Genomic DNA, 59471 nt, shown 5'->3' on the forward strand with positions numbered 1-59471 from the left:
TATCCATTTGGGATATATCCCTAACGGGCTATATATCCCTTTGGGCAATTGGTCCCAACCTGTTTAGCACAAATTAACTATGCACCAATAGTTGCAGTCATAAGTTAGTGCTCTCACTCTCTTCTGCTCTTCAGCTAAATGTTGTGAATACATCAGTTTTGGCCAAATATCATGAAATACTAATTACTTTAGGGAAATAAATATAGCAAAAGTGGGAAAAAAAACAGTATCTGACTGAAAAAGTTGTTGACAGTACAGTGTAAAAGGTAGTCTACAGCAGGGCTAGACAAAGAGCATTGCCTGACGCCCGGGACAACCAATTTTGTTTGGTGGGCAAGTTTTTTGATAAGTGGTGCCTGCCCGCGGAGAAGTGCTTTTTCCCATTTACAAAAAATCATATACTCAATATGTCTTTTGTGTTGCCGCTTTTAAAATATCATGAATCACAACAAAGCATATGTTTTCGCTGCTGTTGACCACTATATTGAATAGTCGGTCGGAACTTCTCTAGAATTTACCCATGAATGTGTTGTTAAAATAAACACAAGTTGTAAAACATAACATCTTCCGATGTCGTCAAAAAAGTTGAATTGGATTTTAGACTTTTTTTATTGACAAAATATTAAATTCATTCTGTGAATACAGACATGCTACTGTTATTAAAATTGGTGTTGTTGATTGGCAGTCATATAGTCATGAAGTCGATAGCTCAATCGGCATGCAGTAGTGTTCACAGATTTGTCTCGTTTGTAGGTTTTTTGAGATCATCTTCACCTTTTTCATTAAATTTATTGAAAGAAAATATATGGAGTATCTTATTGAAGAATTTTGAGGAGAATAGAATGAAACTTTGACTTTACCAATGCCCTGAAAATATCGAAAGAAACCTGGGAGAATTAAGTGATTTTAGATCTAGGTTGATTCCCTTGTAGTGTCTCAGTTGAGAAATAATTTCATGTTAATGATTTTGTTTAAATTAAGAAACAGGTCGGACAAGCATATTTTTTGGTAGGACAAGTAATTTTATGATGGTAACCTGTCCAAGGGCAAGTAATGCAAAATTCTATTTGTCTACCCCTGTACAGTCATTCCAAGAAGCCAGGGTGGCTTACATTGATGGTAAAGGCAATTAATTTAGTTATTTTTGCCAGTCTGTCTAAGTTCTAATGTGGACCTTGACATTTTGAAGATGCCATAAGCCTGAGGACTAAAAGTCAGTTGTTTTTGAAGCCTGCATGCAAACTTTTGACTCCTAGAGTTAATGCCACTGAATGTCTATTGTTCATATGAAAATCTGAAAAAGAAAGATTTAAAGTGTGGATATTATATTTTTTTGCATGAATTGAAAGGATAAAAATAAATGAAACATCAATGAGATTTTGATATGCATTATACTGGAGATATATTTTTTATGGTGGTCATAATTGCTACAGTATATGTGCTGTACAACATGAAATTAATCTCTTTCCTGATAGCATAGAATATAATCTCTTGTTTATGATCGGCATAAAATCTGTTTTTTTACGCAGTCTTACAGACTCATAGTTGATGTATTATCTGTTTTTTTTCTTTTTTACGCAGTCTTCCAGATCTAGACTCTCAGTTGATGATGATATTATGACTTCTCTCTCAATTTTCATTAATTACAAACACCTCCAGTAAAGAGAAGGTGAAAGAAAATAGAATGTGATTTATTTTTTATGTTTTTGTTATGTTTAATAAGAAAGAAAAAAAAATTATGGAATGAGTTCATTGACAGACAAAGATGCATGAGCCTGAAAGTTATGAGTACATGTATTTATACAGATAAATTAGTCTTCTTAATTGCTGTCAGATTCATGTATCTTTAAGTGACCTCTTTGTTGTCTCAAGTATATATATTCATTATATTACATGAGCTTCATTTTCAAAGAAAAAAAAATGTGCATTTTTATATAATGAAGAAGTTTTTTTATTGTTAAAAATTCATTCTCGACCATAGATAGCCTATCAGGGGTAAAATTAGGATTTCTGCTTAGTAGGGTGAACATTCAAATTTTATTTTGATTTTTTTTTGACAAACAAAACAAAAAAAAAAAAAAAGATATAGATTAAAGTGTCAGTGGTACCTGACTTGTTTTGATAGATTTTAATGCTACATGCATAATGAGTTAAGAATGGACTGAAATGTACCAGGTTTTTAATTTTTTTTTATGAGGATTATACATACATACCCATATTTTAAAGTAAATAAAACAAGATGTGTTTGTGAAACACTGATGCCCCCGTATGGCAGCTTATGGCGAAGGGTAAAGTTTCTTCAAATGCAAGTCAAAATCCAGGCCAAAAGATAAAAAAAATGTTGATACCCAAAGAAAGGTCTTGTCTCGAGGAATACACCTGTGAAATTTGAAAGACCTAGATACAACTGTTCAAAAGTTATGGCGAAGGTTAAAGTTTTTTAAATAAAAGTCAAACATCAAGGTCAAGGTCAAAGTGGTTGGTATCCAAAGGAAGATCTTGTCACAAGGATTACACCTGTGAAGTATGAAAGCCCTAGCACCAACCATTCAAAAGTTATGGCCAAGGTTAAAGTTTTTCAAAAGTAGGTCAAACTCCTAGGTCAAGGTCAAAAGGTCAAAGTGGTGGTTGGTATCCAAAGGAAGGTCTTGTCACAAGGATTACATATGTGAAGTATGAAAGCCCTAGCATCAACCATTCAAAAGTTATGGCCAGGGTTAAAGTTTTTCAAAAGTAGGTCAAACTCCTAGGTCAAGGTCAAAAGGTCAAAGTGGTGGTTGGTATCCAAAGGAAGGTCTTGTCGCAAGGATTACATATGTGAAGTATGAAAGCCCTAGCTGCAACCATTCAAAAGTTATGGCCAGGGTTAAAGTTTTTCAAAAGTAGGTCAAACTCCTAGGTCAAGGTCAAAGGGTCAAAGTGGTTGATATCCAGAGGAAGGTCTTGTCACAAGGAATACACATGTGAAGTTTGAAACCCTAAGCACCAACTGTTCAAAAGTTATGGCCAAGGTTAAAGTTTTTCAAAAGTAGATCAAACTCCTAGGTCAAGGTCAAAAGGTCAAAGTTGTTGGTATCCAAAGGAAGGCCTTGTCACAAAGAATACACATGTGAAGTTTGAAACCCCAAGCACCAACTGTTCAGAAGTTATGGCCAAGGTTAAAGTCTCATAAAATTTTGCAAAAGTGGGTCAAACTCCAAGGTCAAGGTCAAAAGGTCAAATATGATGGTACCCAAAGAAAGGTCTTGTCACAAGGAATACACATGTGAAATATGAAAGTCATAGCTCCAACCAATCAAAAGTTATGGGCAAGGTTAAAGTTGACAACATACAGACAGACAAACGGACAAACAGACAGACAGGACAAAAACAATATACCCCCGGGATCTTTCGATCCGGGGGCATAAAAATGGGTCAAATTTTGAGGGCATGACCCTCCAACTTACACAATCATCACAGCTGTCCTCTGAGGTGGTGCCCCCCCCCCCCCCCCCCAGACTGTGGATGTAAGATCATTTGATCATGTGATTTATCCTTTTATTCATGTTATCATAGCATGTGTAGTGGTAGAGTTCAGTTGAATTTATATTTTTGTTGAAATTTATGTATAATATATATTATTATATCATATATATTAATGACATCAACAGTAAAATTCTATCACTAAAGTCAACATTTCCAATGTTGAATTTAACGATTTGGAACTTAAAGCATAAAAGCATATCAGATATTGCATAGATTTAACAAGAATTTAAATGGACTTTTGCTGTCAGAAAGTCACTAGACCTCTCTGGGCTTTATTTTGTTTATCAAAAAACCCCAAAATAATCAAGGTGATTCAAATAATGGATCAATTCATTTTATTTATTTTACAGAAAAGCTGAAGGATTGCAAATTGAAATAGACTCAGTTACAGTCTAAATAAACAAATTTATTTAATAGTGTCTTATTTAATAGTGTCGTAAAGTTTCATTAATTTCTGAATTATGAATATGATGACATTTTTGAAAAAAGTATCTCTTTGTATGCTTACTGAAAATACATTTATTGGGTGTGCAGTAATGATTGTGTTTTAATGATTGCATGAAATAACAACAACTGACAATGTGTCAAAATTTTGTCAGAATATGAGGTAAGGTGTCATTTTGTCAGCTAGCTGGTACATCTATTTTCTTAGACTTATGCTATACTTTCATTCTGTTGGGCCATAACATTAAAAATATGTCATTATTCCACACTCCATACAAACAAAGCGGTACATTCAAGATTACAGCAGTTACATAGCTAATACGTAGAGCTAGTGTAGCTAGGGACCTAACAAGCATTTTATTCGTACAGTGTGTTCAGTAAGCCTAGATATCTAGCTAAGCCAAGCAGCTAGACTAACTGCAATGATTTTGAACACAGCCCTGCCATTTAGTCCCATAGTAGTAAATGTCGGCATTGTTTTTGTCAGAACTCTTGACAAAGAGAGGTAACCTCAGTGATTCATGCAATACTGGTGAGCATTGTCTCATTTCATTCTGCAGTATAATCAATAATGCATTTTCCGATCAATTTCTATTCTTCTGGAAATTCAATAACAAAAAAACCTTGAAATGAAGAGATATTGTCGATAAACTTTGGTATACTTGAGCCCTATGTCTTGAATAGATATTACCTAACTCAAATGTAAGTTTTTAAATACAATGCTGTCCCCCAAGATGCCTTGATAGATATCCCAGAAGTGTAAGGGCCTTTAAATTAAATCCCAACATGTAGATATGTCTGTGTGTTTTGGCATTATGTGTTTTGTAAGCAATGCTTTGTCATTTAGTACTTGATAACCATTTGATATTTACATAGAACATAGTCAAATTAAAGGCCTTACTTTAAATTAGTGGAATTCTTTTTCTGTTTCTTCTCAGATCAAACCAATGGTAGTAATTGCAAGGTTTTACGCATTGAGATATCATGGAGTTTTTTCAAAAGTGAAATGATTTTGAGGATGTAAGCTGCGTTGCTGGACCAAGTATATTGAAGAAAGTGAAATCATGATGCGGGGTTTACACCCTTCTAATGCAGGGGAACTCCCTATGACCCGGAATATGCCATTTTCTACAAAAACCATGCCTAGCAAGACACACAACCGCAATATGACTGGAATCTATTTAGGTCTTGTAAGTATCATGCAAATTATTTAAACTATATACCAACTTTCTTCCATTTACCATATTGTATGTGGAATTTCAAATTGCAAAGCTCAATCAATTAAGTTATATCTATTAGTCATTTATTGTTTCTAAGATGTAAAAAAAAAATTGAAGAATATATATATTTTCATTTATGATGTTAAATGCTGTTTTCCTCAATAACACAGAACTCACAAATGTTGCATGATCATGTACAAAATACATTGGTTGCACTATCTATCCTTAGGTTTTTTTCTTTGTAAAAAAAAAATGTGAATGAAAATGAAAAAAAACTTCCCCTTGGTATTATTATTTTGGTTCCAAAATCAGATATTTCTAGATATAGTGAAAGTATTGTGTAAATGTATTTGCAAATACTTGACTTGTGTTTTCATTAAATTTCTTGTGTTTAAAGTCAGGAGCAATTGTATTTATTAAGAACTTCACAAGACCTGAAATTCACGAAAACATTTTAAGTAGTCATACAAACATTTTACTTATTTTCCATGACAAGATTAGATTTAAAAAAAAAAACACCATTCATTTTTCAATGGAATATTTAGCAAACAAGTAAAGTTAACATTTTTAACCTAACAAGCCTCCAGTTTTTTAATGCAGAAAGTAATTAATCAAAGTGAAAAATCATGAGAAAAAATTTTATTTGATTTTTGTGAGTACGTTGTCTCTAATCAAGAAATGCAATATATCTACAGTCAGAGTAGCAATGTCACGACATAAATGTGTGCACAGGGTGCAATATATATCTATAATCCTTGTTTGGTGACATGCAGGTGCCTTATTTACTGCAATAATGGCCATTGAATCCCGAGATAAATGTGTCATAAACGTCTTTTTGATTTATCAGGCTACCAGGTCTTGAGCCACTTTGAAGAAAATCTTTTATTTCTTTTTAAGGCCTGTGTCATTTTATATTGGCAAGTTGTCATTTGTTTGTTATTAACATATGTGTGAACAAAGTCAGCCACGACTTAAAAGGCAAGAAAATACACCTCTATCTTGCCAACAATGATATGATAGCTAGATACTGTCATGAAAATATTTTGGTGCGAAGTTCTCAATTTACCTGTAATGTGAAAGTTAATACATGGAAGTCTTAATAAAGATTTGAAAATATAATTAGTAATTTTTTTGTTGTATATTTTAGTCTTCAGACCATGCAGAGTTTACAGACATGTAATTAAGACATGCTTAAATTTATTTTGATGATGATAAGATTTAAAAGAATGAAATTCTCTGTAGTACTAAACAGTATTTGTTTATTGAAGAATTTATGTTTCACAAGTGATTTTGTATCATATAAAAGACAAGAGCAAAATTTTTAATGTGACATATGATTTAACCAGCATTAATGGGCTGCTACAAATTGTAGAAATGAATATTTATTCTTTGTTAAATAGGAAGGCAACATTAAACCTCCAGCTTCAAGATCACCAAATGTCCCAGTCATAGCCCGGGGGAGAGGGATGTCCCAGAGGATCAGAACCCCAACAGAGCAGAGACGATATGTAAGTGAGGGATACTGTTATGAAAGAAAGTGTTATATTCAGTAAAGAGTAGACTCTATATTCTCCATATAGAGAAACAGTCAGTGCTCTGCATCGGGCAATATTTCATCCCTTAGGAGCTAACATATTCAGTGTTGCCCTCAACCCCAGTCAATATTTGTATAATATTTGAATATATTAAACTGGTGAATCCTGTGATAGAAATCAAATCATTAATCAAGATAATTTTTTTTCTCTGAATGGAGTTGTGATGGTAACTAAAAATACAGGTAGACTATTCTGTTAATTTTTTTAAGAATGCCACTTCACCTAAAGTTTTGGTCAGATTTCAATGAAACTTGGTACATAAGGAGACTATACATTAATTCTATATGGTAAAAGTTGGTTAGAAGGAATTAAGTCATAGGTACCTTGAATTTTGCTTCCTTAAAATGATATGTGAAGATAACAAACAGTTATCTTGCTCAAAAGTCCAATTAAACAATACAAATTGTATGGAGAGCAAACAGTCAGACCACTGCAAACATCAGAAATGGGATCAGGTGCCATGGAGATCGAAGTAAGCATCCCCTGTTAACCAGTCACACCTGGCATGCCCTTTGTCATGATAGGGTAATCTAGTGATATACGTTCCAATCATTGATTATAATCAAAAATCAGTTGTTGGTACAGTCTAAGTGCTTGATTATAAAAAAAAAAAAATTTAATTGTATTTTTTATCAATGAGCATTAGATCTATTTTTTTGGAATGCAAGATTTTAGCTATGACTTACCTAATACACTATAAAGGTGCTCAAAAATGGCAGCTTATTTACCAATGCTGGGTGCACCACATGATAATATATTGCCAAAATATAAGAGTCTAAATTTGTACCTGATTTTTAGTATTTCTCTAGGTTGCACTGTTACCCTTACTTGTAAAGAATGAAAAGTTTACAAGGACAATTTATGTTTGTAACAAGAGCAGAAAAAGTTTTTCCACTGAATAAATTTTAGGTTTCCCTAATTAATATGATCTTTTCTCTTTCAATTGTTTATTAGGCGTCTTCATATGAGTGAAAAATTCTCGAGAGGGACGTTAAACAACATACAATCAATCCATCGTTTATTATGAAATTTCTTGTTTTCTGATTATAATCCATAATTAGTTAGTTATAGAAAATCTAGCTATCTTCGATTAATTCAAATAAAATCCTTGCCATTTCTCACCACTGGGGTAAATGGAAAAAATTCAGTATGAAAATAATGGCCTAACAATTTGTGTGACAGATGTTAGTCAACATTGGACCTAAATAAGACAGTATTTGCAAACAAGGTCATGTATCAACCACAGAATTTGCGAAATGTTGACTTTTAATGAGATTATTGATACCTTTGTATCATCAACTTATTCTTTAAATGAGATTCTTTTTATATCCATATGAGGACTATTTTAAAAGTGAATTTTTTTCCCACTAGATTCAAAATTTAAAGTTTTCTTATAAGCAAGATTTCCATATAAGGAAATTCTTTGTAACTGATTTAATTGTATATATTCAGGTTCCTGATTTTTATGAATGCTGTTGCCATAGTAACTAAAAGTAGAATAAGCTGTTAAATTCTTAAAATGCCATGCTTCTTTTAGTTTGGGTCTGATTTAAATAGAACTTGATACAAGGTTAGAAATCATCAAGATAGATATTAGTGTTAAAATGTAATGCTCACTGAAAAAGTGGTACAAGTCAAAAATGCAGCTTTTCACTCCGACTTCTCTCAGACTGTATTAGAGCTACAGTCTCATCAGAGATTTTTGCTATAGATAAAAAAAAAAGAGCATATCAAAGTTTTTTGATTGGTTTATCATCTGACTTCTTTTTAGACCTACTAAGGACTGTAAATGTACTTATTTTAGCGGTAATAGTAATTATATAAGTAATTTAAGTTATAAGTTATGATTTATGTCAGCTAATTTATATATATATATATATATATATATATGATATAAACTAAATCTTGTCTATTTCAAGACTGAAATGCACTAGTTTATGATTGGGTTAATCAGCTAAAGATGAGGACTGCATTTAATTTTGAGTGCAGTAATATATGTACATTTATGGTATTTTGACATGGAGACTTAGTTTTAAGATTTTATCTTTACAGAAAATGGTGGAACAGTTACGCATTAAAGAAGAGAAGAGGGGATTTGTAGGACAACCACTCAAGGTATGAATCCTACAGACGGGGAAAAAGAAGGAGGGGGTATTATTGTCATTCAAAGAATAAAACCAAGGGAATTCTAAGGGAATTGGTAATTAATGCCAATTAAATAATAAAATCGAGAGACTTAGTAGGAGTTGGTAATTATAAAGCCAATCAAATACTGAAAGCTCAAAACTTTTGAAAGAGGTGGAATTGTTATCATTAAATGTCATTTCTAGGCTCATTGATGTAATGGCTAACATTTTCATTTGAATGCCGAAGAAAAAATTATATTAGAATTTTAAGTTTAAATGTCAGTTAAGGAAATAATGAACATGACTGACAAGGAAATTAATCTTTTTATGAAATTCAGCATATTAAGGCCAAGGTTTTAGGTATAAAGATTGGCCATTGTTATCACTTTAATAAAAGATAGCTATGAGCGTCAACCTCAGCACCAGCTTGTATATATAGCAAATTGAAAGTAAAATGTGAAAGACATTCCTCCAAATGAAATACTAAAATTCTGTTTGTGAAAATGAATTGATAAATTCTGATTGGGTAATGAATTACTGTGTAACTTTGTCCTGGTGTTGAGTCTAATCATGTTTCACTGTTCATAGTTTTTAAGTAGTACTGATTATTTCCCTTTTGTAGAGTGCTAGGAGGTCACATTCAGCCTTTGACCCAGAGGAGGTACAAAATTTGCATCCCCTTTATTGAATTGCATGTTTTTTCCCTAAATTTTGTATGCATGTTTTTACTAAAATAAATTTGATTTTCAGTTTTAAGTTTTTCGAGACTGCAGATTTAATGCAGCATTCTTAAATTGTGTGAGGCTTGGGATGTTTCAACTAAAATACAGGGAAACAGAATATAACAAATGTTGATGTAAATTTTTTCGGGCTCATATCATCTACTGTAACAGACCCTAGGGAGCTTTTATGATCAAGGTTTTTCTGCCATGCATTCATCTGTAAACTTTTCACATTTGAAACATCTTTTCTCTATACAGAATCACTGGACCACTTTTCAACTAAACTTAGCACAAATATGCACAAAATACCAAAATGTATGTAAAATCTGTACTGTATTGCAAAGGTACAATTTACTCGAATCTAAATGAGAAATTGTTGTTTTTTGCATAATAAATGAGAAAAAAATAATCTGTGGATGACTTCCTCCCATGAACTCTTAGACTGCAATTTACAAGCATATTAAATGAACTGAGATTTCTTTTTTTTTTAATTAGGGTATACACCAGATAGGAAATTTAAAAAAAAATTAACAAAAAAGACTGTTGTTGTTTAAATCATGATTCCTGGTCCAGGATAAGTCCTAAAAATGGTTCTTAGGCATTGAAAATTAGTTTTTTTCAAAGTAGGAATTAAACGTAACTCAGGCAAGCATTGTGGCCTTTAGGTCTCTTCAAAAAAGAAAAAAAAACCTTTTTTCTTTTTCTTTTCCTTTCTTTTTTTTTTTGGGGGGGGGGGGATAAGTTTGAGTCTTTTTTCAAGAACTCTATTTGTCAAATTAGTACTAATGTCCTAATAAAAAATGATACCTACCTCTGACATTTTCAATAAGAAGAATCCCTTCTATTGACTTAAAAAATATACCAGTACACAGTAATATTTTTCATCAGAATGCAGGAAGCTAGGTTATATATAATAAGTTAAGCTTTGTATTCATGGGGACAAATGCTGTAATAGAAAGTTATGTACAGCCTTAGATATTGTGCATAAGTACAACCAAATTATTTCTTATAGTTTATATACACACAGAATGCATTGCATTCAAAAATTATTTTTAAGAACATATAGGAGTTGAATATAAAAATTGCATTAGTTTTATTACCTTTAAATCGAAACATGAATATGATTGTAGATTATCCCCCTTTTTCATTAGAATCAATGGTGGTGGTGTGCATGAAGGGTTTTATTTGATATATAGTGAATTTAACACATTAACTTGAGTTTTATGACTTTTTTTTTTTAAATTTTGATTTAAAAGCTTTAATTCGTTTGACATACTTTTTTTCATTCCCTAGTTTTTTCATCACAAATTTATAGGTTTGTTATTTGCATGTTCATATATTGGTACTCTAAAGACCAAAAAAAAAATGAATCCACTCCATTAACATTGTATTCATCTGCAGTAGGATTCTGATTTTGCCCCACTATGAATTTATCTGAGATATATACATTGTAGTGTCCATCATGTCTCTGTCCTCCCAGCATATATATTTATCTGTTCCATTTTGCACTAGCTTACAGAGAAACTATTTTAGATATTTTCATCATACAATGATATATATTCGGTAATTCACATGCACCTCATTTTGTGACATTGACATTCTCTTTATCCTTGACCTCATTTTTCTGATTCTGTTTTTTATTCATTTTCCTGAATATTGTTAGAAATTCCCTTGTACGTCTTCATTCTAAATATATTTTGGTAAGAGTCCTTTCCCCACATGTGTTAGATGGACAATCTTAAAATAAGTGATTATTTTCAAATACCTCTGTTGTGTGTTGTTTACAGAGGAGGAAAGCCGTGGGGGCTCCCGAGATTCTCCCCCCAGCAGATATAAGCCCGAGGACTGCCGCAGCCAGAAAATGGGGCCCAGGAAAGGCAGTGGACAGGAACCATTTTTATGACCTGATCAAGTTAGTCCAAACTTACTCATAACATTATTACCAAAGTAAAAAGTCTTAACTTACGTGTACTAGTTCTTTAAGATGCATAACAAATCATGTCCAAAATATAATTTTTTTAGAATTCAGAGAAAGATTCAGAAAAATTGTCTAAGTACTGTTTCATTCATCTTTGTTACACAATACATTTCACACTTAAAGTGCAAAAACTTCGAGATAACCGAGGGCTCGAGATATCTAGGGTAAAATACTTAAAAAATATGTGGTTAGGAGTTCCCAATCACTTCGACATATCCATGGTTTTCGAAATATTTATGTTCGAGATACCAAATTTCAACTGTAGTTAATCAAATGTTTTAAAGTAGGACAGTTGTGAAATATGGTTATAATTAATATCAAATTAAATTCAAAGGAATGACCAATAGTTCATACAGTGTTACATGTAAAATAACATATTGTCCCTCTTTGCAGAACGAATCCCCGCAACTATACAGTGGTGGTAAATAATGGAGTGACACGATCAGAAAACCTGTCTGGACTGATGAGTTTTTCCATGGATCATCCGGACGGTATCCCGCAAATGGTGGACACTCTCGCTGAAGAGGTCAACAGAATCTCAGCAAAAGAAGAGGAGGCAGTAGGCCTGGAGGAATGTTTCAAGAAAGTCTGCAAGGTCAGCAAAAATAGGTCATAACAAGGTCATCAAAATAGGTCATGTCAAGGTCAGCAAAAATAAGTCATATCAATTAAGGGTAGAAAATATCATTTCAAGGACGGCAAAAATAGGTCATATCAAGGTTAGCAAAATAGCTAGACATAGCTAGACATTTCAAGGACAGCAAAAATAAGTATCACCAAGGACAACAAAAATAGGTCATATACCTGTTTCTTTTTCCTTGGTAAAATGTCCTTGGAAAATTTGTTCTACATAATAATCTTTTGTATATTTATGATTTAGATACAGAAAGACACACTTATGCATCATAACAAACACAAGTTTTTCTGGGAACTTTTATAATTAAATTTACAATAATATATAATGCAGGATGATTATGTCTCAGTAAAAAGCTTAGTGTGACTAAAGATTAACTTTTGTTAGAAATAAGAATGGTATGATGTATACCCATTCTGCACTGTATGCTGTTATCAGACTTATTTTTAATCCTTGGGTCAAATTTTTACTCAGAATACAGGTTGACTATGAAGTCGTCTTCTTGCAGGGTAATGTGGAATCCCTCCAGTCTTTATTTCCGTACAGGAAACAACATTCTAGTCTCCAAAGGGAACCATCCCAATTCAGCACAGGATTTACCGTCAGGTAACTATGCAACAATCTTATTCATAGAGACGCTTGTCAGGTAATTACCCCGGTACACAGCAATCTCATTCATAGAGACTCTTGTCTCTGTTTAAGTGAAAGACATGTATGTATAAGAATTAATTTTTTTGATTAAAAAGTATTCATGTAAGAGAGGCCAGAGTTTTACATGTTGATGGTGCTAAAGAAAAATTGTCTGTTTATTTGTGTTGGATTTAACTGTGTCTTATTTTTTTTATGTCTTTGGATATTTTTGTATTAATAAATCGCCTTAACATTAAGTTTTCCTTCATTTATTAACAGCATTCTCTCCTCCGTCTCTAGGCAACCATACTCTTGTCCGATTCGACCCCCTAACACCCCCAAGACTAGACCTGGAACCTCCTCCACTATTAAGAGGGGTCACATCATGTATCGGAGTGCTAACTCAGCTCGCAGCATCTCTCTTAGCTTCACTCAACCTGTGTAGTAGAATCTTGGGCAATCGCCTTTGTAGTAGTTAGTTTGTCGTGTGAATAAGAGTTACTTCCCTTTGACCATATCTATAAGCTGAACACCATTTTTATGATCATTTCATTATTTTGGCATTTTCTTCATCAAGTTGTCATCACAGAGGCATCCAGTGAAATCAATTCCAGGTAACTCGGTCTGTGATTGGTGTTTGGTGTGCACAAGCTTTGTTGTTATGGTTACAGGTCTGCACAGTCCAATGGTAGCAGAGCCCTATAGGTGACTAGTGCTGACTATGCGCACACTGTTTTGGATGAATTTTTTTTTTTTTTAAAAATTACCAACAGGTGGTGGGGAGGCATAGAAATACATCATGTTCCTTTCTTGTCATCTGGTTCTCAATGGAGGGGATGGGTTTTTTTCATTTGTTTTGATATTCTAGATTAGGAATATGAATCTGAATTCTCTAGGTTTCTCATGATTAATTACCAATTATGTTTAAATGTAGGTATATTGTACTCATGATGTAAAAAAAAAATATTGAAAGCTTTTATCATACACTTGAAAAGTGATTTTAAATTGCTTGTAACATTTTTACATTTCCTCTATTTTGACATAAATATCCACAACAAACTGATAAAAGCTTCCAAATCAGTAATCTATAATCTACAGGTATTGTATATAATTATTATATAATTGAATTTTGATTTTTTTTTCTATATCTCTTATGTATTTTTTTTGCAGGAGTTATAGAAATCCAAACCAAGCAGAAATCATGGCCAACTTTTCTGAGGGTAATTCACAGCGTCCCCGCACAGTGCCTGTCGACTCTACACATAATCGCCCGATTGTTCCTAGTCCATATTTCTTCCGTCACTATAACAACCCTTACAATAAGCTTAATACTAGTGCCTCTAGTGCCAAGTCTCGCAAGTCTGCTCCCTCTCACATCAATTTTGATGGTAAGTATAAATTTAAAAAAAAAAAAATAAAATTTAAAACTTCATTCAGTATTGTTTAAAATACATCAAATCCATGGTGACTATTCTTACCCTGAGGAGCAAGACTGTTCATGAGTTTCTGATGATGCCTAAAGTATAAATGAACATATTATGACAACAAACATGTATTTTGTATATTTCTACATACATGTATTCTGTATTTTTGTTGGTTGTGCAGATGTATGTCATCCATCAGTTGTAAACTTTTGAATATTTCAGTTTCTTCCTTGAACTGCAGAGCAATGTCAACCAATTTTAGTTTATTGCATCTATGAGTAAAGGGGAACCAAAATTATAAATTTCATGGTCTCTGCCTCCCTGGGGCTTAAGGAGTGTGGGCAAAATCAATGTAATCTTCAAAATTCTTCTTTACTCCTGGACATCAAGCTGGTCATATATTGAAATTAATTACAGCAAAACATGCTTATAACGAAGTGCTTGGGACTGATGATTTTTCTTCGTTATAAGCATAATTCGTTATATCCGTTAAATTATAACATATTTTAAAGTCACGGGAAATGAAAATGACTTTGTTTTAAGGGTCAATTCATTATAAGCGTGTTCGCTATAAGCTTGTTTTACTGTATACAATGTACCTTATTTTCTTTACTCCTGAACTTACAAGAGACAAGTTGCATGAATATGATAATGATTATTGAGTCCTCACCAAGCTGTTAAATATTGTCTTAGTCAGGAGTTCCAGTTCCAGATGGGGCCAAAGTTATCTTATCCTAAGACAATTCATGATACTCAGGTGACCATCAAGGTCTACTCAGGTGACCATCAAGGTCCATAGGTCTCAATCTCTCAGGTTTTATAGCTTCAACAGTCTTTGAATGAAGGGGTGGTGGAATCAACATAAATTAATTTTTGAAACCTAGATCTTCTAATGGAATCTGAAATTATGTATAGTTTCTGTTTATTACACAGTCCTAATGAATAAATTTGCTAATGGGACACACAAAATCTTGAAACTTCTGTGAGAAAGTTAAGACCATATTCTCAGGGCTATGGCACTGCTTGTCAATGAACTATAACAGATGAGAACAAGAGTTGATGAGGAGGTCAAAGCAGTGATGAAGAGTTTATAGGAAACATGTGCTTATAAGGGGCTAATAATGTCATTTACCTCAGGCCATCTGTCATCCAGGAGAGTCAGAGAAAGCTGGTTAATCAGGATAAATTTTCTATTCAGAGAAGAAAAAATCCCAGAACTATATAATCATTAATAGTCCATATCTTAACTGACCTGAGAAAGACATGGATACACATTGTACAAGCAGGTGTCATTGACTGCATGAACTATATGTACTCACTATGTAAAATGGGCTAGATACAAGGAGGCTACATGTAGGTATGGGAAGGGGGGTGGGTGGGAGAATAGTACATGTACCCAATTTTGCTCTGAAACAAAACTGAGAGTTTATTTCTGTAGAGATTTGAAAATGAAAAGTGCCAACACCCAAAAGCAAATCCAGCTATTACTATGACTTTAAACTTATATATTAATTCATTCAAAACATGTGTTGTACATGTACTGGTAATTATTATTCATGTACATTGTACATGTATTTAAAGATTCAGATTAGATGTAGTGACTAGTCATGTGATAGTCATGTGATAGCACATGTTTGTCATGTGGTGAATTGTAATTGCATGCTTATGCAGCTCTAGCATGATTTAGAACGAAGTTTTACATTCTGCATGGTGTTTGTGATTTAACATATCAGTGCCCCTTTGTGTGTGTGTTTTTTTTTTTTTTGATTTTTTTTTGTTTGAACTTTACACATGTACTGCTTTATGATATTCAGAATCCCAATTTTTATCAGCTATATATATGTATAGGAAACAATGGAGTTAATTATATATATTCATTATTTTTTTTTTTAAACAGAATTAAAAGCAGATAAGTAAAACTTGCCATCCACAAAGAATTGTAGTTCTAGTTTGAATAACCTTAACCCTTGCTTTTCTGAAGTCCAGTAACATTGTAGGACAAAAGATTTGATATTTACAATGGGAGAGCAAAATCGGGGGGGAGGGGGGGGGGGAGGAGAAACTTTGGGAGATGAAAACAGGAGGAGATAACTCTTACCACTTCTAATTGAATCAGTTTGTGATTGAATTGAAATAGCGCCACCCAAAAAAATTTTAGTACCGGTAGACAAGAAAGAGCTATTTTAGTTTATAATTTTGCTATTTTTAAAGTTTATTACTTGGAGCTTTGGAGGTTCAGCCTCTACAATATGGTGGCTGCACAATTTTTATGATGTGGGATGCAAAGTATAATCATGTTACCCTTCCCATTTGTATAATTAATGTCTTGGTATATTATCTCCACTACTTTTTAGGTACAAGCAAACACTCCTATATCTATAAAGCGTGTTATATAACCTGATATCATCTTTAGTTATATTGCTTTCATCTTTCTTATATATATGTACAGGAAATGGTAGATATAATCAACCTATGTTATCTGATACGAATTAATTTTTTTTCATTTTCCTCAGCGATACTAAAACAATCTTGTTCATGGGAATGGCATGAACTCTTTAATGGTGATTGCTTTTTACTTTGGAGATACAGCCACCAGCCCATTCTAATCTAGAAGCATTGCTTCTGCATGGCATAATGCTTCTGTTTCCAAAATGTCACGAATTGTGGAGATTTCCCGTCTCCCTCTCTGGCTAATCTCAGCATCAATTTGAAGGGGATTCTGTCTCCATTTCCTCCCATCTTTTGTGGGGAGATATAAGGGGAAGGGTTTGGATTTATTCTTGAATTAGAGAACTAATACAAGATCACGAAAGAGTAGAAAATAATTAGAGATGAGTAGTGGATAGGATGATTCCAATGGTGTTTGACAATTAATATATGTATGCACACGCATGCAGTAGCCCTCCAAATAAAAAAAAGAAAATATCCTTTTATTATGTGATAAACCATTACTATTAATATAGATATAATTCTGTACTTCATATCCATAAATTTCAGGTAAGATATGATAAAAGGTTAATTAGATTAATTAATTGATATTTTTATCCCCATTAAATGTGCATGTTTGTTTTAAAAATACCATGTGGCAATATGTCATATGTAAGGTCTTTTCAAATATTAATTGTGGACTTGATATTTAATATTTGTTTTCTGATGACCTTTTAGGTCAGTTATCCTCAGTTCCTGGAACATCACGCATGGCTGCACTTCCTGGCGCAGGTGCCCTGTCACGGTCCCTGAAATCTCGATCTGCGGCCTGGAGTGAAAGTGACTTCAAGCTTCACGGAAAGCTACACGTAAGTGTCCATGTAAATCATCAAAGCATTTTACAGCTGTACATATTAGCATTGTCACTGTGTCTTAATATATCTATAGCTATAATTTAGATGATTCCCACTTACTTAACATAGATGTGACATAAGAATATTTATTTTGTAGCTTTCATAAATATTTTCAGTTTTAAATTAAATATATGTACTAACCTCTGTTTTTTGTTGTTTTTTTTTGTTGGTCAAACTATAGTAGTTTAGAGATGTTATTTATACATGTAAAATATTAAGGTTCATCACCCCTTTGCTCACTCTTATAAAACATTTCCTTTATGCTTATGACTTTCCAAAAGAAATATAATTATAATCAAAATACACACCATACCTTATGGGGCAAAATTTGACAGGAATGGCCCTTGATCTTGACGATTTTTTTTTTAAAGAGATAGTCATTTATTCCAGTGAGAGTTACCTCTCTTATCAGAGGGTCAATGAACCTTAAATTGAATGATAGGTGTTAGGAATTTCTTGTAAAACTTCATTTAAAACTAGCTTACTGATACCTCTGATTCAGATGTAGAAAACAAATGCACTGGTAAAGGTTTCATTACCTAGAACCTTCAGCAAAAAAGTAAGGCAAGCTAAATAAAAACAGATACATCGATCTATTAAGTATTAGTGACAATTTTTGTTTTGAAGATTATACACAGTTTTAGAAAATGAAGATCATTGTCCTTGATTACACATATTTGCATACTTTTTGTATGGATTGAAGTCAATATTCTAATCTTTCTCTACTTACAATCAGCAGTATATATGTAACTGTGCTTGTGGGCCTTTTTCTTACAGCCTCTCATACATCAGCTATTTATCTACATACTAGGATATGTGTGAGTGAAATATTACTTAAAAAATACTGCATGCTGCATGACAGGGCATTATTTCTCATTTATCAATGTTCACAATCTACAATTTGGTTTCTTCTAAAAATAAGTACTCTCTTTAATAATATTTTTTTTGCCTTATTTTATTCCCCCCTTTTTGCAGGTCACTATTTTTATCATGATTGGATGTAATTGGGAGCTTTATGATGTGTTGTAGAATGTTGCCAATTACATACAAATTGAGACCTGTTATTTCGGCCAGTATACTAGTATAGGTCTGCAATAACCCAGAGCTGCAAAAGCACCAAGTAATGGATAGTTTGCTTAACATTTATTTGCCAACCGAACTAAAAAAGAGATTTTTACCTGCAATCATGGATAATAAAGTAATTGGTGCCATGTTCCGAGCGGATGATGATAGAGTCAATCAGAATATGTGTGGATCGACTATTAGGTGTGAAAAGGGGTCAAGACAAAAATAAAATCATTTATCTTGATGAATTGATACTAATGAAAACTTCTTGTAATATGAGAAAAAGGGCTATTTGTTGCTGAATAGACAAACATTAGATTCTTGATCTAGATAAAAATGCAAAGATAATCACCTATTTTTCTCCAATCCCGATCAAGTAAACATGTTAAGACAGGTTGGCAATGTTCTGTCAATACTTCATTGATTGGCCCCTTGGTCCACTTATCTCAAACTTAAGACCAGAAGATCACCAAGCACCAGAGCCATATTAGGAAATTGTAAAAAAAAAAAAACACTGATCTTAATAACAAGGTCATAAATATGAATAACATCTGCTTTATTGGGGTTTTTATTATGTTCTCAACCTTTTATTAATTCCTACTCTCATACTGTAAAATTGTCCCAAATACTTTTTTTTCACCAGCTTGCTTTATTTGTTACCACAGATACATGTAATTACCATACTAGCAGATTTTATAGATTCATTCATCAGAAAATGGAGGGGTTGTTTTGAAATCATATTTAGTCTAACTTGCCCAGTTAATAATATATTTATGTTTGGGGAGGCTAAAGGGAATTAACACCCCCTTCCAAATTAAAAAATGAAATGACTTTCATCTTTTTTAAAATGGTACAAATTTAAACTATCTTTGTTAGCTTATTAAAGTGTGTTGACATGTTTGAAGACTATGGTAATCATGAAATTCCCTGTTTACTGTACCGCACATTAGGGATGCATGATTTCATCGGTATACCAGTATATCACAATTTTTTATTGCGTGATACGTATCGTGATATGGAGACAAAAATACTGGTACAATGTATTTGGTACATAACTATAAATTCCAGAAATTAGTCATTTATTTGTTCAATCTATTGAAAGACAATTACAAGAAGTATAAAAAATGTTGAAAACAGTTAAACAAAGGCATCCAAACATGCTTTATATTAAATAATTAAGAAATTAAAAAGTAAAGTTATGTTTTTAAAGCATATTTTTAAGAAATATTATGAAAATTCATTTGAAATTGTAGTAAAAATTGTGTGTAAAAATAGACACGATTTATCCTGATATTTTTGGCAAAAAATCGTGATATATCACGATACGAAATTTTTGCTGATACCCATCCCTACTGCACATGTAACAGCATCATTGGTAAAATATTCAAATCATTTTTACAAACAGTATGGCCCAGAGTTATACCTATAGATAGAGGAAGTATTTCTAATGGTTCTATTGATCTTAACACAAAAGTTTCCTGTTAACAAACTTGAGAAGCATTAAACTATGCTCACAAGATTGGAGAAGGTCATATGTATTGTATTTCTAGAGTCTGTTGATGTCCATATTAACCGTATATAACCATTACTTTTTGAAATCTAGAAGATTGAGACTTAATTTTGAAAGCTCATGGTCAAGATTTTAGGGTTTATTTTCATACCTAGATTTTAATTAAGGGTTAAATTCCAAACTTGCATCCTTCGTTACCACTAGGGAAATTCACAAACAAATCTTGGTTTTTCTAGTAGGATGGAAGCATGGGTGTTTTATTTTGGGAAAAGAAATTGAAAATTTTTGGCCCTTTTTAATGATGAAATCAAATGATTGCTTTTTCTCTCAGTAAGTGCATACTAATAAGAAGATTGCAAAATGCTATTTGTATAAATTTAAATTTTTTGAAATGAGTAATTTTATTTATGTGTGAATAATAGGAGTCAAAAATAATCAACACATGAAAATATTATTACATACAATTTGGTATTTTACTTCAAAAAAAGTATTGAGAGAGGACATGACTTATGCATGAGTTTCATGTTTTTTGCATGGGAAAAATTTGGTACAGAAATTTGATGAGTTTTATTTCCACAAATTGTTTCAAGAGTTGGTCAATTTTTATGTTAGAGAGAGAGAAAAGTGAGTGAATAAGCAGGAGAGAGAGAGAGAGAACTCCTAATTTGAATTTTGAAATACAACAAATACTGTAAGCATACATAAATTAGCACTCTCAAAATTTAGCGCAGTCTCCTTCTTTCTCTTCAACTTGTTAGTGCAATCAAATCAGCACACTTGATTCTTGCAAAATGACATGAATTAATTAGTTTGAATCATGTATAATTAGTGTGTATATTTAAGTATTAGTGGACATGAAGCAGATCAGAAGGGGCTGAAATTTGATAACTGCTAAAATAAGAACATTTACAGTAATAACTCATTTATGAACTGACAATCAGTGAATTATGAAGATACCAGTACTGTTGGCAGATATTATTTTTTGAGTTTTTTTGTCAGACACCTGACTATTTTGTACTGTTATTTTAGGGTACTCCGAGAGAAATTCTGCCAAGACCAGAAGAGAATAGTGTTATGGAGTCTGTGGTTAGAGGTAGGTACATCTGTACAGAAAAATATTAGTCATAAAATGGAGAGATGTTACTTCCAGGAAGGAGGACTAATTAAAAATTTCCATATAAAGTTAACAGAGTTTAAGAGAAGTGGGTTACAATTACTGTTCAGTGTTAGCAATGTTACATTGAATTCATTTCCTCTGAAGTACAAATTAACAGAATGATAATTACAGCAGTTTTAAATTAGGAAGAGGACTGAAATTTAAGAGGCATTTTGCCTGCTGTCAATCCTGTTTTGTTTGGAAATAAATATTGTTTAAATTAAATTAAATATGTTAAATTGCAGTGTCAGGCAAGTTACTTGTCTTTAGAAATTATACAAATAACAATTATACAATAAGTATACAGAAACTGACAATGTATCTGCATATATTTTTCAATTAAATTCAAAACAAATTTGATGAAGCACCCTATTGAATTGTATAAAACTGATGCATGAGTACTCTTAGTTCTTTGATTATGCCATCTTAATTGTAATGGCATTTCATCTGGTTGGACTGTAAACGAATTTAAATTTTGTTTTGTATTCATTGTTTACGTCAAGTCTGTCAGACAGTTAGTGAAAAGGAAAACAGAATTCCTATTAAAAAACTAAGTCAATTTTAGATTCTTGTGGATATAGATTTGGAAGTAAATACAGAATTCTTGCAAGTAAAGTACTGGTTCTAAAAAATCCTATTCTTATATATATAAACTCGGCATTATGAAAATGAAAGCCATAAAGTTAAAAAATTAAGAAGTTGTAAATTTGAGTTTTGAAGTTCCACAAGGAATTTTTCTTTAATTCTGGTACAGATTCGGAAAAGTAAAAATAAAAAAATCTCTATTTCTTAGATTTCAGAAACCCTATAAGAAAATGATAGATTCTGGTGTTGGATAAAAACGTCTTTAAGAGTTCAGATCTATAAGAGGGTTCTATAAAGTGTTTTTGTCATAAATAACTTAAGTAGCCAAATCAATTTTCTTGGTAATTTATAAGGGAACTTAACTAAGATTTCTTTTTGCTATGGAAACATGTATTTATGTTTTTGAATTGGCCAATTCATAATCAATTATTATTACAATCTGTTAGAAAACATTCTCTAATTATTAAAAAATGAACTATGGAAAATGATGTGAATAAGAGTTTTTTTACATTGAAATTTTGCTGTTTGTATATATTCCTGTTATGTCAGACATAGATAATGAAACAATTAATACATATACTCCATTGACTTATGTAACAATGAATATACATAATCTTAACAATATTGACTTGTGTCCTCATTATTATACTAATGATGTATATTTACTTCATTATAATGGTAATATCCCTTACCAAAAATATTGCCTTCCTGCAAACATTTGCTGCAAGTCTGCAGCAAACATTGCTGCAAACCTGCTGCAGACATTGCTGCAAGCTTGCGGCAATGAAGCTAAAGAAACAATGACAGCCTATACAAAGCCTCTGTGTTTGCAGCAAGTTTGCGGCAGGTATGCAGCAAGCTTGCAGCAAACATTTTACCATGCAAATGAGGTTTGCTGCAAGTCTGCAGCAAACATTGGGTTTTCCAAATATGGAGACCTTGCTGCAAGCTTGCGGCAAACATTGCTGCAAGCTTGCGGCAAACATTGCTGCTAACTTGCGGCAAGCAATATATTTATTGTTTTTCAGCACATTCCTGCATACAAGCAGCAAGTTCGCTGAAAGCCTTTGTCCTGACCTTAATCTGTTTATAATAGAGAAAATCCACCATATGTGCAAGTTTCTGAATTGTTGACAGTCTTTCTTTCTTTTCCTAGACAAGGTTCCCATACTATTCTTAATTAAAATGTAATATAAATTTTGTTCTGACATGTACAGAAAAAATTAAGAACCCTTGCACATGACTCTATATACATACAAATTAAAATTTTACAGTTAATACCAATTTATTTGAAAACCTATAAACATTAATAAAAAATGATTTTGAACCTTTAATACATCAAAGAAACATACAAATGTGACATTAAACTAAAGATTGAAATTCATCAATAGATTTAGATTTAGCAAGTACACAAGTTTTTCAAGAGATATAATTACAATTGTTTCATATTAAAATAAAACAAAATCAGATCTTACCAATTTGATGTTTGTATGCCAATGTACTCCTATGTCCAGAATTATGCTTTTGTAATCATTCAAAATGGTATATATTCCTAACAAAATACTGAAACATCTACAACTTCAATTCAAACATTTCAAAATGGCGAATTCTGTATTGACCTCAGTACAGTCTGCATTTCATTGGCTGATTTGACTTGTTTACTGTTCTTGCGAACTTCCTGCAAACATTCAATTTGTTGAATGTTTCCTGCAAACTTGCTGCGAACAACAGATTGGCGTTTATGTTTCTTGCAATGTTCCTGCAAACATGTTGAGTTCCTGCGAATTTGCTGCAAGCTTGCAGCAATTGCTGCAATGTTTGCCGCAAGATCGCAGCTAGCGGCAATCATCTGCGAACAAGAAAATTTTCTTCCTGTGAACAAGTTTGTTTGCTGCAAACTTGCAGCAGACTTGCTGCAGGTCTGCAGCAAACGTAACAGTTTGGTAAGGGATGAACCTCCATCCACAATGTTGAACGTTACTTGGAGGAGTTCTATAGATTTTGCTAGGTTGTGCTGGAATCTCTCCATCTGCAGAAAACAAAGCAATTTGCATTCTTAAAACATGATAATTTTTTAAAATTTTGCAAATCACTGCAGCTAATTTTGGTGTAATAAGATTAAGTCGATGATGATCTAGATGTTATTGATGAGGATTCGTACAGTTCTGTGAAATGCTACACTGTGCGTTATAAATCTGGATCAATAACATGTTATAAGACAGCGATAGTGAGATAGATAGATTTGTGTGATGGCTAGTCTCGCACTGTCTTAGCTCGGGGATGTCCATGTAAGTAGAAATCTTTCATGTAAATCAGAATTAATTCTGGCAATTTATTTCATAAATTGGAATCTGAAAAAAAAAATTAAGATTATATTAAAACCATGCACTTTTTGTTTTTGTTTATATAAATTAATTTTCGTGGCTTGTAAATTTTATTTGTTGATTTTTCTTCTAAAATTTTTGCTTTCATCTTGCATCTCATCTGGCTTTTAAATATTTTTTGGGTAGTATTTTTTTTTGCTTTAAATAAAACAAATATTGCTCAAACTTCTGATTCAAAGCAAGTCTTTAACTGTGTACCAATTTTTGAACACTAAACAAGGATTTTTTTTTTTTTCGATTACATGAACTGTGCATGGCACTTTTTCATTTAATTGCTTCATTTAAATGCAAATGAAAGTAATTAGAAAAAACAGGGCAAATTATTTTTCAAGACATCCTAAAAGAAGGTTGTATGCCCAGAATACAGATTAAAATCATGTGACTAATTGTTTGTGAATTTTAAAGTGGTGAATATGAGATGAGAGAGATGGTATTGCAGAAAAACTGTTAAGATTTATAACAAAGACCTGTGGCTTCTTGTTCGTGATACAGAAAAGAATATTTGCAAAAATAAAAATGTATGTGGCATCGGAATATCAGATGGACTGTTTTAGTATTGATTGCAAGCCATTTAAGTTTATTTTTAGAGCCAGAAATAAGTCTAACCATATAAAAGATAATAATCATTGGACATTTCTGATCTGAAGCCCTGACATCCTTTCATCTGGAATTATTAATAGTACTAAGGATTAAACCATTAATTTTTTTTTTAGAGAATGAAAATCAAATTATAAGTCACCAAGTTATAGAAATGCATGTAATTAATATTTATTACCCTGATTTTCTGAAGAGAATTACAAAGATCTTAGATAATCTTATGTAATAGAAACGCTGGGATATTACGTACCTTGCTATAAACCTAAAGCTTTAAAGTTACATCTTATTAATTAAGTCAGGTGATTTGTCGTGAACTATAACCAGGGGTCTCTTGCTGATACCTAATTTTTCTGAATTAGTATCATATTTTACCACTTTGTGAGAAACAGTGTATGAGAATTAGTAAGGTATGTTTTTATTTATTGATGAATATTGTACAAGTGCATGATGGCAAATTTTGGATGTAAATTTCTTAACTAACTTGAAAAAGAGGGTTTAGCTAATTGGTATAATAATTTTTCTAAAACTCTGAATTTTATGTTTTCATATGATCAGTGCATGCATCTGGAAATCTTGTTTCTTTAAGTACAAAGAAAAAATGTGTCCTAAATGTCTAAATATTTTGGATTTTTGTTAATTATGTTAAGGGTATTGAAATTTCATTTGTCTTTCTTTTTCTGCATTTGTTAAGATCATTCTCTGTGTTTAAATACACATTATTTTCATAGACTGTTTTTTTTTTGTTTGCTCTGTAAAGCACAAGATTTGGCACACCTAAGACAGACAATATTCATACAAAAAGTGCTTGCCTTTCAATCCAGTTAATGTGTGGTATAAAGTTGTCTGTCAAACGAGAACATGAACTTTGATGTTTTTCTGTCCAAGGGCTTCAATTCACGTATACTTTATTTATAGGAGGGAAAAACCCAAAATAGACTTGGCTTAATGTATCTTTGCCCAGGGTTGTGAAAATATCTGACTGTTATTTTTATATATGGATAGGTGTAGAAAGGCACTCCGTTGATATTTAAGAGAAAGTCTTAATGTAGAAATAAGCTTATTTTAAAGTGGTAAGTTGACATTATGTTCTTTTTTATTTTTTCTGGTGTGATGTACAGATATATTGAAGCATCGTATAAAACCCCATTGTTTTTCTTTAAAGTGCATTATGTTTCTGCACACTAAAGCACTGAATTATTGTCTTAGTTCAAAATAAGTTTATTATTCTAGTAAAAATTATGACATTAACAGATTAATTCTTTAGAATTGACATAAAAGTTTAAAAGAAATAAATAAAAAGGCAAGAAAAAAAAAATTTCTCAAACAGGTTCATCTTTTTTTTTAATTGAATCAAGGAAATTAATTGAGATAAGATTTATCTCCCCTTTAAGAGGAACATTGCATGTTAGGGTATATTCTATGTAAAATTATGCAAAAAATAATCATAATTGTGGGGATTTCTTTTTTAATAATGAATGGTATTGATTGTGCAGATTTTCAGTGTAATGAAATAAAAATCTTAACATAAAGGCATATTGCACCAGAATGTTTTAAAAAGTTATTTCCCTAGGGAAATTGAGTATGGTAAATGGTTTATTTTCAGTTTCATAAAACTATATCTCTGAATCTTCGTTGTAGAACATAGTTTTATTACAATAATTACCCAAACGTTTCGTAACTTTCATATATAAAGTGCACTGGAGATGTTAAAGATTTGAATTTTTATAACAATTAAGCAAAACAGTATGATAGGTTAAAGTGACCTAGAATTTTTGATAAATTTTATGCGAATTTTGATAAATTTTATGTGATATCTATTGGAATAAAGTAAATCTGAAATGCAAGTTATATTTAACTAATATATTTTTCACAGGTGCCACAATAAAAGGAAACATTGGTTCAAGTAGGTACATCTGCCCCCCTGCTGGTTTCTATCTCTAATTAGCTGTCATCTTCTCACCTTCTGTAGATTATATCCTCTCTTGTAGAGAAATATGAGTTTGTGTAAATTCAGTTTTACTCATGCAGTCTTATTTATACCCATTTCTTCTACATACTGTTACTTTCAGCATAAAGAAAATGAATATATTACCTAGAGTAATGAAGTACATTCTCTCCAAGAAAATACTCTTCTCCTGACCAGCTTTGCAATAACTGTGTTATAATTTTGATTCAACAATTCTTTCTTAATAATTCGTACAACTGCCAGGATGTAAGTGCTAAATCAGACTTGGAATATAAAGTTCTAGTTCTGCCCCCCCCCCCCCCCCCCCCACCACCACCACATGCATTTTCTAAAGTAATTATAGGGATTATCAGATAATATAGAGGATCATTAGGAGAATTAGAATCAGGTGGTGTTTTTTTTTCTTTAATATAAATTTATGCAGCTTATAATCTTTTTATCAATAGAATGTATTAATTATATCTACTGTATAATGTATGTAGAATTTGTGCAGATAAATTGTTAGTGTCAAAAAGTTTAAAGCCACTTCAGTTTCTCTCTATGTAACTGTTTTCCCCCTATCTTGCTTTGTTTTTTTTTTTTAAACAAATCATTGCTGCTGTATCTACCACAGAGTAGTCTAACTACACTTTTAAAATTAAAGCACCATGACAGTCGTTGTTAAATAATAGATTAATTAACCAAATTCCTGCTTTCCATGAGTTTATCATTGACAGTGGGGTGATAAATGGGTATTCCATTGGAGGAGTAGAATCCTTTAGATGTATTTATAGACAGAGGAAATCCAATGCTTTACATCGAAGGTCTGGGATCATTCACCACCATTCATTAACCAATCGATGTCCCAGGCCAAGTTATGTTCCCTGATAATTTTGAATCGGCACTGATATTGATGCTGTTAACGTGTACTGTGTTATTAACAGAAGCCCTCCTTCAGGAAGTATAGATAAATTGCATTTTTAAGTTTTAGAAAATTGCTACAGAGCCGTATTATTAAGATTTCATTAACTGGATTGTTTACGCACCTTAAAATTGTTTGTTCCAGCTGCGTTACGCTTATTAAATATGTACTGAAAAAAGGTTTCAGACAAATTGTTGGATAAAATTTGGCTCAGCAGTGCCTGCGGTCCCAAAAAATACACAGCAGTCATGAATTCACTCAAAAACCATAATATGATGTAGCTTTTGTCTAGAAATGGAGACAGATGTATAAAAATTGTTGTTCGTTTTTTGAAACTCATCAAGGCCCTTTCCTTGTCTAACAACTCGCGGCTTGAAACCTATAACAATTTAACTATCCCTAACTTCAGTGGTATATGTGTATGCCAGATGCAATCTTGAGCATGTGGCAAAGTGATTTTTAATGTAAATTGTTAGATAATTGTCTCTTTTTATTGTTTTTTATCTGCTGTGAAAACTTTCACAGCTTCTAAAGTTTGTTTCTGAGAGTTTGCTAAATTAAGTGTTCAGCCTATATCATGTGCACCAAAGAATAAGCTTTTCCTGAAAGGAATCACTGAGTGCGTGCTATAGAGCCGTCTCCCAAGGAATAGTATTAGTCTATAGCATGTCGTCAGCATCATAGCCGCACAAAGCTGGCAAAAAGATGTAAAGACTTATTGACGTTTTCTTGGATTATGTCTTTTTATTGAAAGATGACACATCGCTAGATGTTATGGTGAGTTAATACTATATTCATTTCTAATACATACCTTTAAAGAAATGATCGTAATTATTGCTTGTCAGATGTCTTTGGTGTATTAAATACCATGATTTCTGTGGAAAAAATGATGAATACAGGGTTATTATTATAATCCTTTTGGCATTTTCTTTTAAAACTATCTTTGTATAATATTTTTTTAAGGCCAGGAAATTTTTTTGACTGTATTGCACATTGGGTGGCAAGTTTAAAACCTGTTCCCCCAGGCTTGAAACGGAACAAAAATGAAAGAAAGCTTTCTTGGTACACATCAATGAAGTATATGGAGATAACGAACAGTATTCAAGCTCAAAAGTCCATTAAACAATACAAATTTTGGAGCAGAGCAAACACGGACCTCTGAAACATCAGAGGTGGGATCAAGTGCCATGGAGGAGTGAGCATCCCCTGTTGACAAATTAAAGTTGAGCTTCTTTAATCTGGATGCTTTTGTTCCCAAGCAAATCATCTGGATTAAAGGAGCATCTGGAATACAAAGGCAGACCTTTTAAAATTCGTAGATATTAACGTTAATTCTGCTCCCCAAAAATTTCAAATTCAACTTAATTGCTTTGTTGGCTAATTATGTGTAAAATTGAAGAGCATTTGTTGGTAGATTATCATATCACTATCAAGTCAGAACCCAGAAAATTAATTTCAACATTGGTACAATTATTACCCTGTAGTACAATTAATACCCTGTAGACAATTCTAGTAGCTTGTATAAATGTGTGAATAAAATAAGAATTGCCTTGATAGACCAGTATTTTGATTTTCAAAATTGGGGTTCTAATAAGCTGCCCTGCCAAGCGCATGTGGGTGAATGGGGGGAGAAAAATCAAAAAAGTTACTTTGGCCAAAACTCTACAGGGATTATGTATAATTAGTTTAAAGCAAAATGATAAGTGTATATACATTTGAACTAACACCAGTATATCGAATGCAAAGGATATGTCAAAGAGAGTTTGAAGTCCCATCCACATATTCTTAAAGGGTTTTAATGGATACCCTCAATATCTCAAATTCTTGGATATCTCCAAGGTTTTTTGGTCCCATCAAGTTTGAAATAATGTGGTTTGACTGCACTTTATCTTTTCTGTTATTTCAGGATTTGCAATAAGTATAAATCAAAATGAAATTGATTAAAATCCTTTAAAAAATTAGTGTATATAAATACTTGATTTTAATTCTGTTATTATGCAGATTTGAAGCTAGCTAGAATAAAAAAGAAATGAATAAAAACCTTCCAAAAAAAAAGTAAGACAGTCTATGCATAATAAATGGTTTCCATCCAAAAGTGCTGGTAGTATGACATTTCAGTACAGCTTTCATTGTTTTCTTTGGTTCCAGAAACATATTGCATCATTTCCTTATCTTCTTTATGTTTTTGTACAACACTATTTTGAGATCATGATTTGAAAAACTGTCCTGCATTGATAATGCTCAGCATGGGTCAGTTTGAAGCTACGTCTTTTCTAGCCTATAGATATGATTTTACCACTAGATAAGCAAATCCTGGCTTTTTTTTCTCTGTGAGCCAATTTACTGTAATCCTAGGCAATATAACTCCGGCCCTGAATGCTAAAGCACTACCAGAGATTTCATATTGTGCTGACATTCAGATAGTAAAACAGTGGTAGACATTTATTGAAAATATCTAGGTAGGGGAATGAAAAAATATTCGGAACTGATAGCGTGATAAACCTGGAAAGACGACGTCACAAGCTCATGTAGTATATCAGAGAAGATAACGATTTGATAATTTTGCCAGGAAGTGAAGAACAATTGCGGTATGTTTTACATCAAAGGGCACAGGTGCTGGCTATTTATGATCCGTGGCATTTATTTATATATATTTAGTAGACACTGTGAGTAAACTGTATAGTGTTTCAAATACATACCCAGGATCAATAAATACCAGCTTAAGATTATAGCCCCCAAATAATGTGAATGTAAAAATTATTGTGGCTAATTTGAGTGATATGGGAGACAATTAAGTTACTACTGAGGATTTTCAAGACTTTGTTGTTCAGTGAAATTTTTTGTTTGCTTACTGGACATTCAACAAGTGGATAAAAGGTTCCAAATTTATTGAGTAAGTGTCAATGAAACCAAACACACAGGTATATACAGGTTACAATTGACTTATTTGTTTAAGTTAAGAGTGCAAGTGAACTTTGTCTTGAGTTATGCGGATTTAACTGTAACAGTTACGTGTATTTGTCTGGTTTTATGCAGATTCTATAAATTTAGTTATAGAGGTCTTAATGTGGTCAGGTTCATGTCATGTATTATACATGTATAAGTTGATAATCTAGCTGTAATCTATAAGTGTATTGGATAACCTAGGTAATATCCTTTGTTATCGGAAAACTTGATTGATCCATTATAGAACATGATGTTTACTAGCTGGGATTGGAAAACTTTAACAGTGAGTTACAAGTCTTCATTTATTAATTATACTCATTCAATGTTCTTTAAGATATATTATCTAAGCTGAGTTTTATATACATTTCTGACTTTAACATTTAAAAATCCATACAGTTCTTTCATTGAAGTTTTAGTACTGTCTTTTGAAGTGATTACATCATATATCATACATGATTACATCATTCTGTATTACACACACCTTTACTATTCTGTAGTTTTATAATACGGGTTGATGTTAGTGTACATATAAAACAAGTCAAGGCCTGCAGTACTGCGGTGTTTCCTGAACTGATTGTGTAGGAAGTGTTTCTGTATGTTGCAGCTTCTTATAAACATGTTCTGTGGTTTGTTACATATATATTCACATCCTTTGGTGGGATTAAATTATTAAGATTTGACGGCCCAATTGTTTATGTCAGAAGTCAAAGCAGTACTGGATTAAAATCAGGTATGCCGAAATAATAACAAAGGGGTGATTTTGATTAAATAATTCTGTTAATTTGGTGTAGCAGGAGTAAAGTCTAATGTGTGTAGCATAAAAGAGATTTTGTCTTTATCATTTTGTATTTTAATAGAGAGATTAAAAAACATCTTCCAGTATTTTAATAACATTTAGCAGAATTTTATTTTTGTTGGAAACAGAGAAAGAGAGTTGAAATTGAGAATATTAATAGGGAAAAAAGAAAATGGTAATTTGGAGAGAGAGAAAGAAAGAGAGATGAAAGAAACCAAAAAAAAACAATGTAACAAAAATTGAAGGATTTTTGAGAAATAATTTTTGAAGGAGGAAATTTTAAAGGGAGAGAGAGAGAGAGGGAGACAGAGAGAGATATCTTCAACAGTAAATAAGAGTTATTAATAGAATTTCTTGTATCAATTATCAAACTATTTTCATGCATGCATATATTTTCTCAGACTCTAGCTGACCTGACATGTTTTTATTTATTTCCTTATTTTATTTTCTAAAAAGAACAACTCTAACTATCATCATTACCAAATTTAGATGCAACAAAATCAATAATGATGCCATGAATGGATTATTTCTGCTACTTTAAATGAACCAGTCACTTTATTTCCAAACGTAGAGCATGCAATCAAAGACTGGGAAGCCTAAAATAGGAGAAGTTTTGTCAGGTTTTTGTAACTGATAAAGAAAATAACCTCCAAGAATCCAATAGATGATAAAGATGCTCCTTCACTCTGATGTTTTCTCATGGGTCATGATGAGGCGCAACAAGCTATAAGGTCTAAGACATTGATTTTGGTTGTTTTGCTAGAGGATATGAAAAGGTCCGTGTAATCCTTTTTCTAAGGGATCTCAGATCTACCAATTTTTTCCCTTAATTAGTTTTTTTTTCTCAGTCACAATGGTAATAAGAAAATTATATCAAGTGACAATTTTAGTTGATCAGTTACATTTTGGTAATATTTTTATTCTTATGTTAGCATATTATTGTACTTCTATGAAGTAGGATTCAATAGGATAGTATGAAATTACATGTACTTATCATTTTAAAATACTCAAACAGAATTTAGAGGTTGATCTCTATCTATGGGTCAATATTTGAGTTGATACAGCAAAATTTTGTGCTGTCTTATCAAATATATTCATAATGGATTTTGGTTCATTTTTAGCAAGCCCCGTCATCGATTAGCAGAATTAATTGAAAAATTTCCTGACGAAATAATATTACATGTCTAGTAATGATGAATGAGCCGAAACCCGTCTGTCCGAATTAACAGTATCAGTTCCCAATACACTGATGTTGCTGTCGGGAAAACCCGTGATTTCTCAGGTCCATACAAAGTACCATTTCTATTCCACACAGATTATGTTCTTTGGACTAGTATAGTTAAAAATTACGGAGACTTGATTAAAGTATGGTGGTCTAAAGAGTTGATATTGCCGATCATTCAATTAACTATTCAATAGCTTCCTTTACATTTAATAAAATTAATAATTCATTTTATAGGCAATAAAAGTCTTAGATTTTTTTTAAGTGTGTGTCTAGGTTAAACAGGGCCCTATAAATATGCATTTACGAGTGATTTTTTTTCATTTCGTTTACAAGCATGTTTAAATCTCCAGCTTTGGATTACCCTGGTTGCATTTGCGTCAGAGCAGTTCAGATTTATAATTTAATGTAGGGTCATTTTTTGCTTCATCGCTTTCATGTAAGTGACAATTTTCTTCATTTTGTAGAGTTAATTTGGTAAATATTCTTGGCTAATGGAAACATGGCTAATCATGTAGTCTCTTTCTTTGTCAATATTTAAGTTTGAAGAAGCAGATTTACTTTCATGACTCACTAAGAATAGCCTTCATTAATAGTATATATGTGGACAAGAGATTAAATTCCATGCATCTTGAAGGATCCAGCATTAATTGATTTTTTTTTCCTTCTGAAGGATTCTGGTAAAGATTTTTCATTTTTTCTCTTAATAATGGGATACTCATCTTAGCTTGAAAGGAGAAAACTGCTATGGGCTATTTTCTTAATGACTTCATATGGATTTTTCATGAGCGTGTCTTTTGTAGTGTATATGCAGACCTTTTTGGGTATATGTGTATGTTTATATGTATAGTTGTGCCGTTTAATTGCAGTTTATTAAATGTGGTCAGAAATTTGTTGGCTATATAAAGATTTACTATGTTTACATTTTATTCCTATTACCAGATTTAATTAAGCAAAAATAAAATAAGCTTGCGGAAAGTGTATTTGCTCTGTGTAATGACTTTCTAGATCGACTAGGAAACTTTAATTTCCTGAGGCCCTAGGAAAAGGTCTTTACTCTGGTGCAGACCTATCAGTTACCTGCTGAGGAAACTCAGATCAGAAATTAATTAATAAAAAAGTGAATGTGAAACCTTCAGAATCAGAATGCTGGTCTTTGATGTTTGCAGAAGACCTGAAGAACATGGGGTTTTTAATTTCTTGTCTTTGTCTTCACTGTCTCTTAGTACAGAATCAATCTACAGCCAACTACAGTAAAACATGCTTATAGCAAACACCCTTATAATGAATTGATGCTTACAGCGAAGTGATTTTCATTCCCCGTGATTTTAAAATTTATTGTGAACTTATTGGATATAATGAATTACATTTAAAATGAGTCAAAATTGTCTTGTTTTACTGTATTGATTAAAAGTGCCTAAAATGTGTACATCATATTTTTTGCTAGCTAACATCTTCCCCTCCTCAAACAGATGAAGTATGGCATTAAGAGGGGTACTGGTCCATCTGTCAGTCTAGTTTTTGTCTGTCCCTTAATTAAGACATTTTTTGTTTGACAATTATCTCTGAAAGTATTCAATGTATTTTCCTCAAACTTTGTAGAAATGTTATCTTTTCTTTAAATACATGCAGCACCTTGTATTTGCAGATTGATTTGTCAAAAAGAGTTTTAGGTTTTTAGGTTTCATTTACATTACTTCATTGACAACATTTTTGTCTAGGACACCACTTTAGAAATTTGAAGCTCATACTTTGTTCAAAAGTTGCTTGTAACCAGAAATATGTGTATTGACCTAGCTAAACCAGTCATTTACCATCAAGAACAAGACAAAGGATCTTTGGAATATTAAATTCTAAGATGTAGAAGAAACACACAGCTTGCCCATAACCAGGAGCTCTTTTATGATTTTAAGTATGCCAAGGCCATTTGGATAAGGTCAAGGTCAAATGGCTCAGAATTTGAAATCTTGCTTGGGCTATGACTTTTTTAATGCTTGGATTATGGAAGCTTATATACTTTTATACTTGCAATATAAAAATAGGGGGTATTACACTATTATACATATTGGATCTTCATGACCAGAGATGAGGGGTAATAGAACCATCAACAAATTCCTTTTCAAGAAGGTTGAGGCCACAAGGCTTTGCAGTATATATAGGGGGATTACTCCATTAGGACAGTTCTAGTTTCTCTTTGATTGTCTGTGAACGTAGGAGAGAAAATTAATATTGATTTCAATTCATGTAATTACAATGTAATTGATTTGTATAATTACAAATGTGTTTTTTGATTGATTTTCTAAAGTACATGTACTACTTTATGCACTAGTAAAATTGCTTGTCGAGACATGTTGGCCTTCTAGCTAAATGTAAAACCTAAATATAGTCATATCTCAATTAACTGAACTAATCTATTTAAAACTTTAAGAACAGCTGTACCTATTTTTCATTTATTATCTGAAAAAGAGAAAGAGAGACTGAGTTGTATGATTTAGGTTTTGCTTATAATTCATTGTCTGACAATTATAGGCAAAACCCTTCCGAACATATTTCAGCCATTATTATTTTACACTGATTAGTCAGTCGCTAATTGACAGCAGTAGAGTTGTAATTGACACTCGGTGTAAGAAATGGAGAGAGAAATGCAGCAATTTGCTACTGAATTCGAATCCTTGCTGAGAACTCATATAGCTTACCCCTGAACACTTTACGCTGATAAGTTTGGAATATGATTTATAGTCTGTGTCACTATGTCTTTTTTTTTTCAGGTTAACATAGTTATGACCATGATAACAAATCATTTTCAATGTCTGTGTTTTTGTAAAAAATGTTGACAAAGAGCTATAAAAGTGGAAAGTGAGCTGCATATTTTCTCAGCTTTAGCAAGATATCGGTAAATGCTGAATTTGAATGCAGGAGTATTTCAAAACCTGTGAAAGAACAGCCCTGGATTTTTTTAATGAAAATGAAAGCTCCTTAAATGAAATCTAAACTGTAATAGGTTTTCTATAAGTTTTCTGATATACAGTAAGACTTGTCTAATCTGAATACCACTGGTTCCAAAGATTCTGAAATTTCGAGACAGTTAAACTAATAAAACTTAATGAAGAGGACTAAAATTAACATTGTTGTAGTCAAGATTTCGGAATACACAACATCCTGATTAGACAAGTTTTACTGTAAATGTATCTCTAAAAATGTTATCGTTTAGAATTTCCTGTTTTGGATTATATGCTTGTGCATGTGGACTAGGTAAAGTTTCTGCTCATATACTTGATTTATCAGGAATGTAAAGTTTTGGAATGGTTTGGTTCAACAGATAGCGTAAAAGAGAAAAGAAAATTTATGCAGATTTTAAGAACATTGGTGGCTTGTCTGATGTATAGAACTAAATTTTATGAGAGATTCAAATCTAAGGGACTTTATGAGGTGATAAAATTGCTTTGACCAAATCTGATTACACACATTTTGAATTTTATGTATTTTTTTTTAGAAGGAGGAAAACAAGTACAGATCTCAATGAAACTAAGCACAGGTCAGGAATCTGGAAACCCCCCAGACCAAACGAACCCACCCAGCAAAATGATGGACACCATGGATAAGACGTCGGCCAAAGAGAAGAAGGACAACTTTGAGATCGAGGTTGCTGACGAGCACGGCAAAGCAGGGCAGGTGGAGATTGATTCTCCCGAGGAGGAACTTCAAGAACGTACGTATATATCCTCATAACAGGTCCTCCACGACTCAGGCTTCTACTAGCATATTAATCAGGCTTGCTGTTATATTTTTGTGTTTTAATGTTTTTTAAAAAATTTAATTTTTAACTTATTATAACCAACTACATGTGAATTGTATTGTGTTTTTGATATCATATAAATGTTTTAATTAGGCATACAATCATCTGCATACTTGTAGGATCAAAAGGGTACAAAAACAGAGTAGGATAAGAATTTGGTACTTAATTTTCAGCTTTTTTTAAAAATCATTAGGGATCACTTAATAAAGACGAATGATCTAATTTGAGGTTCGTACTAAAAAGAAAGCAAACAAAGGAATTTCATTTATTATTTTCTTTTAGGATTTTCTAATGTTTCATGTTTTTTAAAATTTATATGATGGACTGTCAGTTTTAATGGATAGAAGAAGCTAAAATTAACCCAATGTAGTCGTAAAAATTTATCACCCATGAAACGGTTTCATGGTACAGAATGTTTCAAAAGAAGTTTTTATGCACTGTTGTTTGGATGTCAATCAGTGCTGCACTCCTCTGACTTCAGAGAATTTCTGAGAGATAGGGATAAAGTGAAAAATAAGATCTTGTACGTAATATAATTGTCCTTGTACCACTATCCCCTTGATCTTCTTTCAGGCAGAAGTCAGTGTTAATGTGTTCTGTTCAAGATCATTGCTCCGTTATTGTTTTATTTCGACTCAAACTGACAAATTAAACATTTTTGACAGGCCATCTCAGTTTAGAAGATAGGGTGAATTATCTTGTGTATATTTCCTGATAAAAATGTAGGTAAGGCATTCACCTTTACTGCGAACAACAAATTTTTATTTCATTTGTAAGAGTGATATGAATCTTTAAAAGGCTATAGCTACCATAATCGTATTTTCATGGATTGGATTTCTTTCTTCAATCAGAAAAAAAAATATTAAAATCAAAACTATAGGTACTTGTACTTATTTCAGAGTTTGCAAGAGAATATGCCTGTACCTGGCTGCAAATCTAAGGTGCAAACAAATAATTGGTAATAATTTTAATTGGAAAAATCAAATTGGTATATAAAGGGTGTGGCTTTATTACGAGCTTAGTAAGTCGGGATAAAGTTAAACAAATAATAATTACACATCAAACAGATAGAGGTTAGGATTAACTTAAAATAATTCTGCATCAAAGATATCAACTTTTTTTTTTTTTTTTTTTTTTTTTTTTATAAATGTTCTACATTTTGTTACACAACATGATACCTCAGTAAATGTACCATTTTTTGCAAGATTGAAACAGAAGACAATTAATACATTTTCCTGATCAATGGGTTAGGCCGTCAAGGGCGGAAAAACAGCAGCAGAGGAAATTAGTCTTCAAGAACTTAAGTAGACAGAAGTCGTGGAAACAGGCAGTAATGATATCTGCTGCTATTTCCAGAAAATGTCTATGCAACAAGGAAATGAGGAATTACAACTGCTTTCAATGTAAAAATAAAAAATGCATACTGCACATTTTGCTGAAAAGATATTGCTGGAGAAAATTTTTAGTGTGTTTGTAGCAGGTGCTCTAGGTATATTGGTACCTAGTATACATATAGGTATTGGTAATTGCAGAAAATTGTCTTTCATTGATTCATATGGCAGTATCTCTCTATGTAGTCTGTAATTCCCTTACAAAAGGTTCTTGGTACCTTGGTACTGAAGTTAATTGTCTGGGCTTGAAGGTCATGTAGGGATAGAAGTCTGGTGAAATTTGATTCTATATATCCCAATCTCTCCTCTCTTTTAGCCACGCCCATTAAAGGCAATGTCCGTAAGACTTCAATAAGTGAGAAAGTGGAAAGGACGAGAATGTCTCAAGCCTACATAGAAACCATCAAGGTAATCAACAGTTCTCTCCCCTTACTTTTGTAGCCTCTAATTGTCTCCCCTTTTACTAACCAGTAAGCTCTCAGCAAAGCAGTAGCATGTTTTGTATAGTAAAATTATGTTACCCTAAATGGAAAGCATGTTATGATAAACATTTGGTTAAAAACTTTATAGAATTGATTTTTTTTTTTTTTTTTTTTTTTTGCAAGTCCAGCATGATTGCTTTTGTTTTCTGCATGTAGATACTGTAATTTTTATTTTAGCTACCACGAGGACTCATAGTTCAGTATCTTGCATGTTAATGTTTTTTTTTTTGTATCTGCTTCCCTTTATTAGAAGTCAATGCTTCACTTCTTCTACTTTTATCTCCTTTTTTTTTCCATTTACGTCATGGCTAACATTATTGCCTTATAGGTAAACGGATCATCAACTCAATAATAAGAAATAGTTTGTACAGGCAAAACATATCGAATGGCTACAGTAGACAGACGTCATGTTACATAATTGTCTCCTTAGAAATAAACACACTTAGGTTTCAATGGATGGATTTGCCTGGATTTACAATTGTGTACCTTTAATAAATTGTACTGATTGGAGGAAAAGCCCTGTTACATACTTAAAATCTGCCAAAAATTCCTTCTGTGGACAAACTTGTCTACTTAACAACTGAATGTTGTATATAGTTTAGACATTATTACAAGCATTTCTAAATTTACTATTAAGCATTAATTTTAATCTTTGGTGAAATGGCATTCTACCCTCCGTTTGTTAGTAAACAAATTTATAACAACAGCCTTGAACATGGTTTAATATTGAGTATGGGTGGACTATTAATCCACAAATCAGCTTTGTGAAATCCTCACTCTAAAAAGGGCAATTGAACTGGTCAAATAAAATTTTTACAAATATGAAAGGAATGGATGTCCATGCCTTTTTTTTTTGTCTATCAAATTAGAAATACTGGTATGTTTTGGAAATAAAATTTAGATTCCATATACCTTTGACCAAAGTTAATTCATTTCCCCTGGGTAAAAGATTGGTGTCAAGGTTAGGGCTTGTGAAAATACAAAAACCAATTTTCATTGTTTCCAGAAATTTTGAAAAACTATCACTATTCCCCCACCTTCTGTATATAAGACTGTTAAGGTCACTAACATTGTTCACAGATTTTAATCAAATCTCATTGATGATATCCTGAAAAAGATAGAAATAAAAGAAAAATATTTTCTATGCTGAGACCCTGACTGTCATTTAAATGAAGTCAAGGTCATCAGATATGAAAGTATGAGGTTTTTTGTCTGCGACAATTGTGAAATGTTTCCAAAACAGATTTCGGTGTCCATTGCCACGTTGTGCAATTCTTCTTACTCAAGGTCTCTTTAATTGTAGAAAAGCATGAATATGATCACATTAGGCCATGAGTTTGATACCATAAACTACAATTTATCAAAGCAGTCACTTATCTGTGAGTCAGTATTTCTTAAAATTGATGCTGCATATACACTACAGTCAACGCGGTTTCCGTATTTACCGCGAGTCCTCGCGGTGTGAAATTGATCGCGGTTTAACACAGGTAACTCAGGTAAAACCGCGTGTTCTCGCGGTACGGGTCCTCAACTAATCCACACCATCGCGGTTGCGTTATCCGTCTCAGGTGAAAAAATTATTCTCTTCATAAACGCGAGTTACCTCCCCCGACGAGAAAAAAAAAAAAAACAGTTCAGAGAAGAAAAAAAAAAATTAAAAGGATAAAACCAGTCTTAGCAGTTATTTAGGTCTCCTTTTTATATTTGATTAATTTATCTTTTTATTTAACGCCTCTTTCAAAAATAAAAAAAGAAAGAAAAGGAAAGGAAGAATGTATGATATGGAGACAACTAAATATACAATGTATATATACGTGTATATATTGTGTGTTCATTTATTGTTCTTAACTTATCCGTAATTATACATATGCATTAATTTTGTAGATCACAGTTATTGATCATCCGATAACTCAATGATTTAATTGTCAATTGAAAACAACTTTTCCTTCATTTAACCATTTTAAATAAGTAAAATAGTAGCAATATTAAAAAAAGGCGCTCAGAATAAAATCTTCAAAGGAATGGATATTTTTTCTGTATTCCTTATTCGTAATTCAAGTTTCCTTGAAAATTTTAAACTTGAGAAAGTACGTACAACATGTATACTAGACTTTTTCATGACTTCTAATCTAGTGCGCTTTGTACGGTATTTATACAGGTATATTACAAACAAACTGATTCGGGTGTAAAATATCATTTAAAAAATATATATCCTGTCTATAAATATTATCATTCAAACTTTAATTTACTTTAGATACATGTTTATTCGTAAATAGCAAGCTTCACCCTACCGGGTATTTTGATCTGAAAATTTAATGAATTTTCGGTCCATAATCAACTGATAATTCAAAAAATCAAAAACTGATTCAAAGTTAGTTTAAGTTTTCATTCGTTGATTGTTTTCTAGTGACGGTTACCCTAGTGACTGCCTTCCCATGCTCTGGGCATCACACCTTATCTTCATGCATGTGATACCCCTCCTTGAATTTACGGGTTTTTTTTTTTTTTTGTTTTGTTTTGTTTGTTTTTTAAATTATTTACATTCAATTACAGGCAAAAACTTTATTAATTGCTCAGAGGATGTTACAGCATGTGCAAATATGCAACATTCGATTTTGGAATTTAATTTACACTGATAAAATACAATTGGAACAGAAGGTTCTATGTGCCCCCGGGCTAGATTCGAGTTTGTAGTACGCACAGTCAAAACCTTGGCACTGACACAGACAGGAAGTGTTATGTAATACATATACACATACCTCTGCACAACAATAGATTAGATGTGATTTACCTGTATTGTATACCTGGACATGCAAAATTTTGCATTCATATTGAATAGGAGTCTGCTTCGTAAAACTTGAAATACATCGCAAACTATAAAATAATTTGTCCATTCTATAAGTAGCAAATTATTTTATACAGAATTTTCCATTCATTCAATACAACATTAAATTCTCAGCAACTATTAGAAAAATGAAATTTCATTCAGAAATCCTCCAGAATTTGAAAGTTTGAACAAACAGCAAGTGTTGTGCATTAATATGATATAGAAAAATAGATTTAATAAGTATCTCATATTCACATATCGACAACGATAGGAGAAGGGGGGGGGGGGGCTGGTTTTAATCAGACTGTTCATATTTACTGATTATTTTCTTAAGATATGCTATGTACATTTTGGGCATTTATGAAGTGTGTTGATTAAATAAATATATACAGTATAGTGTAAACATATACATACAGACAAGTTTCCTGAAATGTGCCTCGCCGTTTATTTTAGATTTTTATTCTTACCCCCCCCCCCCTCCTCCCACACACACTGCAAACTAATTCTCATGTTTCTCTACCCAAAATTAAAGTGTGTAATTTAACATCCATTCCCTTAAATGATTTAAAAGTTTCAGTTTCGTGAAACCTTTCTCTTTGGTTTCAATAATTACTCTGACAGTCCCAAGTTTTTGAAGATCGCCGACCTATAAAAAAAGAAGACTTTTAGTGTTATTATTTTTTTTAAATTCTTTATAAGAGTTTAACGATATTTTTGTGATTTCAGGATTGCGTTTCATCAGTTGATATAACCTACAGTACATGTATGATGGGTGATCAAAGTGTCAAGAACAGCTACTGAAATATGGTCATGCAGTTTTTACAGCTTGAAAACACGGTTATCGTAAAAGGGCTTGATCATCTCGTGAATTTTCCGAGAACCCATAGTCTTATTGTGGGCGACCGATAGGATTTGCTACCTGTACGCCCCACTGCACACGCTGTGATTGTGTAATACATGTACACGTGTTTGGTCAGTTTCAACTTATTTAGTTCATGATCGACTTCTCTGCTTAATTATCAGTTGAGAACGCAACCATTTAATTCTTTTAGTTTTATAAAAATGACTAATGTCGACTTCATTTAGAATATATGAACATGATGAACAGAGCTGGGTTTTTTTTTCATTCAGGCCCATAATTCTAACGAATTAGGTGGTGATCAATATCGTTAATTCAAATATTCGGGATTATTGTAAATAAATAATATTTGAACATGTTGGAAGAGGTATTTTGGCGTGATATTTTGTGTTTTCATTGTATTTTTTTTTCCAGTGATATACACAATGCAATTTTAATTCGAAAAAAAAAACTGCAGTAATACTGTATGAAAAACTATTATGATGAAAAAAGGGCGTAATATAAATCGGATCGATATTTACTACAATAAAAAAAATTACGTTGATTTATAGATCTCCTCAATATAATTCAGGTTACTTATTAGAAACTACAATAATGATAATATTTTAATAGAATAAATGCCAAGTATCATTCAAATATCACCCTTAAGACTAAAAAAAAAAAAAAAAAGATTTTATAAATTATTTCGATAATTTTAAAGCTACATATGGCGTATCTGAGCTAAAAAATAAAAATTCGAGATTGTTTTAAATTTCTAATATCTATGAAACGCGATCGATTTAAATAAAATTGCGTAATTTACAGGAAAGTCCTATCTTTATATAAGGTAATAAAACAAATAGAAAGATCTTTTTAATTTTAGTAAGCCTGATATCAGAAATACGCCATATATGACTTTAACATGTTTGAGCCAAATTTAAAAAAAAACGATCTTATATATTCACAATTAAATATCCTATATTTGACATTAAGGATTATCGACTTCACATTGAGTAAAATACGGTAGAACACACCGTCACGGTAATCTCGTGTCCCCGCGATCACCGCGATGATAAAACCGCGACGGTGTATCGCGGAAAGGATTAAAACACCATCGCGGGGGCGCGGGAAAATACGGGATCCGCGTTGACCGTAGTGTACATGTATTACTGAAGTGACTGGCATTTAACAGGTCGAGACCACTAGATTTTCTGACGTCAGCATAAATTTGCATGTAAATTAGCTATATGTTTACTTTACTGATTGTTGAATGAGTCGCAGTGCATTATGGGCTACTACAAGTATCAATACGAACTCAGTTGTGTTGAAAATGAAGAACAACTTGAATTGTTCCTTGGAAACTTATTTTCAACTCTTTTTTGATATTCATGAAAGAAATATTGAAAATGATGTATAAGTTTCCATTTCTATGCTCACTTTTACAAAATTTGCAATGTGAAGCCTATATATATATATCAACTTGTAATACATCGGCGTAAACCATTGTTCAAAGAGACATGGGAGCTATTGTGTCGATAAAGCATTGAGTGTGTTTTTTCACGTGATACACATGATCATAGTTTTAGACAGCAGTACAAGGTGCGCAATTATTATTTAACTCCTCAATATCATCAAAATGTTTTTATGCACACGCAAACGTCAACGCGTTTGTACGGTATTTGAAGCAACTATTAACCATCTAAAACAATTCAGATATCAAATGTGAGCATGGAACAGTGTCTTTGGCATATAATCTTTCAATTTTAGCATTATAAAGTTAAAAAGAAGCTGTACGGTTTTTCCGGTGACCAACTAAATATTATGCAGTAAACCACAAAAAACCACGTCACTATTGAATCATAAACACGTAGTAGACCGTCATGCTTTTTGACTCGTTCAATTGATTGGAGAATGGGTTTGAAGAAAACATTGTCACGTGTTGAAAAGTGCCTTTCATAAAAGGTAGTGTACCCGACCTGTTTAAGGCCCAAATGCCTCTTGTTTGCCTTATTTTAAACTCTCCTGGTAGAGATGTCACATGCATCATGTCAAAACATGGTTGAAGCTAAATAGTTCCTTATTTCTCCCATTGGATTCAGGCATTTCCATAGGAAACAGGAGCTTATGTTTTTTTGAGATGAAACTCAGCATGTTGCCTTTCGGATTGTACCAGATTTATGAACACAGGAGTCTTGTTGATTTTTTGGTATGTTGTATTTAAGGAGGGATGGTTATAGACCCTTACTTGTGACTTTTAATTGCAAGCACCTGTTCAACTTTGATGATAAGAACTTGCTTGCCTTTCCAGATGACCATTTGTCTTTTGGTACCATTCTAAAATTTTTAGAAAGCATTGTTTGACAAGTTCTGAAAAGGAGTTTTTCGAGAAATTTTGGTTTAAAAGAGGAGCATCTGATTTGTGTATTTTTAGTAATACATATTTTAATACTCAGGTGTGGAACATATTAATCTTATATATGAAGTCAGTAATTTAAAAGAATTTTTCAAAATGCAACTGAATAACAGATTTTTGAAACTCAGAACACAAGCTAGATAATACCAAAACAAAATAATGACAAGTTTACTGAAAAAAAAATTCTATGAAATTCTTTCAAAATATCTAATCTGTAATTGGGAATTACAACCAGATTCTATGATAATACTGTGTAATACTCAGTGGGAGCACTTTTCATAACACAATCCATCTCCTACAAGCACAGGACAAGGTTACATCTGACGTCAGGGAGTTTAATAGCCGCATACAAGCTTCTTGAATGAAAACAGATTCCAACAGAAGTGTATAAAGAATTGAGAATGAAATGATTTTATATTTGCCTGTAAGGAACCTTTGAATGATTGGTTTTCTTGAAGAAGGTATAAAAGTATGGAAACTAAAGGACATGCTGCTTTTTGTGGGGAGAATTATGAGTGATGGTGTGTGTTTTAAGTCGGTGATAAATGGTTTTAAACCTCTCACTGAGGGGGTAATGATGACTTGATAATGCTTTATTAGTTGTTAATGAGGTGGTTAACCACATCTTTCTTCATAAATCTAGTGACCAAGTTCTCCCAGTCGGGATATATGATTATTCTCATTTTACCATTCAGTAAAATAGTTTGTCACTGTCTGTGTGTTTGTTGGTAACCATAATAATGAAATTCATTGGAAAACTTTCTATTGGCAAAATTTAATCTTTGGAATTACATGTAAAATTTTAGTAAGATTCATTTTTAAAGATAGGATTAAGGCCACTGTTGTGAATATTTTGGTCCATGGGCCTCTCATTTTTTTAATATTTATATAGTTGTACATCATTCAAGACATTTTAAACCAAAACCACATCAAGTTTTAAACTAATTAATTAACAATAACCTCAATAAAAACAAACTTTTTTTTTACAGGGAAGTTTTTCCTATTGACATTTTACGTGTAATAAATTCATGTAAACTACAGATTCACAAAAAAAGAGAGAGTTCAAATATTGCATTTTTCCAATATTTTACATTATTTGATATTTTCATTGATACAAATTATTCAGCCAAATACCAGGAGTGTATGTCTTTTAACAGTTTTTAACTTTGGTTTAAATTTTCTGCCCAAACAGGACAAAGACCTTGAAAATTACCAGAATTATAAGGTTAAGAATTTTTGTTTTGCCTTGGACTATAATAATTAAGCTCTGTCAGATTGGATAAAATGTCATTTGCCATCTGAATTTCATTAGATGATTAAAATCAAAATTTTAACTGCAACATTAAGATATCCAGAACTTTTTAATTGTATTTATCTTTTTCTTATATATACTTACATACCAAAAGTTTGGGTCCTCAACGAAACAAAACACCCATTTAGCTTGTTCCATTTATTTTCTACAGAAATGTGTTGGGTTTGCCTCACCTTCTGCAGACTTGAAGAAGCTGACATATTTCTGTAATCAGTCCATAACAAACCTAATAATTAATAATTTCAGATGTAAAAATCAAATGTTTAATGAGAATCCTCTGCATTATTTCATTGTACATAATCTCGTCAAATTAATTGTTTTATGCATGACTGATGAGATTGCACATGAGATTGATAAACAATACCTGCTTTGACATAATTACTTGTAAAACCCAGGATAAATCTCATATGTACATATTTTTTTACTATTTTTAATGACTTGCTGTAGAATGCATATGGCAGTCACTGAATGAACATGTGCGTGTAGTTGCATAGCTGGTAGTACCCCTTTCCTGCAATGGATGCATGGGGTACCTCAAATTATACATGGTTAATAAATAAACATGTCAATATTCATATTGTTCTTAAAATACAGAGAAGCAGTTAACATGATTTTCAAATATATGCTTGTAGGAAAATGCTGAAAAGAGGAAAAAGCAATTTGAACAGATGCTGGACGAGCATGCAGAAATAGTTCAGGAAATTGGAAAAGCGGGGAGCAGGGAGGATTTAGAGGACCAGAGAGACCATTGAACCCTCCCAGCATCTATCCCCACCCCTCAATCAAACCACTGTGGCAATGAACAACTTGGAAGACAGCATGCTATATTAAACACATGTTATTTTTTAAGGGATCACATTTAGTGGTTTTTTGTGATAGAAATGGCCATCTGATATAGAGGCTTCGTCATAGAGGTGATTGTCAAACAAGAAAAAGACCATCATTTGCAGTTATTTGTAAACTTTATTTAGACTCTGTCATTAACTGAGCGGAAAGGAAACTGCCATTAGATATCATCTACTCCATTTTGTCTTCCAGACAACAGTTGCTAGGAGACAGAACACTGTGATAATTTTATCGCCATGATGACAGATTATGTCACCATGGTGACAAGTTGTAATTATTGATATAAACGTCTTTAGTTTTCAACATTCAGAGATGGCCAAGAATCTCATCGGATATTCATTATTAACTTAAGAAAAGTATTTTTGGCCATTGCTTCATTTATGTTGCAGGATGTCTGCAGCGATTCTTAGAAGTCTGTCTTGGGTCTGAATTCATAGAAGTGCAATTTCATCTTTTTGTAAGGAGTTTTTCTGAAATGTTAACAGCTATTATATTCTGTTTGCATTCAATCTGTCGAAACAAAACCATTAAGAAATTCACCAAAAGACAAAAACTATTTTTAGAGTTGATTCTAGCAACCTCAATGGTTTTGTTGTATTAGAATACATTGTGTGCTTACATGTATATAATTATGACTGGTATGTTTGTGTCTTATTTACTAGCATGTTTTAAGCTTAAATCATGTTTTTAACATTAAAAAGGAAACATTTTTCATCCTGTTACACAGAGTGAATGTCTTGTTGATAAGGTGTGAGAGTGTCATTAGTTTTAATAGATGCTCACATTTGTAATTCACAAGATAATTGTGAGCTATTGTTTGCATATGTATAGGGTCCATATATATACTTGAAGAAATTAGAGAAGATAGTTTTTAATCAACAAGGGTATGACTTTTTTTGAAATACATAAAATGTAGATAATTTTGTAATAATACTGAAAATGACTTCAGCTTGACTGTAGATCTTAAGGATATAACACAAACAATTTTTTTTTCTTCCAAAATTCAAATATCTTTGCCTAAATATGTGTCTTTCTAACTAAAGAAGTGATCTCTGTTTACTTAAACAACTTTATGTTAGGCCAAGCCACATAATTTGGTGAAAAGTGGGAAAATGTAACTTTACAGTTCAATATAATTTTTGGAAAGATTTAGAAATATATAAGTTTTGTTACTATGAAGTTGTTGGGAACATCTTCAAGTCTATTTTTACATTTTACACAATTCAAATGTCCTGATTAGATTTCCATTGAAAGAAATATTGAAAAAATAACAATTTAACTCTTTTGTGTGGGAGATGAGAAAATTTGTTTGTGGTATGTATCTTATTGGAATCACATGCATGCAAAAATACATGTATGTACTTCTTTTGTGTTTATAGAAATGTTCTGTCTTTACAGGTATATTGTATTGAGCAAATTTTAGGCAGAATAAAGATGACTTATTTCACTGTAAAATTTAAGGCTATAGTTGTATTGAACAATGTTGCAGCTACATATGTATAAAAAAAATCATGTTGTTATACTCAAACAGCTATGCAGAGGAAAATTCAACAGACAGCTTTTCCATTTCAAATCTCCCCCACAAATTTTTTTCTTACACATAATCTATTGCAATATTAACTTTTGATGACTCGATCTCTTATGAATTTTGCTTGATTCAAATGTAGTTTGCAGAATTTTAATGAAATGAAAGTGCACCATAAATTCAAATATAGATTCAAATATTAAAGGCAAGCTGTAGGATTAATGACTTTGGCCTTGAGATCGTAATACGAAAGAATTGCAATCTTGATGGCGCGACACCTGTTTGTAAAATGTATTGATTTTTTTTAGCCTGTGACCATTAATCATTACAGATTAAATAAAGTTACTTATTATAGATATAATCACCTTCTTAATCTTTTTATTTCCGAGATATAAATTCTATATTATTCTCTATATTGACGTAAAGAAAGCAATGTTTTAGTGGTTTATCCATTCCTGCCAATGAATACATAATGTTACGAATGATCAGGCCAACAGAAGTTCAGCACCAGTAATTATTCTATGGATTGTCTGTTCACCTATTCAGTATGTGTCAACTGTTTCATTAACTTACATGTTTATCTGTTCTGGGTAATTTAATTGTTCATATATACAGTTGAACTTAAGTATCTCAAACACAGATATCTTGAATACCATGGATGTGTCAAAGTGATTTAGAAATCCCAATCCCTAATTCTTTAAGTATTTTAACCTTGATATCTCGAAACCCTCGGATATCTCGAAGTTTTTTCTTGGTCCCATCAAGTTCAAGATAATGAGGTTTGACTGTATTATGGTCTTCATACTTCATACATAGATAAATCAGGCCTGACTATAACCTGAGAAACTGACTTCAGTCAATATTTCAGATTTGTATCAATTTGAAAAATACTTTTCTTACAGCCTTTGAAATAATTTTGAAAAATAAAACAAAATTTTCATCATATGTTTGTATTTGATTATTACACAAATTTTTAGAAAAATATTTGTTGACTAAAAATCAGGATATTCAAAATTTAAATTGTGACTTAAATCCATTCTCAGTTTAATATGCTCTTGGGGCCAGGTTGTAATGCTTAAAAGTATCATGGGTAGACTTGATCTAGGCCTAATTGACATTAGTAAATGAAACATCCATCTCTATTTTGGGATGATGAATGCGGCTCATTTTCAAATTTTACATGTTAATCTGAATGACACTTTTCAAATAGTACTATGTGAGTTGACCTTGACCTATGTAGGGTTAGAAACTCCCTAAAATTACAACTCGCAAATAATTGCAAGTACCAAGAAAGTGAACTCGCAATTTTATAAGACTACTCGCAATTTCAATATTTATAAAGTTAAATTTATATGAATTAAATACATGTAACTTAAGGAAAAAGTAACTACTGTACAATACACAAAATACAACTACAGTGTGACTTATTTAAATTACTGATTTAAATCAAAAGCATTGTGTTCTGTCATATTATATAATTTTGCTACAGTTTCAATGCAAAAAAAAAATCAACTCGCAAGTTTTTGCGAGTTACCTAATTTTTAACTCGCAATTTGGGAATTCTAACTCGCGTTTTGCGAGTTGTATATAGTGAATTTCCAACCCTGCTATGAACTTGAAATTATTAAATGAAACATTTGTGAATTCTTTGTCATCTGACAAGACCATCTTTAGCAGTTTCTTATCATTTTATGTTTTATAGTTACAATGAATTCAATGGCTTACGTATATGTAAGTCTATTTAAAAGCAGTTGACAGTGTAAAAACACAAAGAAAGAATGACACAGTGATATCTTGTAAACGATGAATTCAATGTCTTTAATTTTCAGTTTAGTATCAAAATAATCTGCTGGATGAAATGGTAAATAGACATTAAGACTTGATCCTCACAGTGAAAACATGCAGAAAACAACAAAAGAAAGAAATATAGCAGTATGTATTACAGAATCCTAATACAAAGAGAAAAATTAATCAACAAGAATTCTCATAAACCAAGTCAAACATAATCTTCCAAAACAAAAACACCCCACCCCCACCCACACACAACAAACAAACAAAATTCAAAATTTCAAAAATATGAAGCTTAAGGGCCATAACTCTGATTTTAGGCTAGTGATGCCTAAAAATTCAATAAAAGATATATGAATAAAACTCTTTATTACATTTTCAACAGTGAAATACTGTGATTTATTTATTGAATAAAAGTGATATTCTCTCACAGTATGAAAGTATACCAAAATGATATTCTCTCACAGTGTGAAAGGATATCAAAGTAAGTAAAAAATAATTTCTGGCCTGTCATAAGATAGAGATAGTAACTAAGCATCTTGATAGAGCTAAAACTGCAAATTTCTTCCCAAATATGTTGCTAAAATCCATGATATGTAATGTTTTCAATCACACAACTGCTAAGCTACGATCGACGTCTCAACCACTCAACTATGACGTCAAGCCTATGACACTGTGTTAAGAAAAGACAGAGGCAAAGGGAAAATCAAAGAAAATGTAATAAACAGAAAATTCAATGTTTTGTAGATGAATATGGAATTTATTTCACTCGTGAGACAGGATTTTTTGATATTTTCACTCGTGCTTCGCACTCGTGAAAATATCAAAAAATCCTGTCCCACTTGTGAAATAAATTCCATATTCATCTACAAAACATTGAATATCCTCTATATATATATATAATGGATACATGTAAATTTCAATGAAGTAGACTTCTGACAAAAACAAGCAAAGAGGTTTTCATAAAAAGAATATAACAGTGAGAGATAAAATAAAAATGCATATAAAAGGGGGAAAAAATCACAAAGAAAATGTTATGATGCTCAGGATAAAAATATAATATAAGAGACCTGGATTTGTATCCCTGATAGAACTTTAGGTGTCAATTTATTCTGACACATCAACAAATGAAAGAAAAAACATCATAATCAAAAATTGTTAATCAATACTTTATACTACATTTCAGTACTGGTTTATTCAACCAATACAAAGTAGTAGAACACAACATTATCCTTTGATAAACCAAATATACAGATATCTTATTGTTACCTAATTTTAGAATTAAAGATATCTTGGACAGCAGAAAACTTTAATTACAGAAAAATCTTATGGTATTTAATTTTTATTGGAAAATATATGATCAAAATATTAAGATGATCAAATCTCAATGCAACATGCATATACAAATGTACAGAAGAACTTTATATTTATTATTTTATACATAATGTATGGGATGATGATCTCTGCACCCTTTCTATGTACTATTTTTTTCAACTCCAAAATTAATAATATATATATAAGATACATAATGTAGCATGAGATGTCTTTATAGATACTGATATCAGAGAAGCTAACATTCCTCAATGAATTAAAATACACCTGAGACATTTAAGTCACTTTTAGTTTGAGATCATACTATAATAAGTACAAATTAATTCAGTCAATATATAAAAGGATAATTTGAAAACTAAATATTAATTAAAAGCACCATTAAAAAAAACACTACTGAATTAGGTGACTTTTTTTCATAAAATCTTCATAATTGAATTAAATCAATTATCAGAATAAATTTCACATAATTTTGTTAACAATTATTTTTGTCTTCAATAATGTACACACACATACAGACAAAAAATATGATAAAACATGTCATAAAATCAACCATGAAAACAAGTGTGCCTGTTGATGCTGCATAAAGGGGGACAACTGTTACTGTGAAATGAAAATCACATGAACAACTTGACAGTACTCTTATCATAATGTTCAAGGTGGCTGATCACTGCGAGCTGTGAGCATTCTTCCATCCATTTATGACAGCAAAGTGATTTGTTCTGTAATTAACACTTGATCTTTTTATATGTCAACTGTATGTCTTCACATGCCGGAAATGTCCCTGTGTAAAAAAAGACTTTAATTAGAACATGAGAAACAGAAAATAAATGTCATCCATTCCTGAAAGCAAATCTAAAGAAGAGTAAAAAATGTTTTTCTTGTGATATGTTAATAGATTCAGAAAATTTCTTTACCGGTTCCCCTGCTAAGCATCTCATACACTCTGATTGGTGGTTGTTGTTGTTGAGGCCCTGTAGAGGGAAACTGTTGATGGGAAAGTTGAGTTTATTGCCCCCTGTGTGTGGCTTCTGAGATTCTGCCTGCAATATAAGCATAATAATATCTTTGTAATTCCAATGGCAACTTGGCTAATTTGATAACATAAATAGGCCTAACATAAAAAAAAACAGACTTTCATAAATTTCACATTTCTTCACTATCTTTCAACAAATCCATAAAAATCTTGTATGTTTTAATTCCAGTACAGTAAAAATAAATGTACTTTAAATTCTTATCACAATGCAGATACATATCACAGAAAGGGAGGAAAGCTCCTACTTTTCATTCATTTTTAGAGAGAGATTGCACTTCTTTATAACTCAAGGTTCATCATTTCCATCACCAACTCTGTTCTATACAGAGATAAAGAATTTTATCCCTGGTGCATAGTCTCCATTATTTAACCCCTTCAATTTTTAGAGAAGTTGTTTCAATCAACCACTACCATTCTAAACAGTGATAAAGGATTTTACCTGAGGTGTGTAGGTTGCATCCATGACTTCCATTCTCTCTATCATCTGAGGTTCCTTTTGTGTTAAAAGATGTAATATCTGCTGCTCATCTAGAATATACATGCATGGCTTCTTCTGTAAAACAAAAAGAGAACGGTAAAAAATGTTTAAACATGTTTATAATACAGTCAAACCTCGTTATCTTGAACTCGATGGGACAGAGAAAAAACTTTGAGATATGTGAGGATTCAAAATATCAAAGGTAAAATACTTAAAGAATAAGTATAGTTGGGACTTTCAAATCACTTTGACATATCCATGGTATTTGAGATACAAGTGTTCGAGATACTGAAATTCAACTGTATATTCATAATGTGAAAAGCAAGCAGATGACTCTTTTGCTGCTAGATCATGTCCAAGAGTTCAACCAGGTATGAATCCTGCTCTAGTACATTGAATTTCTTCCTTTACTGAGATTTTACTGGTTCTTTCACATTTTTTCAATATTATTTTGGGTACAGTTGGTATCAGGTTCGTTTGCCCCATCTACCTTTTCGCATGAGTCTGTTCGCGCAGGGTCCGTTCACCATTATTCTTGTTCGCCATATATCTCATTCGCCATATATCTCGTTCGCCCTAATATATATACAATATATAGTAAATATTAACATTTATTATTAATTTATTCAATATTTTATGATTTGGTGTTTTTTTTCAAATGTTGCTACAATATTTTTTTTTATTTACCGCAATCTTAATTAAACAATTCAAATTTGATATTAATGCTTTTTACATGCTTACATCTGTAACTCGTTTAATCATACTTATAATAATAATGTCACTATAATTTAAGGGATCACATCCATGTTTTTTTTTACAATCTGCGTTATGTTTTGAAAACAATTAAAGGACGGAGACATTCATTTCTGTTGGTCTTTCGGGTCTTTGATAGGAGAGGTAGTGTGACCACATGCATACTTCTGTCGTCTCCCGTATGCAATTTATGTACAAATGTACATATAATTTATTTAAAAAATCCTTTGGTTCATTATGCAACTTTCTGCAATATAAATAAGACGAACAAACCCGTGCGAACAAGTTTTAGGGCGATCTGACTCTGGGCGAACGAGAATTAGGGCGAAGGGCGAACAAATTTTAGGGGCGAACGAACATACAACTATTATTTTGTATTTACTTCCTTATCATGCCTTATTAAATTTTGAAGTAAAGATCGAACACGTACCTAATTTAAATTAAATCCCAGTTGTAAAAGTTCTTGCGCAAGGGAATTCTTCCTGGAGTGTATATTATATCTTTTTTATAAAAAGATCTTAAACTCAGATTAGGTAATTTTGAAAATAATATTTTTATTAATATTTTTTGTTTCACTTATTAGCGCTTATGTATAGGCCTAACAATATGTACGGGACTTCTCACATAGGATTAATCTTACCTGGACAGACCCGTCAATGTCTTCAATGCTAAATTTGCGTTTAGTAGACATGCCTCGTAAATTTAAGTTATTGATTTAATAAAAATACAATAGCATTTTAGAAGATTTGGTCAATTTAAAATTTCAGCGTGGGTTTTCAGACTTTCTCTTTCTGTTTGTAAATATTTTTCTAAAATACAAGTCCAACAAAACTCGCATTTCCGGATTTATTTTGGAATGCTTTTCTTCATATCATATTTTAAACTGCTTTCTCGAATCATTATTCTTTCACTAATGATAATGCTTATGTCAATTTTTAATGATTTTTTCATGAAATGAAAACGCAAAATGAAATAGTGAAATAGCAACTTTCGAATTTGTTATGGAACGAAATGACTATTTTCTATTCACGTTCGAGTTATCTCAGTTTTCACTCATGGACTAAGCAACGAACAAACGGTGATTGAATTTGTATTCCTCATGTGAATTGCTTTTAGATTTTTTTGTGATGACTGTCAACAGAAAAAATTAATGATTAAAACCGAGAACACAAGTATACAATCATTATACATGCATTTAAACACACTGTATAGAGAACAGGAGAATGTAAAGCTCACTGTACAGCTGCTATAGACTGATAGGTTCATGATGTAAGCAACCAATAACAGGCATTCATATTTTGTAAGGATAATTTCAGCGACGTATGGAAAGCCTACAGCTTAAAACATGTTTGTCTCCAAAAGTTCATTTTTTAATCACAAAAGTTGGCAGAAGTAGAAATGAAGCGAAAGGTGCGAGGGCAACTAGCATAACGCCAGACGGTTTCATCATTTGGGATGAAGCTTGCATTTGTCTACCAGGTTAGTTATACACAACAGAAAGAAGAAAATTATGTCTGAATCAGGAATCAAACTTGGAACACCTGGATTACCAGTCAGGCGCATGCTATTATAATAGAAAGAATAATATATATTATTGTAAATAATGTAAACATTGTAAGATGGAAGTCAAAATTGGACTTGAATCCAGGTCCTCCTCTTCAACAATAAATTCTATTCAAGCACTATAGATCAAAACTTCTGATCAAGCCAAGAAGAGCACATAATTCTATTGACTTACCCTCAATAAGCTAGCTGCTCCGGGGTTGGCAAAACATTTCAGACATGGGAGAAGGAGCCCCTACCACTAATTGTGTGGATGTCCTAACACCTAAATAACTCCTGGTAAAAAGAACATAAAAAGTTTTTGGAAGTGTATCTCCTCAAAAAAAAAATATTTTGCTCATTTTTATCAGATTATCTGGGAAAAGAATTGTCAATGAAATGTTGAGATCTCAAGAAACACAACTTTTGAAATAAAATGAAATTGTGGTGATCATACAATTCCAATTGCCTGTGGCCAGATAGCTCAGTTGATGGAGCACCTGTATGGAGTAGAGGGGACCCAGGTTTAAATCTTGGTCTGGTCTATTGTATTTTCTTCTTTTCTATTTGTCGCCCGCGTGGCACAGTGGTTAGAGCTTCTGCTCTAGAGTCGCAAAGTAAGGAGTTGATCCTTACGTTGAGGGCTTGAATCCCACTGTGGGATGTGGAGACCGGTCCTTCAGTTGAGACCGTATAAACCGAGGCCCCGTGTCACAGTAGGTGCTGGCACGAAAAAGACCCCTCACTGCTCAATGGCCGTAAGTGCCAAGTATATGACAAAATTTGCAGCTCTCCACCGGCCAGTGGTGGCATCTCCATATGAGTGAAAAATTCTCGAGAGGGACGTTGAACAACATACAATCAATCAATCAATCTTTCCTATTCCATTTGGTGTCATTGACCTTCCACAGACTTGCGGGTGAAAGTCCTGCCAGAGGCAAAAGAATGTAGGTTGTGTGTCTTTATAGCAAACATATTTTAATGGGGTGGTGTGTGCGGTTTAACAGGTTGATTGCCTGTGACTAGCTCAGTTGGTAGAACACTTGACTTGAGCTGAAGGGGCCAAGGTTCAAATCCTAGTCTGGTCCATCACATTCTCTCTCTCTCTCTCCCCCCCCCCCCCCCCCCCCCCCCCCCCCCCCCGGATTCTTGGCTGTACATACTTGTTCACTCTAATTACAGCACTGTATAAAATTGTAAGCAAATTCACATGGATTTCACATGGAAAAATCTTTTTTGAATTAAAATCTTAGTTATACTCATTACAGAAACATCACCTTCAGATGAGTATGATTACTTCATGGCTTGTGTCCAGTCTCTGTCACCTGTGTTCTTTGAAGCAGAAGAAATACTGCTCTCTAATCACTGGCAGGAGATCTGGATCAAACATAAACCACACCTCAGCTGGATACCAGAGGATCATCAACAGGTCTGGTTTGAACATATTGTAACATAATCTTTTAATTACAAAGGGATTGGGCACACAAGTTCTAAAAACTTAATATGCTTTCTCCCTAATCATAAGGTAATGCTGATTTTTTTTTATTAATCATGTAGATGATGGATTTTCCTGAACTTTGATTTTTAGCTCACCTCAACGAAGTTGGGGGAGCTTATGTAATACCCTCAGCTTCGGTGTCAGAATCCCAGGTTAAAGTTTTTGGAGCACATTTCTTTTCAAGTACTTCTATGCCCTATATCAATCAGAGGTGCAAGGAGAATGCCTCTAGTGTGTTTCATTGTACCAGTCAAGGTTTCAGATGCTGCAATTTTAGCTAAAGAATGACCAGTTTAACGTTTTTGGAGCAGGTTAGAGTTTTTGGAGCAGGTTAAAATTTTTGGTGGGGCAGGTTAAAATTTTTGGTGGAGCAGGTTAAAATTTTTGGAGCAGATCCTGTTTCCAAGTAACTATAAGTCCTATGTTGACCAAACTTGAATGGATGATACATCTAAGGATGCACACTACCAGGCTTGCTTCGGATGCTGGATCTGACCTACATTTTCCAAATGAGTGACCAGGTTAAAGTTTTTGGAGCATATCTCATTTCCAAGTAACTATAAGTCCTATGTTGACCAAACTTGCAAGGATGATACATCTAAGGATGCACACTACTGGACTTGCTTCAGGTGCTGGATCTGATCTACATTTTCTGGATGAGTGACCAGGTAAAAGTTTTGGAGCAGGTCCATTGCAAGAAACTGTAAGGCCTATCTGAACCAAACTTCCATGGATGATGCATCAAGGGATGGACACTTTCAAACTTGCTTCAGATGCTGAATTAGACCTACATTTTCAGGATGAGTGACTACTTCAAAGTTTTTAGATAAGTCTATTCCCAAGTAACTGTAAGTGCTATCTGACCAAAATTGCATAAATGTTGCATCTAGGGATGCACACTACCAGATTTTTAGTTTAGTGTGGGACTTTACCTTACTTAAAGACAACATTTGTTGAGGTGAGCTCTGTAATCACTAACTTATGTTTATTTGTCAATACATATTGTTTAGAATTACAGTAAAACTTGCCTAATCCAGCCACCACTGGTTCTATAGAAATTGGCTGGACTAGACAAACATAGAAAACTTTCTTGATTAGACAACATTTTGAACAATTGAAATTACTGAAAGGGACTTTAAGTTTACATTGCACATGTATTAGGCAAGATTTCAGAATATACAACATCCAGAATAGACAATTTTCACTGTACATGTATATAGAAATATTAATGAAAATCACCTGCTAGCTACATATTTACAATTTCTGGAGAGATTTAATATTATGACATTCAAACTGCCATCTGATAACAATACTATACGTGTACAGAAATTGACTTATTCAAAATTTAGCGCAATCACTGGGTATGGAGTTGTTGGTGTAATCATGATCGAATTAGTGCTACACATGTCTGTGCCGTGTATTGTATTTATAAATGATTTCTTAGCGGTATATATGTTCATGAATTAGTGCATTGTTGTCTGCGCCAAAGCCGCTAAAATATAAAGCCCGCTTTTTAAAGTACACATACAGTATATGTGCATATTATAAATGATTTCTTAGCGGTATTCATGAATAAGCGCATCATTGTCTGTGCCAAAGCTGCTAAAATATAAAGCCCCCATTTTTAAGTACACATACAGTATTTTTGATTTTCCTTGGTAGTTAGCGTGCAGGACAGATGTAATGAAAGTACTAGTTGTTGTTTTTTTATTAATTAATTTTTTTTTTAAAAATTTTGACAAATGTATATATATGATTTTTTCAGGCTGTAGAAGATTCACTTAAGTATTTAACATCTACAAATGAATCACACCACATCCTGGGTTTACAGTTGGTTTGCTCTGTTCTGGAGAGAGCGCTAGGTGATGTAAGTATAGCTCAAGTTGTCATAGGATCTCAATTTTTCAAAATTGCAGAATTTCAACAAAGGCTTTATAATTTCCCTGTGTATATGATATCTCTCATTTTGGACAAGCAACACTGCTTGCTGTGTGAAGTTTGGTTATTATTTGATGTATAAAATGTTAAGCTTTGTTCTGTATTTTGATATTTTCCTGTGTTAATATTTATCAGACTAAGGTCATTACCAACATCACAGAGGTAAACTTGTTTGCAACAGTTATTTCAAATATATAACTTGTTAACGTATTGCTGCATGATTCATTAATCAAAATATTAGTATTTCTGAGAATCCCACATCCTTGTGAGTTTGTTTTTCATACCTAGCCCATGTCTTCTTATACATTCATAAACTTAAAGGTTCATGATTTGATGATTGTTAAGTGTATCGGCAAAATTGGATTTCTAAAAGTATCATCGCTCTTGATTCCTCAAAAAAAAGTATTTGATGGAATAAAGTTTGATTTTCAATACAGCTAGAATCCAGAACCATAATGATTGGATGATGAACAGCAAATTTTTTTTACTGTTTGGAGGAAATCATCCTGTCTGAGCGTAAATTAAGTATTTTGTATGGCTCAGAGGAACATGAGAGGGGGATAAGGGGGCAGGAGGCACAAAATCTTAATGTTTTTAATCCCTAACCCCCCCCCCCCCTTTAGAATATTGTATTATCACATTCCCGAGATGGCGATATTATATAATGAAAGACTTCTTCCAGTTCCTCTAGAAGAAACCATCTTTCCATAAAAAATCTACCTATTCATTTAAAACTTGTAAATTCTTTTGCTCATTTTTATAGGTTTTTGAGTATGTAAGTTCCCTGCACTGTCCCTCTCTCCTCAAAGACATTCTGAATTCAGGGGAAATAACTCAGGTGTTTGGAAGAAATGTGGTAAGTGCAGATATTTATTTTAATTATATATATACTTTTAAATATGGATATATTAA

The 59471-nt window shown here is 32.4% G+C and overlaps 3 protein-coding genes across 5 annotated transcripts in view; 2 read left to right on the top strand and 1 right to left on the bottom strand.

The window, feature by feature from the left end:
- The first annotated feature begins 5027 nt into the window (after positions 1 to 5027).
- Positions 5028 to 47282, top strand: LOC133173920 (uncharacterized). Of its 3 annotated transcripts, none has more exons than XM_061308988.1 (13): positions 5028 to 5159; positions 6590 to 6697; positions 8837 to 8899; positions 9533 to 9571; positions 11420 to 11544; positions 12004 to 12205; positions 12753 to 12850; positions 14045 to 14262; positions 17464 to 17594; positions 21244 to 21307; positions 36261 to 36476; positions 38271 to 38362; positions 46459 to 47282. In XM_061308988.1, the coding sequence occupies exons 1-13, from the start codon at positions 5034 to 5036 to the stop codon at positions 46576 to 46578; spliced, it is 1602 nt and encodes a 533-aa protein (XP_061164972.1). In that variant the 5' UTR covers positions 5028 to 5033; the 3' UTR covers positions 46579 to 47282. The 3 variants fall into 3 exon arrangements, with proteins under 3 accessions (XP_061164972.1, XP_061164986.1, XP_061164979.1); XM_061309002.1 differs by having other exon boundaries at positions 14045 to 14094; XM_061308995.1 differs by lacking the exon at positions 9533 to 9571.
- A 4421-nt stretch (positions 47283 to 51703) lies between these two features.
- On the bottom strand, positions 51704 to 54356 carry LOC133201137 (uncharacterized). Its single transcript, XM_061336922.1, has 4 exons — positions 54222 to 54356; positions 52790 to 52903; positions 52232 to 52357; positions 51704 to 52098 (listed from the first exon to the last, which is right to left on the bottom strand). Exons 1-4 carry the CDS (start codon positions 54270 to 54272, stop codon positions 52066 to 52068), a joined length of 324 nt encoding a protein of 107 aa, XP_061192906.1. The 5' UTR covers positions 54273 to 54356; the 3' UTR covers positions 51704 to 52065.
- A 405-nt stretch (positions 54357 to 54761) lies between these two features.
- The window catches only part of LOC133178105 (endoplasmic reticulum membrane-associated RNA degradation protein-like), a 57423-nt gene continuing 52713 nt past the window's right edge, over positions 54762 to 59471 (top strand). The window contains exons 1-4 of the mRNA XM_061312864.1: positions 54762 to 55060; positions 56392 to 56552; positions 58387 to 58488; positions 59323 to 59415. Coding sequence (XP_061168848.1) covers positions 54904 to 55060; positions 56392 to 56552; positions 58387 to 58488; positions 59323 to 59415 — 513 coding nt within the window. The 5' untranslated portion in view covers positions 54762 to 54903. The remainder of the gene's footprint in view (positions 55061 to 56391; positions 56553 to 58386; positions 58489 to 59322; positions 59416 to 59471) is intronic.

Source organism: Saccostrea echinata, unplaced genomic scaffold (genome assembly GCF_033153115.1).
Source record: "Saccostrea echinata isolate AGI-Se365-2 ecotype Australia unplaced genomic scaffold, CSIRO_AGI_Sech_v1 ptg000002l, whole genome shotgun sequence".
Lineage (NCBI taxonomy): Eukaryota > Metazoa > Mollusca > Bivalvia > Ostreida > Ostreidae > Saccostrea > Saccostrea echinata.

Bases quoted from the DNA above. Each gene is read 5' to 3' on its own strand.
- LOC133173920 (XM_061308988.1), top strand. From the start codon at position 5,034: ATGATGCGGGGTTTACACCCTTCTAATGCAGGGGAACTCCCTATGACC. The intron at 6,698-8,836 runs GTAAGTGAGGGA...TTATCTTTACAG, and splicing joins CAACAGAGCAGAGACGATAT to AAAATGGTGGAACAGTTACG. The intron at 21,308-36,260 runs GTAGGTACATCT...ATTTTTTTTTAG, and splicing joins TATGGAGTCTGTGGTTAGAG to AAGGAGGAAAACAAGTACAG.
- LOC133201137 (XM_061336922.1), bottom strand. From the start codon at position 54,272: ATGTCTACTAAACGCAAATTTAGCATTGAAGACATTGACGGGTCTGTC. The intron at 52,904-54,221 runs GTAAGATTAATC...TTTGTTTTACAG, and splicing joins ACATTGACGGGTCTGTCCAG to AAGAAGCCATGCATGTATAT. The intron at 52,099-52,231 runs GTAAAGAAATTT...TTTTTTACACAG, and splicing joins GATGCTTAGCAGGGGAACCG to GGACATTTCCGGCATGTGAA.